A 72,089-nucleotide genomic window follows, 5' to 3' on the forward strand; every position below is an offset into this window, starting at 1 on the left:
AACATGCTTCGGGGCATAAAGTTCTCGGTGTCGGGCCTTTAGCTTTTCCAGCAATTCAGCCATTTCAGCCTCCTGAGGGGCCCTTTCCCTCTGTGCCTTAGGAACCGGTGGAAGGGACTTCCCAGGCAGGGGTTGGAGAACAACATGCATGTACTGGATCATTTCGGGTTCATCCCCAAAAGTCCATTTAGGCAATCTGGGTGAGCGCGGTCGTGCACTCGTCAAAGCAGACAGGGGTATTTCTGGCTCAGGGCTGGTGGAGGAAGAAAATGCAGCTTCTGATGGGGTACTTACAGAAGACTCCTCCGTCAGGATCTTAGCCCATGAACCCCATGTCCGGTGGTGAGGAGACAGTCTCACCGGTGAAGATCCTTCAGGTGTCCCAGCAATTTCCCCTGGAGGGTTATCCGGCCAGTCATCGTCACCATCGGGCAGTGGGGGAAGATTGCAGGCCCCCTCTTCATCCAATGATAACCGCTGCAGACAGTCGGCAAGCTCGTGGAATAGTTGGGCTGCCACCGCCGCAACTTTCCTTTGCTCTGGCGCCATCTTGGTGATAACGCCACATAGAACACTGCTCTCCGCCATTTCTGTACTCTCCATCTCTTCCTTGTGCAGACTGAAGAGGTCGCTGTGCAGGGCTCCTTTTATAATGGGCTTCTCCAAAATGGCTGCCGGCCAGAAGGACGTCAGAAGGACGTCATCGGTGCAGCCCCGACTTCTGGTCCCCCTGGAAACAATAGCAGTGAATTTAAGTTCCCTTTTGGCTGCGACACATTTACTTGGCCCAGGGGCAGGCCGTGGCGCAGCGTGGGCTTTCTTTGCGTGTTTTTCCGGCAGCAGGTTAACTCTTGCATTGCTGACTGGACCAGAGGATCATAACATGCATTAACTTCTCACTTTACACATTTCTGCAGCCAATAAATTTTCGCCTCCCCCCTTACTTTTCGCGTGTGCTCTCTGCACGCGGCACCATCCATACGATTCCGTACACTTAAATGGTGCTTCGTAACACATTGATAAAGTCTTTTACATAGCGGGAGTACACTTTAACTGGTGGCAACAGCTGGAGGCACACACCCGTATCCTGTTCGTGGGACGACAAAAAGCTATGTGGTAGTTTGGGGGGTGTAGGGTATATGGGGGTGTAGCTGTGCGGTTGCTAAAGGGTTCTTGCTTAACCCTTTCTATTCGAGACGCCAGGGTGAGGGCTATTCTCTGTATGCTTGTCCTACCGCCACCCTTCCCAAGAGAGAATTGACTAAATTTACTCAAGCTCAAACATGGAGCAGAAAAAGCTACTACCAAAGTAAAAAAGGAAAAATTGCTTACGTGAAAGAAAATTATCAACAGGCTGAAACCAGTTGATAAATAAGTCACACATAAGCAAAAAAAAAAAAGTAAGGAAAAAATTACTAAAAAAAAGAATACATAAGCAAACATTGATAAATGTCCCTCTATAAGGTTATTTAACTTTTTAAGATACAAACATATGCATGGGTAAACTCATGAACAGGATTACATGGTTCATTAATTTAGTAACAGGATGACAGTATTATACATGAGATACATCCTACTTGACATTTTTGAATCTCACTAAACATTTTTGCCAGACTAGTTACCTGTTTAGTACACTGAGGGTTTTACTGGCTTGCCTGAGGCTTTCTACCAATAAACTAGCTACTAGGGTCCATTGGCTACACTTATCCCTAGAACACAACAGATAAACCTTACCTAGGTTACCTTTTTGATTACGTGTATTATTTTTAGCTCGCAAGAGCACCTACTGGCCGGTCAGGGCATTTCGCACACCTAAGAGAAAGAAGAGAACAGTAAGTGTACATAACAGTGGCAGGAATTGGAAAAGGACATAGGCTACAATTCCTAAAGCTTTTAGTGTACTAAGTTTAAGTGGGGTAAGTACACTTGAGTGGTGAGTTTGAGGTACTATGTGTACAGTACTACTTGAGAGGTCAGTCTTGGTACCTTAATGGTGGTTTTCCCTGTGTAGACCTTTGAGAAGGTGTTAATGATAGGTGACGGAAATGTTACTCCCAGAGGAGCTGAGAAAGCCACCTACTAGCAACTACTACAACACTTATTATTTACATTTTTTTTTTCTTATGGTGTACACGTGCATAAAGCAAAAAAAATTTCGTGTACAATAACCATTTAGTTACCTTAGCACAAATATTTACATTTACTTGGTCCAGGGGCGGGCCGTGGCGCAGCGTGGGCTTTCTTTGCGCGCTTTTCCGGCAGCAGGTTAACTCTTGCATCGCTGACTGGACCAGAGAATCATAACATGCATTCACTTCTCACTTTACACATTTCTCTGCACGCGGCACCATCCATACGATTCCGTACACTTAAATGGTGCTTCGTAACACATTGATAAAGTCTTTTACATAGGGGGAGTACACTTTAACTGGTGGCAACAGCTGGAGGCACACACCCGTATCCTGTTCGTGGGATGCCAAAAAGCTATGTGTCATGATTCGGCTGCTGGAGGTGGATCCTCTGTGCCAGAGAGGGATTGGCGTGGACCGTGTTGGTGGACCGATTCTAAGTTGCTACTGGTATTCACCAGAGCTTGCCGCAAAGCGGGATGGTCTTGCAGCGGCGGTAGCAACCAGGTCATATCCACCAGCAACGGCTCAACCTCTCTGACTGCTGAAGATAAGCGCGGTACAAGGGAGTAGACAAGAGCAAGGTCGGACGTAGCAGAAGGTCAGGGCAGGCAGCAAGGATCGTAGTCAGGGGCAACGGCAGGAGGTCTGGAACACAGGCTAGGAACACACAAGGGAACGCTTTCACTGGCACAATGGCAACAAGATCCGGCAAGGGAGTGCAGGGGAAGTGAGGTATAAGTAGGGAGTGCACAGGTGATAACACTGATTAGGCCTGCTGCGCCAATCAGTGGCGCAGTGGCCCTTTAAATTGCAGAGACCCGGCGCGCGCGCGCCCTAAGGAGCGGGGCCGCGCGCGCCGGGACAAGACAGACGGGGAACGGGTCAGGTACGGGAGCCAGGATGCGTATCGCGAGCGGGCGCCTCCTGCGTCGCGAATCGCATCCCGGCTGGGAGTGATATTGCAGCGCACCCGGTCAGCAGGTCTGACCGGGGCGCTGCGAATGAGAGGATGCTGCGAGCGCTCCGGGGAGGAGCGGGGACCCGGAGCGCTCGGCGTAACAGTACCCCCCCCCCCCCCCTTGGGTCTCCTCCTCTTCTTGGAGCCTGAGAACCTGAGGATAAGACTTTTGTCTAGGATGTTGTCCTCAGGTTCCCAAGATCTCTCCTCTGGGCCACAGTTCTCCCAATCCACCAAAAAAAATCTTTTACCTCTGACAATCTTGGAGGCCAGAATCTCCTTCACAGAGAAGACGTCAGACGAACCGGAAACAGGAGTGGGAGAAACAACTTTGGGAGAGAAGCGGTTAAGGATGAGTGGTTTAAGGAGAGAGACATGGAAAGCATTGGGAATACGGAGAGAAGGAGGAAGAAGGAGTTTGTAAGAGACAGGGTTAATCTGGCACAAGATTTTGAAAGGACCAAGATAGCGTGGTCCCAGTTTGTAACTGGGGACACGAAAGCGGACATACTTAGCGGAGAGCCATACCTTGTCTCCGGGAGCAAAAATGGGGGGAGTTCTTCTTTTTTTATCAGCAAATTTTTTCATCCGGGATGAAGCCTGTAAAAGAGAATTTTGGGTTTCTTTCCATATGGTGGAAAGATCACGAGTCACTTCATCCACAGCGGGCAAACCAGAGGGCAAGGGAGTAGGGAGGGGAGGAAGAGGGTGACGGTCGTACACCACGAAAAATGGGGATTTAGCAGAAGATTCGGAGACTCTGAAGTTGTATGAGAATTCGGCCCATGGTAGAAGATCTGCCCAGTCATCCTGGCAGGCGGAAACAAAATGCCGTAAATAGTCACCCAGGACCTGATTAATTCTTTCTACTTGCCCATTGGATTGGGGATGATTAGAAGAAGAGAAGTTTAATTTGATCTTGAGCTGTTTACAGAGGGCCCTCCAGAATTTAGACACGAATTGGACGCCTCTATCCGAGACGATATGCGTGGGCAAACTGTGAAGGCGAAAAATGTGTATAAAAAATTGCTTTGCCAACTGAGGCGCTGAAGGAAACCAGGAAGAGGAATAAAATGTGCCATCTTGGAAAATCGATCAACGACCACCCAAACAACTGTGTTGCCACGGGATGAGGGCAAGTCCGTAATAAAGTCCATACCAATTTGTGACCAAGGCTGTTCAGGAACAGGCAGAGGATGAAGGAGACCAGCAGGCTTCTGGCGAGAAGTCTTATCCCGGGCACAGACAGTACAGGCCCGCACAAAATCAACAACATCAGTCTCCAGAGTCGGCCACCAATAAAATCGAGAGATGAGTTGAAAGGATTTGTTGATGCCCACATGGCCTGCGAGGTGGGAGGAGTGTCCCCATTTGAGAATCCCGAGACGCTGGCGTGGAGAAACGAAGGTCTTCCCTGGAGGAGTTTGCCTGATGGAAGCTGGAGAAGTGGAGATCAGACAGTCCGGAGGAATGATGTGTTGCGGAGAGGCCTCTACTTCAGAGGCATCAGAAGAACGAGAGAGGGCATCGGCCCTAATGTTCTTGTCAGCAGGGCGAAAATGGATTTCAAAGTTAAAACGGGCAAAGAACAACGACCACCTAGCCTGGCGAGGGTTCAGTCGTTGGGCAGACTGGAGATAGGAGAGATTCTTGTGATCAGTGTATATAATAACTGGATATTTTGATCCCTCCAGCAGATGCCTCCATTCCTCAAGTGCCAATTTAATGGCCAGTAGTTCTCGATCACCAATGGAGTAGTTTTTCTCCGCCGGAGAGAAGGTCCTAGAAAAAAACCCACAAGTAACAGCATGCCCGGAAGAATTTTTTTGTAGAAGAACTGCTCCAGCTCCCACTGAGGAGGCATCTACCTCCAATAGAAAGGGTTTAGATGGGTCAGGTCTGGAGAGCACGGGAGCAGAAGAAAAGGCAGACTTGAGATGTTTAAATGCGTCTTCCGCTTGGGGAGACCAGGACTTAGGATTGGCATTTTTCTTGGTTAAAGCCACGATAGGGGCCACAATAGTGGAGAAGTGTGGAATGAATTGTCTGTAATAATTGGCGAACCCCAAAAAATGTTGGATAGCACGGAGTCCGGAGGGGCGTGGCCAATCTAACACGGAAGATAGTTTATCTGGGTCCATTTGTAGTCCCTGGCCAGAGACCAAGTATCCTAGGAAAGGAAGAGATTGACATTCAAAGAGACATTTTTCCATTTTGGCATAAAGTTGATTGTCTCGAAGTCTCTGAAGAACCATGCGGACATGCTGGCGGTGTTCTTCTAAGTTGGCAGAAAAAATCAGAATATCGTCCAGGTAAACCACAACACAGGTATATAGGAGATCACGAAAAATTTCATTAACAAAGTCTTATAAGACGGCAGGGGCATTGCACAGGCCAAAGGGCATGACCAGATACTCAAAGTGTCCATCTCTGGTGTTAAATGCCGTCTTCCATTCGTCCCCCTCCCTGATGCGGATGAGATTATAAGCACCTCTTAAGTCCAGTTTGGTAAAGATGTGGGCGCCTTGTAGGCGATCAAAGAGTTCCGAGATAAGAGGTAGCGGTTTTTTACCGTGATTTTATTAAGTCCGCGGTAATCAATGCAAGGGCTTAGGGAGCCATCTTTTTTGGACACAAAAAAAATCCAGCTCCGGCAGGAGAGGAGGACTTGCAGATAAACCCCTTTTTTAAATTCTCCTGGATGTACTCCGACATGGCTTGGGTTTCTGGAGCAGACAGAGGATAGATTCTGCCCCGGGGTGGAGTAGTACCCGAGAGGAGGTCAATAGGACAGTCATAAGGCCTGTGAGGAGGCAAAGTCTCTGCTTGCTTTTTGCAAAAAACATCAGCATAGTTCAGATAGGCCTTAGGAAGACCAGATACCGGGGGAACCACAGGGTCACGACTGTGAGTACTGGGAACCGGTTTAAGACAGTCCTTGTGACAAGAAGTACCCCAGTTTTTGATTTCTCCTGTGGACCAATCAAGGGTTGGGGAATGGCGTTGAAGCCACGGCAATCCAAGAATAATTTCTGAAGTGCAGTTAGAGAGGACCAAAAATTCAATTTTTTCGTGATGGGGTCCGATGCACATTAGGAGAGGTTCCGTGCGGTAACGCACGGTACAGTCCAATCTTTCATTGTTAACAGAATTGATGTAGAGGGGTCTGGCGAGACTGGTCACCGGGATGTTGAACCTGTTGATGAGAGAGGCCAAAATAAAATTTCCTGCAGATCCGGAATCCAAGAAGGCCATAGCAGAGAAGGAGAAGGTAGAAGAAGATATCCGCACAGGCACAGTAAGGCGTGGAGAAGCAGAGTTCACATCAAGAGCTGTCTCACCTTTGTGCGGAGTCAGCGTACGTCTTTCCAGGCGGGGAGGACAGATAGGACAATCCTTCAAGAAATGTTCGGTACCGGCACAGTACAGGCAAAGATTCTCCATGCGGCGTCATGTCCTCTCTTGAGGTGTCAAGCGAGACCGGTCAACTTGCATAGCCTCCACGGCGGGAGGCACAGGAACGCATTGCAGAGGACCAGAGGAGAGAGGAGCCGGGGAGAGAAACCGCCTCGTGCGAACAAAGTCCATATCCTGGCGGAGCTCCTGACGCCTTTCGGAAAAACGCGGGTGGAAAGATGAATAAGTTCATGCAGGTTAGCAGGAATTTCTCGTGCGGCCAGCACATCTTTAATGTTACTGGATAGGCCTTTTTTAAAGGTCGCGCAGAGGGCCTCGTTATTCCAGGATAATTCGGAGGCAAGAGTACGGAATTGGATGGCATACTCGCCAACAGAAGAATTACCCTGGACCAGGTTCAGCAGGGCAGTCTCAGCAGAAGAGGCTCGGGCAGGTTCCTCAAAGACACTTCGAATCTCCGTGAAGAAGGAGTGTACAGAGGCAGTGACAGGGTCATTGCGGTCCCAGAGCGGTGTGGCCCATGACAGAGCTTTCCCAGACAGAAGGCTGACTACGAAAGCCACCTTAGACCTTTCAGTAGGAAACTGGTCCGACATCATCTCCAAGTGCAGGGAACATTGCGAAAGAAAGCCACGGCAAAACTTAGAGTCCCCATCAAATTTATCCGGCAAGGATAATCGAAGGCTGGAAGCGGCCACTCGCTGCGGAGGAGGTGCAGGAGCTGGCGGAGGAGAAGATTGCTGGAGCTGTGGTAATAGCTGCTGTAGCATCACGGTCAGTTGAGACAGCTGGTGGCCTCTGTTGCGACTGCTGGGCGACCACCGTGGTGAGGTCGGCGACAACTGGCAGCGGGACTTCAGCGGGATCCATGGCCGGATCTACTGTCACGATTCGGCTGGCTGGAGGTGGATCCTCTGTGCCAGAGAGGGATTGGCGTGGACCGTGTTGGTGGACCGGTTCTAAGTTGCTACTGGTATTCACCAGTGCCCGCCGCAAAGCGGGATGGTCTTGCAGCGGCGGTAGCAACCAGGTCGTATCCACCAGCAACGGCTCAACCTCTCTGACTGCTGAAGATAAGCGCGGTACAAGGGAGTAGACAAGAGCAAGGTCGGACGTAGCAGAAGGTCAGGGCAGGCAGCAAGGATCGTAGTCAGGGGCAACGGCAGGAGGTCTGGAACACAGGCTAGGAACACACAAGGGAACGCTTTCACTGGCACAATGGCAACAAGATCCGGCGAGGGAGTGCAGGGGAAGTGAGGTATAAGTAGGGAGTGCACAGGTGATAACACTGATTAGGCCTGCTGCGCCAATCAGTGGCTCAGTGGCCCTTTAAATTGCAGAGACCCGGCACGCACGCGCCCTAAGGAGCGGGGTGGCGCGCGCCGGGACAAGACAGACGGGGAACGGGTCAGGTACGGGAGCCGGGATGCGCATCGCGAGCGGACGCCTCCTGCGTCGCGAATCGCATCCCGGCTGGGAGTGATATTGCAGCGCACCCGGTCAGCAGGTCTGACCGGGGCACTGCGAATGAGAGGATGCTGCGAGCGCTCCGGGGAGGAGCGGGGACCCGGAGCGCTCGGCGTAACACTATGTGGTAGCTTGGGGGGTGTAGGGTATATGGGGGTGTAGCTGTGCGGTTACTAAAGGGTGCTTGCTTAACCCTTTCTATTCGAGACGCCAGGGTGAGGGCTATTCTCTGTATGCTTGTCCTACCGCCACCCTTCCCGAGAGAGATAGGGAGATAGGAAATAATTGATTGTCCACAACCGGAGATCTGCAGAAACTTGCCGGAACTTTTACTGAAGATTTTAGGCAATAATGAACAGGAACAGTCCATACAACAGAGTCCATTAGAGCTTGACAAGTGGTTGATACCTCGTGAGTCTATTGAGCTTATGAAGGTAATTGTTGCGGTGATCCACAGGATTTATGGGTTTAGATTCAGTCTAGTAATCATGCTAGCTTTAGCGGGGATTGAGGTGTTAAAGGCGTTATCCAGGAAAAAAATTTTTTTTATATATTAACTGGCTCCAAAAAGTTAAACAGATTTGTAAATTACTTCTATTAAAAAATCTTAATCCTTTCAGTACTTATGAGCTTCTGAAGTTAAGGTTGTTCTTTTCTGTCTAAGTGCTCTCTGATGACACGTGTCTCGGGAACTGCCCAGTTTAGAAGAGGTTTGCTATGGGAATTTACTTCTAAACTGGGCAGTTCCCGAGACACGTGTCATCAGAGAGCACTTAGACAGAAAATAACAACCTTAACTTCAGAAGCTCATAAGTACTGAAAGGATTAAGATTTTTTCATAGAAGTCATTTACAAATCTGTTTAACTTCCTGGGGCCAGTTGATATATAAAAGAAAGGTTTTCCTGGATAACCCCTTTAACTCATGGTTTAGTTTAGGCTGAGGCGGCAGGTTTTCTGGCCTAGCTTGTCTTTGAAAGTTGCGCAGATCCATCCGGCTAGTCTTTCATCCACGAGAGCAGCAACCCAAGAGAGCGATAATTGGCTACAACTCCCTTATATGGACTTAAGCTCACTGGTCCATACAACTGTCAATCTCCTGTACAGAGAGTTATGGGTAAACATGTGACCCAAGGACCTCCACAGGTCCTCCAACATACCATTGAGGAATCAACATGGTCACATGATCGAAGGTCCTGCGACGCTAACAAGATAAGTAGACTAATATACACTAGATTAAATATACACATTATTAAATATATACATAATAGCATTATGAAATTAGAGGAGGAGGCGACTAGGGGCTGTCCCACCTGGGGGACCCTACCTGAACGCAGTAACTCTGACTTTGGGGTCCACCATACAAGGTACAGTATGCAATACAGTACCGGGACACCACACTAACATGGGACGGCTTTACTGGGAATGACCAAGAGCAGGGTGGGGGTCATTCCCCACAATCCAGGCCAGCTTTTCCCGGCTTTAAAAGCTCCCTCAGCAGGTGTGGGGGATTGTCTTTTGGGAGCTGACACAGCTAGGAGAAGCTGTGTGATTGAAGCTCTGTATTGGATAACAGAAAAGCCATTGCTTTGTGCCACACCGCACGAACCCCAGTTTGAACTGTTACCCAAGGATGCTAAGTTGGACTTTTGTTTGCTGTTTCATTTTCCTGTGTCAAAGACTGTGTTTGCCATTTATTTTGAGTGTGAATAAAATACTGGACTTTTGCTTTACAAACGCTGTCTCCGTACCTCAATACTGCAACCTGCACTTCATGACAAGAGCGAGTCCTCACAGATCCAATATGTGGGTAGGATTATCAGGTGCCTTCGAGAGAGAGAGTCACTAAACACAGAAAAACATTGAAAATGGTGTTCTACTGCATAGTTTCTCAAGGCATTTGACTCAACATCACAGTCAGAATTTTAACAGTATTACTGTGACCCCAATTGAAAGTATACCAAAAGACAACCCTCAGCGTTTTAATACTCTCCACAGATGTGAAAAATAAATTACAGACTTTGGTCCCCTTGGGCCTGAACGAACTCATAGAGTGTTCCCTGTGATCTACTAGCCCCCTGGCTTCTGTATTTATTTATTAATTATTTATTTGTCAATCTATTAGCACAGTATGAATATGATGACATCTCTGTGGACCCCTTTTTTAGCCTAGTTATTTTATTATTCATGTAGTTCTAGCTTGGTATGTACTTGATGGCACATCTGCGGACCATTTTAACCCGTTTTATTCTGTATCATTGATACCTCTTTTAGTAACAGTAGGTTTTATTTTGTATCATTGATACCTCTTTTAGTAACAGTAGCATAACATGGTTAATTACTATGTCATATGACCCTTTTAATGCTCGGGGCAGATGCATATATTTATATGTGCTGCTGCATTCTTCTGTTGCTGTATATCTAGCCTAGTAGCGTGCACCTGTAGGCCAGGTCCAAATAATAGTTTGGTATCAACTAAAGTGCTGGCTGACTTATTCTTTGTCTGTATTGCACATACGGGGGAGTGGCTACCTCCATGTTGGCCTTGCACCCCACCCACCTCTATCAGGTGTGTTTATATAAGGTGTCTTGGATGTTCCAGATCCTGCCATGCTTACTGAATTGTTCACACAGAGGCATATTCACAGTGTAGGGTCCATCCCAATGAGGCCACCTTATCGCGGTGGGACGGTCCAAGCTATTTGACTGCCAGCGGAGACAAATTTGCGAGCTAAGTGCCTCACTATTTCATAGTTTCACATTTGCATCTATTACACCATAGCTGTATAGCTCTCCATGTTTTAACTGCATATTCATGTTTCACCTATATCCTTGTGCTGGCAGTGTGCTGCTGCATTCTTCTGTTGCTGTATATCTAGCCTAGTAGCGTGCACCTGTAGGCCAGGTCCATATAATAGTTTGGTATCAACTAAAGTGCTGGCTGACTTATTCTTTGTCTATATATATATATATATATATATATATATATATATATATATATATATTGAGGTACCTATATATTTTCTCACCCCTCCTTTTACCAGGCACAGTCTCTCTGCATGCTTACCTCCTTATGATAGACACTTATACTAAGTGTACTAACTTATACAGTATCCTAAGCACTAAGTATTAGTTTATACAGTGGTAGTACAGTTGTCTTCTATTTATTAACACATAGTCTACTGTACACGAGTACAAACATTAGTGATATAGCGGCGCATAGCACTCTTGGTACAGCAGCTGTCAGCACAGTCAGCGGCTGTCAGCGCCGCAACGCGTCCCTGGCAACTGGGAGTGGGGACGTGTCCAAAGTCCCCGCTACTGTAAGAAACGAAGAGGTGAGCGCTTACGGTCCAGCACTCAGCCAACTATTATCTTCATTGGAATTTATTGATTTGAACTAATGTTTTTCATACTGCTTTACTGTATATCTGTGTTTCAATGATGATTGTATATTTTGTCCCTTGACTGTATTAACATTGTTGTATTTTACTGCCGTAATATATATATATGCTATGATGTCACTAGCCATGCCCGCTTTTTGTATTTTGGCACCCTTTTCCCCATTATTTATGTGGAAGATTGTCAACTACCATGCATTCTGATCTGAGGAAGGGAGGGCTCATCATCTGTTTTTTTATTTTCTTGTACCAATAAACGGTTCGGCTGAGAACCTTTATACCAACACCTGGTCTACTTGCATCCTTACCTGGGAGTTTGCAGCACCATTCTATAAGGGTCTGTTTTCCTATAGTTATTCCTTATCTTCCCACAAGGACAACAGTTTGCCTACTCCTGTGACCCAGAAGGCTGAGCAGTGACTCCAGAACTATAGCACCCCATTATCACTAGTGGTCATCTATATGGTTCCTAGGTCAGTCACTGGACCCATTTTCTCCTGTTACAGAGGGTAATACACGAGGTGCCTTTTTGCTGTGTGAGCCGGGAGCATGTCACAGAGCCTCATTACACACAGCCTTCTTGTCCTCAGTGTACAGAGCCCTGCTTGTTCTCAGTGTACAGAGCCCTGCTTGTCCTCAGTGTACAGAGCCCTGCTTGTCCTCACTGCACAGAGTCCTGCTTGTCCGCAGTGTACAGAGCCCTGCTTCTCCTCAGTGTACAGAGCCCTTCTTGTTCTAAGTGTACAGAGCCTTGTTTGTCCTCACTGCACAGAGCCCTGCTTGTCCTCACTGCACAGATCCCTGCTTGTCCTCAATGTACAGAGCCCTGCTTGTCCTCAGTGTACAGAGCCCTGCTTGTCCTCAGTGTACAGAGCCCTGCCTGTCCCCGGTGTACAGAGCCCTGGATGTCCTCAGTGCACAGAGCCCTGCTTGTCCTCAGTGTACAGAGCCCTGCCTGTCCCCGGTGTACAGAGTCCTGCTTGTCCTCAGTGCACAGAGCCCTGCTTGTCCTCAGTGTACAGAGCCCTGCTTGTCCTCAGTGTACAGAGCCCTGCTTGTCCTCAGTGTACAGAGCCCTGCTTGTCCTCACACTTCCTGTATTTGGTCTCCTCACAGAGACACACAGGCAATAGTTGCTGGAACAAAAATGTACACAATTTTTAACCAATTTTAATTTTATATTATAAATATACATATAATGGTATAATCTGCATTATATAAAAGTTTTTGCTAATGACAGGTACACTTAAAAACTCCACAAGAGAATTGAATTTCCCTGGGGGGTCTTATGCAGGAAGTGGCTGGATTTTACATGTTTATTCATGAGGATTTTAATAATATTATAAATAAAAAGCTATACTACTGTGATAACAGGACTATGTAAAATTTGAGAAAGTTTTCCCTCCACTTGCACTTTACACTGACTTAGAAGAACCATATAGAACAAAGCTTACATTGACTAAACTTTCCAAAAATCATCAATTTATGTTTATTTACATTATAATAAAAGACTGTCTGATTTGAATATAACATTTTCCAGTTTAGACAAAACTGTTTAGCCCCACCATTCGCAAGGCATTAGCTTCCTGTACCTGAGTACAATTAGTAAGTACAGACCGCAGGTAGCTTGTCATTTAATGTACCTTTTTATTTCTGCTTTCTACAAACAGTGGGGCTGGATCCATTAAGCAGCCAGCTATTAGTATTTTTTAATGCATGTGCTTTTGTGAAATGGAGATGTCTAATTATGGCTTGTACAATCAGACTTCACTATCCTAAAAGCTTAAAGTAAGTTTTGTGGCAAGCGCCGAATAGCTTGTAATAAGTAGATTTTTACGATTCCAGATTTTTAATATACGGCTTTGTTTTCCACTTCAAAGTGCTGTAATTATTTTAAACCAAAAATGATTAAAGGCTGATCATTAGAAATGCCATGATGTGAAAGCACTGGCAGAGTGAGAAGAGGGCCAGCTTTAAAGGGGGTTCCAAATATTGAGGGTCTATTGTCAGGAAAGGCCATCACGATCTGATTGTACCTGGCACCCCACCAATGAACTGTTCTGCAGGATAGCCAGATCTACCCTGTAAACAAGGCTTGAAGCAGTTGGCTCTATTCACTGCATAGTGGTGGTGCCTGGTTCCTGCAGCTCAGCTCCTTTTACAGTAAACAAGAACCGACCTGTAAAAACAAGGCACCACCACTATGCAGTGAATGAAGCCAACTGCCTCCAGCAAATCTGGACACGGCAGTCATGCAGAACAGTTGATCAGCAAGGCCTGACAACAGACCATTTTTACTATATGTAATTGGAAAATCCCTTTAAAGCGGGTCCTCTTTACACCCTACCAGTGCTTTGAAATCATGTTGCTTGTAATGTTCCAGGACCAGGTTTTAAAGCTATACTTACCTGCCTGATTCCCTGTCACTGATGTTTCAATGGTGCCAGATCCCTGCTCCCTACTACTTCCTGGCCTCTGTCTTGACACAAGGAAGTGCTTTCTTAGTCTATCATTGGCCACAGCAAGAATATGTCATCACTGGCCAGATGTATAGCTTAAAATCATCTAAGTTTTTAACATTTCTTATAGATATGCCCCTGCACTTTTGTCCAGCTCAGGTACTGCCGCCCAGTTGTGGGTCTGCTACCTAGGGTGGATTGTCATGTAGGCAGACAGTGGTCTGGGTGAGAGCAGGGCCTCACTATTCCCTGCCCGACGTGACAACCAGACTCTATGCTTAATTATCCCAGCAAATACCACTATGAAAACTGCCCCAAACAGACTAACCGATAGTAAACAGCAGATCGGCAGGAACATTTATTGTAACAGAACTGTTTAAGATTTTCAGATATGAATGAGGTTTTCAGAAGTCCATGCAAATGCTGCATAAAAGTTCCAATCAGATCTTTGAAATGGATCTTTCAGTAGTAGAAATTTCTACAACAAGTCTGGTGTATGGTATACATAAGCATCCCATATAGTACCTCCTGTTTACCCAGCAGTCGGCACATTAATTGCAGCCAATCTATGGTCTCAGAGATACATAAAATAGTACTGTTATATTCACTCAGCAATGAGAGCCATCATGCCAGTGGATCATACAGGCAAGTTATTTTATGACATATGGACCTCTTATTCAATTTTTATTTTTGTTCTTTTTTAATATTTAAATTATTATTTTATAAATTTGATGTACCTTGGTATTACTTTGTTTTCTTTTGGCTGTATACCCCCTGCTCCCTTAGGGTATGTTCACATAGCATTTGTGTGTGGAATTTTGGCATGAATCCTGCATGATTCCACAGTGCACTTTAAAAGGTGGACTTTATTTAATGCAAAAATTAAATTTCGTGCAAATTCAGTGTGAATCCCTGTCCATACCCCCTCAGTCGTCCCTTCCTGTGCTACCCCCCGAGTCACCTCTATAGGGCCACTTATCAGGACTGATACTTTCATACATTTGTCTCCCATTGTGTATAACTCGTAGTCGTTTTGTGGATACACTATATTTGTGGTTTCTCATTATTCCATTGGATAAAATTTTACTCTATTTTTCAGTGCTTACTAATTTTCTGGTCCCCAAAGGGAATACCAGAGGGACAGTATCAGATCCATGAATCTATTACTATGCACTGATTGTTGTGTTCAACATGACAGCCATACTGTATGTGAGTGGCCATTGTCCCTTTACACCTTTTTTGTATCTATTTTTCATTCAACATGGACATAATAGTCAGAGATACATGTAGAAATCATATCTATCTATCTATCTATCAAATCACAATTATCATTAAGTATTGTGAAATGTTCCGTTTCCGTCTTTAGTTGTACTTCCAGCTATTATATGGCTAAAAGACTAGGAATACTCTAGCCAATCTACAGTAAACCTTTACAACTATAAGAATGTGTGCACTTGCACAAATTGTGAGCTAAAACATACGTCATGTAGTGTGTTGTATTAGTAGATGAGACTTTTTAGAGGTATTGTTTTTATAGATAGAAGAGCAAACCACAAAATTGTACCTTAAAGGGGAACTCCAGTGGGAAAAAAAACATATCAAATCAACTGGTGCAAAAAAGTTAAACAGATTTGTAAATCACTTCTATTTAAAAATCTTAACCCTTCTAGTACTTATCAGCTGCTGTATACTACAGATATACGGCAGAGAATTTTGTGAATTTCTTTCCAGCCTGACAACAGTGCTCTCTGCTGACACCTCTGTCCATGTCAGGAACTGTCCAGAGCAGGAGAGGTTTTCTATGAGGTTAGGATTCTAATCTGGACAGTTCCTGACACGGACAGAGGTGTCAACAGAGAGCACTGTTGTCAGACAGAAAATAAATTCACAAACGTCTCTGTTTTATACAGCAGCTAATAAGTACTGGATTGATTAAGAGTTTTTAATAGAAATAATTGACTAATCTGTTTAATTTTCAGGCACCTCTTGATTTGAAAATGTATGTTTTCTACTTATTTCCACCGGAGTTTCCCTTTAATACAGTTTGAGGTCTCCCCAACCCATCATGAAAAAAAAAAAACTTTGAATACAAAAATGTAAGTAAATTCTGGTATTGCACTTTTTCTCTAGAATCTTTACTCCAGTAGAATATCTTAGATATAAAATTCTGCAAAGCTATTGAACTCCTGACCAAAAGGAATGAAAGAAAAGAAACAGGGAACATGAAAATAGCTCAAACTGAAAGGAATATAATATTAACAATTACAGGAGTGAATAGATCCAGGGTTACAATACTCCTGTATGAAAAGAATAAAAAACTAACATGAATGATGGGCAAGTGATACATCTAATGGTTTACTGAGAAGGAAGTGACTGTGAGATTTCAGGACAGTAAGGTCACTTATTCATGCAAAAAGTGGACCAATTTATTGTAATGTATGGAAATAACAAAGGCAGTCTTTCTGGGTAGTGAGATGTTTGTGAAGTGCTGCATGCTTTTCTATAACTTTATAAAGCTTGTAGACGTAAAACTGTGAGAATTTATTTGCAAAAATAAGTCTGCATATAGGTTAATATAGTATCAAACAGGCACCGTATTATTACATTTTACAATTATCTATTATTAAACTATTTTGGTAATCCAATTATCTCCTTAACAATAGTAAATCATGGAAACTTATTCATTCTGTAGTAGATAAGCTCATATAATAATGAAAAGTTAACTATGTTGAAAGCTGAAGACATGAAAACATGATAGGTTTGGTTTAATGCATGAGCTAACAATATATTTAAAGGTATTGTCCCACTTCGACAACAATTTTTCATATGCCCTACTAGTGCATTATGGAGGGAGGTCCTCTGCTAGATTGGCTGTAGAACAGATCATGGCAGGAAACAAAAGAGAAACTGAAACCAACTGAAGCTCACACACAACAATTGTAAGCTTTGGTGAGCAGGGTCCCGTCTGCAGCCTTCCTGACCGAACGAACAATTCAATGGAACGACCTTGCGGGGTGCGGCAGGATCAAATTGGCGCTGACCAGGACAAGCACGGGAGATGAGGTAAAACACAGTTTATTAGAATAAAATCCGACGCATTTCACTGCACTTGTGCGGTTTCATCAGGCATGACAATACGGGCTGGGGAGGGTCATTATATACAGGGTGGTTTAACCCCTTCACATACAGTTTATATAATGAGTAATTTCACCCCTTCATATACAGCTATAGTGGCATAGTATAGTGGTTCAGATAATCCGAATTCCACTACTAGCATCAATTCATATGAAAAGCAAAACAGAAAATCATAATAATAATGATGATAAATGTGCATGTGCATGTATACCTCATTTAAAATAAAATTTGATAAACCCATAATAAGAATGGAGAGAATAACTAAAGTATTAGTGTATACATAAAGGTGTTCAATAGTCATGTGCATTAAGCGATATATATTAACTAAGTGTACAAAAAGCAGATTTACTTGCAGATGCAGACAAATCTAGATATAATTGCAGTAGAACCCAAAAAAGGTACATTGCATTTATAAACCTAAATAGAATAACTCTGTTGTACAGCAATATTCTGAATAAATAATATATCAAAAGGGAAAATAAATAAAAATGCTATATGTATACATGTATAAAAAAGAAAACTAAAATAGCTATCAATGTATACATATACATATAGGCCAGAGGAAGCTGGAAGACCACGAAACAAGGCTTGTTGCCGTTACTCCGCTCAGCTTCGGCTGTGCGGCTCATCCTCCCTTCCATGCCTGGAACCGGTGAAATTTAAGAAGAAGAGTCATTTCTATGGTGAGTGCAAAAACCATTTTTCTCTATTTTTTTGCACATATAATAAGAGGTTTGCATCTGCAGGTAAATTAGCTTTTTGTACACTTAGTTAATATATATTGCTTAATGCACATGACTATTGAACACCTTCATGTATACACTAATACTTTAGTTATTCTCTGCATTCTTATTATGTGTTTATCAAATTTTATTTTAAATGAGGTATACATGCACATTTATCATCATCATCATTATTGTTATTTTGTTTTGTTTTTCATAGGAATTGATGCTAGCAGTGGAATTCAGATTATCTGAACCAATACGTTATGCCACTGTACAGCATCCTGCGCAGGATTTGATGCACAGGATTTTCTGCTGCAGATTTCAATGTAAACTAATGACTGATCACGGCTTCAATTCTTCAGTTACAATTCATGCGCATGAAATCTGCACAGGATGCTGTAAAAATTATGGCCATAAAATGAATAGATGTGTGCACAAACAGCATTCTGCTTCTGAGTTCAGGCGAACTTAGCATTAACCCCTTGATAACATACGTCTTACATGTATGGCTTGGCCATCTGAGTGGTATGGCACAGCCCCGTGCATGAATGGTGCACTGTGCGTTACAGCTATAAAGTTAGTGCAGAAACTGTGCTCACTTCACACACTGTGAGTAACTGCCACTCAGCAGCTCGAAATCACATTGAATGACCGACAAGACCATGATCACATGTTGATGATTATTCTGTTTAATTAAGAGGTTTTCGGCAGAAGTCATGCCTATGCTGGCTACCGGTGATCTTTCAGAGTTTGCTGCAATAGCACTGCATTCTTCAGTATAGGCAATTTAATGATTGCTTATAAAAGTTATAAAAGTCCCCTAGAAGGACTTAAAATTTGTTTTAAGAAATATGAAAAGCCCATACCTTATCCCCTTAAGGACACATGACTTACTGGAACGTCATGTGTCCGCTCCCGATCTATGACGCGGGGTCACGGCGTGGCTCCACATCATAGCGGGTCGGGCCCGGCCTCTAACAACGGCCGGGACCCGTGGCTAATAGCACGCGGTATTGATCGCGGTGCCGCGCGCTATTAACCCTTTAGACGCGTGAAGTGAAAGTGAAAAGTGAAAGTGAAAGTGAAAGTATGCCGGTTAGCTCAGTGGGCTGTTCGGGATAGGCGTGGAGAAATCGCGGCATCCTGAACAGCTTACAGGACAGCAGGAGGGTCCCTACCTGCCTCCTCGCTGTCCGATCGCCGAATGACTGCTCAGTGCCTGAGATCCAGGCATGTTCAAGCGGCAGAATCATCGATCACTGGTTTCCTATGAGAAACCAGTGATCAATGATGAAGATCAGTGTGTGCAGTGTTATAGGTCCCTATGGGAGCTATAACACTGCAAAAAAAAGTGAAAAAAAAGTGAATAAAGATCATTTAACCCCTCCCCTATTAAAAGTTTGAATCACCCCCCTTTTCCCATAAAAAAAAAACACAGTGTAAATAAAAATAAAAATAAACATATATGGTATCGCCACGTGCGGAAATGTCCGAATTATAAAAATATATCATTAATTAAACCGCACGGTCAATGGCGTATGCGCAGAAAAATGTCAAAGTCCAAAATTGTGCATTTTTGGTCACTTTTTATATCATGAAAAAAATGAATAAAAAGCGATCAATGAGTCCCATCAATGCAAAAATGGTACCGTTAAAAACTTCAGATCACGGCGCAAAAAATAAGCCCTCATACCGCCCCATACGCGGAAAAATAAAAAAGTTATAGGGGTCAGAAATTACAATTTTAAACGTATTCATTTTCCTGCATGAAGTTGTGATTTTTTCCAGAAGTACGACAAAATCGAAACTATATAAATAGGGTATCATTTTAATCATATGAACCTACAGAATAAAGATAAGGTGTCCTTTTTACCGATAAATGTACTACGTAGAAACGGAAGCCCCCAAAAGTTACAAAACAGCATTTTTTTTTTCAATTTTGTCTCACAGTGATGTTTTTTCCATTTCACCGTAGATTTTTGGGCAAAATGACTGACGTCATTACAAAGTAGAATTGGTGGCGTAAAAAATAAGCCCTCATATGGATTTTTAGGTGCAACATTGAAATAGTTAGGATTTTTTAAAGGCAAGGAGCAAAAAACGAAAATGCAAAAACGGAATCCCCCCCCAGTCCTTAATGGGTTAATAAACCCTTTGCCTATTTTTCAAATAAAAAGTAAATAAAACAACATTTTATGGGACTCAATAGCGTGGTCAGCTGTGCTATTGAGAACTGTTAAACTAGTGTACACAATGAAAATCAGCCAAAATGAAGTCACTAGCGGACTTTGGTCAGGCCACTGAAATAAATGGAACCCGCTGCTGCACACCACAGAATATATCAGCATGCTGTTCTTGGCTGGAACAGTGTCAGACAGCATTAACGCAATGTGAACCTGCTGTACAGAAACATTTACATATAAACACATGTGCACATCACATAGGTGCATACATACAGTACATACACACATCATATACACACACGAGTGCTGATCACATCTGTAATGGTGCTGGATGTGGATCCACTAACCTGTGTGGCTGATGACATGGGCCGTATCGGGGAGCGAAGTCTAAGGTGCCGCTGGTCTTCACCAGAGCCCGCCGCAAGGCAGGATGGGCTTGCTGCGCCAGGCGACACCCAGGTCGCTACCCCCGATACGACTCGAGCACACAAGTAGCTGGGCGAGGTGAAGTACAGTAGGATGAGGCAGAGATGAAGTCGGACTTAGTAGAAGGTCAAAGCAGGCAGCAAAGGTGCGTAATCAAATAATGTAGCGGAAGGGTCAAAACACGGGATAGGCAAAGAGACAAAGGGTACGCTTAGTGTCAGGCAAATGGCACTGAAGATCCGTCAGGGAAGAGTGGGAGGTGCAGGGACTTATAGAATAGTGTCAAGTGTAGCACATGATTATGGGCGTACTGGCCCTTTAAATTTCAGAGCTCCGGCGCACGCGCCCCCAGGCAACGGTGACGCACGCGCCGGAGCTGAGGGACAGTGGAGGGGCAGCAGAGGAGCGTGGTAAGTGACGGGCTGGGATTCGCATACTGGCACGTCCCGCGACACGAATCCCAGCCCCGCCGGCAGCAGAGGCGAGGGAGACAATGCGCTCATGGCCAGCCCTTGCGGCCGGAGCGCAATGTGTTGCAACATCCATATAGAGATACAAACACATGAACACTACATATATACATCTACAGTGCTAACACACATAGCATAGGTCCTGCTGCCTTGCAAAGGCCCATTTTTTCTACTGTTTTGTGTGAAATACAGAGCCAGTGGCATGGAGCCCCTATTTTGATTTAAAAGTTCCCATACATATTAAGTAGTTGATTAAATTGGGCAACTTCAACCATTAAGAAATTTTTTTAGATGAGCTTGTCAATGAATGATTATTTTAGCTGACCAACTGTTTTCTAACCTACTTCTGCCTAATGTATATGGCTAAAAGGAAAAGTAAATATTACCTTACAGAAGTCACAGCCGGTGATATGGTAAGCTGCAGTGTGATGTAACAAGACATCGCTCACTAATTAGCTGACTGCAGTCTGACATGTCAGGCACCAAAAGCAGAAAAGAGACCGGGGCCGGAGGATGGGAGAGCAATTCCAGCTGCACTAGGGGAGTGGTGCAAGGTAAGTTAAGGTTTATTATTTCAATTGCAGCAGCCCAGACATAATGGCAAAATAATTTTTGCCAAGGTTCTGCTGGCTGGGAAATAAAACCTCTCCAAAAGACCACCTCTTCGAGAAGACCACCTTTATCCAGACCAGATTTCATGTTAAAATTTTGTATGCATTGTGTCCATTTTCTTGGAAAAGACCACCCACATAGAAGGCCACTTGTCAATGCAATTTTGGGCAGTTGTCTCTAAGAGGATTTATTGTACTTAAAATATCTGATATATACAAATCACTGGGACCCCCCGCGATCTCTATGCATTCTGTGTCTGGTGCTGCTCCAGAGGCGGAGACATCAAGTCACGCCCCCTCGTGACATCACGCCCCCTCCAATCATGCCTATGTCTTTGGATAGGGGATAAGATGGCTAAGGCTGAAATACTCCATTAAAGTACACCTCACATCTAAGATTTCAGTGTAAACCGGTATTCTGAATAGAGTATAGTCTGCTGCACTGATTAAATAGGAGAAAAGCCAGTAAATGTAAGCAAATAATTACTTGTTCTAAAATACACGTTTTAAGACGACATATTCTGAAAATATATATTGGAGCAATTTTATATTCCTTGTAAATTAAGAGCTATAAAACACACAATAAGACAGAGATCCGTTTAATGATACTTTTATGTATTGCTTATCATACACTGTTCCACTCCCAGGGGTATAGATGTACATTAGAACATTTTTGTACTGAAAAGCACAGCTTGCTACTTGTCAGGAGCTACAATTGGCAGAGAACATCTGTGCAGCCAATTGATGTTCTGCCATAGAATGTATCCAGAGAAAGAAGGCCACACATTATTATTTTCTGGAGATGACACTGTATAATACACTGTATAATTAGCTTCATTGAAACTTTGACTTCAAATGCATTTATTGCCATTATTTTAGTCTAGTCTATGATATCTATCTAATGTCTGTCTGCTAACCCTGCTGCAGAGAATATAAAGTAAGACTAAAATTAGACAAAGCACAGACACTTTCTAACACATTTGAACCTGTGGTCCCTGTTTGCTGATCTGTGGAATAGTAAATATCATTTACATTAGCTGCAGGATAGGAAAGAGTGTACATTTAACAGAAATGTGTAAGGCCATAATACCTCCCCCCCCCCAACCCCGACAAAATTTCTTTGGTGGAGATTGGAAATTGACATGTCTATTCTTTCTGCAGAATCCACTTAGAAATGCATTGCGGTCTATCAGTACTGCGCATATCCGAGCAGTCCTAGCGGCAAAAGAACATGTTCTTTGGGCAACGGAAATATTCCAAGTCGACATTCTGCTAAAATTCCACCATGTGAACATAGCCATTGGAGGAGGAACTGTTTATTCTATTTTAACATAACTGTATCCTGTGTAAATAGTTAATTTACTAATTTAACTTTTTCCCGAAAGTACTACAGTATTTCCTTGTGTAAACTATAAGCACCACCCAAGTTGGCTGATATGTTGCCGGCCTCACAGGTGGACCTTAATGCTGCCAACTTAGGTGGGGCTTATAGTCTATCTCCCTCCTCCCATTGTATGTGCCCAGCCACACTGGAGGTAACCTGGGAGCAGTCGGTGAGTCAGACCTAATACTGCTGTAATTGCCCACTGGCCCCTGGTATTGCCCATACTGCACAGGTAGGTTTAGTGTTAGGTCCTGTGCCACTTGAGAAACCTTGGTGTTAGTGTGTGGGCTCCGGTATGTCCTTCATATAAGGATATATTGGCTAATGTCTCAATTTTAACATCAGTTTTGAGGGTTAGCCAATGTCATTATTTACATCTACCACAGTAGTGCACCTAAATTCCTGTATTATTTTATTGTGTGTAACTTTACTATGCATATCTTTTTATTTCATTGTTATTGTTAAAAAATCTTCAATAAAAATGATAATGATAAATTAAAAAAAAGTTGGTCACCTGCGAAATTTAGAGCGATTTTCTATGGGACAAGGGGCTCAGCTACTTTTGCCAATTGGGCCTTGATTGTCAAAGATCAGACATTAAGCGAGTGACCATTACTGCTCTTCTGGGGCTCAGGAGGTCTGATCATGAAGAACTGTGGCTTACATTGTTCTGTATGGGCTGATGCTGAAGTTAGCTCAAAGGAGTCTGGCAGGGCTGTCATCTTGGTATGGGAAACCTGTAGGGGTCAAGCGGTGGTGTACTAAAATTCTGTAGCGGGTAAACTTATTAAAGAGCTAAGGAGATCCCAGTTCTTGTGGGCTCATAGGTAGCTACAGTAAGGCCTGGTTGCCTAGCAGACCTCGGGTCTAGATAGTGGGGCTTAGGTATTGACCTGGTTGACAGAGTTCTGGGTGCAGAGTGTACGGGCTAATAGATAAAGGGAGAGGTAGTGAGTAATATGCCAGAGAGGGGGATTTGTAGGAGTAATGTACAAGCCAGCTGCTCTTTTGCACAATCACATTGTGCTACATATGCCCTTTGTGTTCCATTTGTCATTTGGTCACTACATAGCACAATAACTTTTTATTATTACAATGCCCTATAGCTTTTCATTATTAGAAATGCATTATTTGGACACAGGATAATATTATTATTATTTTCCCAATATTAATTTTGGCTGTGCCCAAAGAAGAGTCCAGTTGAATAGCTAAATAAGGGCATTTTCAGACTGATATGGTACCTCACATATACACTACCTCAAATCTGTAGAAAGACACCATAATTGAAATGTTCTGAGCTGTATCATCCAAAAAAGCTTTAGTCCAATGGAACCATGAAAGAAAGTGCCCACAAGTCCTGATAAAAGCCATATAAATGTGAACCCATTCTCTGATGGACTTTTTGTATAACCAAAAAAAAGTAGAAGAAAAAATTGCTTTTTAAAGAATTTGCATTCTGAAGACATTAACTAAAAAGCTCTTACAATAAATATTGCCCATGAACAGCTAAAAGCCTCCTGAATATGCAATAAAGATACCTAGTGACCTTACTTTTACTTTGCTGTGCCAGGTGAATTTTTTCTGTAATAAATTTCTTACAATCTAATTTTCCATACCGACAGGCATAGAGGAAAAAAGGAATCCTGTCTAGTTCACAGAATGCTGCCCTTGAAAGAGGGACTTTCAGTTCATAATTCAGCCCCTACATCCCATTTTATATATTTCCTGGTAAATTCATTGACTTATAATTTCCTGCATGGCTTGAAATGTAATGTAAAATTTCTATTTAAAATCATATAATATTATACGGTAACATATAAAACGTGTGCAGTCAAAAACCGATAGTTAATTTTTATTTTGTACCGCTAAATTAATAAATCATCGAACCTCTTTAAACTTGGCCTTGAACGGGTCACATTTCTACAAGTATAAAAGAACATAAATAGAGATAACAAATTATGCATAAATATTACGCAAAATAGAATTTTCTTTATAGCTGGTAGAAATTTTTATTAATTCTTACTTTTAACATCAGCAATTTAAATTTAAACTTTCGCACAAGGAAATGTAATGCTTGCTGTAATAAACCTTTTTCCCTTATACTCTCAGTGTATACTGTATAGTGCATACATACAGTAAATAGACCTAAACAGACTCTTCTACTTTCTATGGCAGGGCTAGGCTAATAAAATTGATAAACTAAAAGTAATAAGAAAAAATAAAACATCAAAAAAATAGTAAATTCTGAATATTAATACAAGGTTTTAGATTTAATCTCAGTGTTTCTCAAGTGCAGTCCTTAATGGAGATATGCGGCAGAACAAACCTAGCCACAGGGATAGGAGATAAATGTGTGATCACAGGTCCAACTGCTGGGACCCCCCACAATCTCCCATATGCCCCAGTTCGGCCTCGGCTCTGCTCTTTTAATGTACGTGTCCTACCCAGCAAGGAAGCTGGTCGAAACACGCTCCCTCCAGTCATCTCTATGAGAGAGGCAGGGACACAGCCTTCGTGTGTCTCTGCATCTCCCATAGAGATGAATGGAGGGGGTATGTTTCGACCAGCTTCAGTGCTGGGTGCAACATGTCACTACAGAAGCAGAGGGAATAGGTTTGTTCCACCGCATATCTCCTTTAAGGACCTCCAACAGGTCATATTTTTAGCATTTCCTTAATATTTCACAAATTATAGATATCTGGTCACTACAAGCATTCTTAGTATGGGATAACCTCAAATCATGACTTGTTGACAAGCCTTGAGGACTGTACTCTAAAAACAATCTTATAAATCATCTTATATGTATTGGAACTACAGTTCCTGATGAAGCCCCAAATGCTTCCACGTAATTCCCATTACCACAGCCAAAGAGTTGAATAAAAAAATTGTTATTGGCCATGCCCACATAAGGCTGGATCCACACATTAAATACAACAATCCAAATTGATAGATAACAGTCATCCAATTATTAATATGCATGTGCATCCTGTGTATAACTGTCAATATTGGTCCTATATCTCATAGGGAAACTCATGTAACAACATGTATACATGGTTTTTATTTTTATACATTTTTAAAAGCCAAAATGTATTATTTCACAATTAAAAATATATTGCCATGGTAGACGCTATATTACAATTCAAAAATGAAGGCTAGTGCAATACGTAGAAGAACTTGTAGTATAATTCAGCTATACCATTATTTAAATGATACAAACAATCATCATTACAAAATTGCTTTTAGTGCTGGGTAAACATAATGGGCATAGGCACACTCTGCCCCCCAAGTATAGTCACACAAGTGCATGAATAGTATCACTAGGAATGCTGGGCGCCGCTATAGCTGTGTATTATGCTTAACAAAGCTCACCCAATGTAATTGCAGGACCACGCTCCATCACCCCTATGTACGTTGTGATACTTCTTTATCAAGAGGATCTAACTACTGAACCCACTGCTCCTCTTTAACCCCTTAAGGACCAAGGACGTACCGGTACGTCCTTGGTCCTGCTCTCCTGATATAATGCGGGGTTACACAGTAACCCCGCGTCATATCACGGCGGGCCAGGCATCATAGTGAAGCCGGGACCCGCCTCTAAAAGTGGCAGAGCTGAGCCGCGCGGCTAAAAGTGAAAGTTGCCGGCTAGCCCAGTCGGGCTGTTCGGGATAGCCGCGGATAATCGCGGCATCCCGAACAGCTGACAGGACAGTGGGAGGGCCCCTACCTGCCTCCTCGCTGTCCGATCGCCGAATGACTGCTCAGTGCCTGAGATCCAGGCATGAGCAGTCATGCGGCAGAATCGTTGATCACTGGTTTCTTATGAGAAACCAGTGATCAATGATGAAGATCAGTGTGTGCAGTGTTATAGGTCTGAAAAGACCTGCATTTATTTGCCCGCAAATTACTTTTGAAAAAACTACACACCAGACCAGAACATTCATCTTTAGACTTTACAGAAAGGGAATCATTACAAGCACTTGAGAAACTTTTAAGAGAACAAGACACCAACTTAACAGACAGACCACCGGCAGCAATTATGCCAAAGTCAAACCCACCACACCCCCACACCCCCTGCCATTGTGTCCAACAGTAGAAATTTTCATTAAATTAGTTACGGAGGAATTTTTTAAAATGCCCAGTTGCAAGTGTCATGACAATTTAACATCTGCCCAACGAAAAGCACTGGGCGAATTACAGAATTTTAATGATGTGATTTATAAACCCTGCTGACAAGGGCAGAATGTTGTAGTATGGCCGGTGGCTATGTATGAGAACGAGGCTTCCGACAATTAAAAGACAAAAATTCATATTAAAAGTTGACAGCAAATCCGTTACATTCTTTTACAGTTCTACTAGAAATAATTTTGGAACATGCCTAAGAGAAAGGGATTAATGCAAAAAAAAAATAAAGATGGCTTACTACTTACCTATCCACAGGTCCCGACATTTTACTTGATTCCTAAAGTCAACAAAAATCCCCTCGATCCCCCGGGCCGTCCCATCGTGTCCGGTATAGAAGATCTATGTGATTCTATATGCAAATTTATCGGCATCTATCTTAAACCATTAGTGGAATACTTACCATCTTACATGAGAGACACGATGGACGTGCTCAGGAGGATTGACAGGATTTTTGTGGAATCAGACATGTTACTGGTTACAGCAGACATTGAATCCCTCTATACATGTGTTGCACATACAGATGGTATTCAAGCAGCCAGGTTCTACCTTGAATCTAGTAACATAGACAGAGAGCTGTGTGATTTAATTATGCAGCTCTTGGAGTATGTGCTGTTTTAACCTTTAAAAATGGCTACTAACTTCAACAGCAGGGCACTGCCATGGGCATGGCCTGTGCTCCGTTGTACGCAAACCTCTTCCTAGGGTACTGGGAGTGGGGGGTTTTCCAGTGTGGCGGCGTACAGGGCGTAGACCATGTGCAGTGCTCGCACAGGTACATTGATGATGTACCATTTATAGGGCAAGGGTCTGCAGAGCAGCTGGAAAATGTTCTGTCTAGGCTTACCAACAATGAAATTAATGTGAGATTAAAATAAATTTATAGTAATGCATGAGCCAACTTTCTTGACATTCTGATCGAAAGACAACCTGACGGACACCTTGCCACTGGCGTATTCCGAAAAGAGATAGCTACATATTCACTCCTCGGCACACCTACAAACAACAGTGAAAGCAGTTCCAACAGGTAAGTTTCTTAGGATTAAGAGATTGTGCTCATCAGAGGAGACATTTGAAATACAAAGTAAAGAGTTAAGTAAGAGGTTTGAAGAGTGGGGATATAGCAAGAGGTGTATTAAAAGGTCGTATAGACAAGCAAAAATTGACACCCAGAAGTGAACTGTTGGTGACTAATAAAAATATCACTAGACAGGAGAATAATGTCAAGTTTATCACAACATATAATTGCCAGTGGAATGTAATGCAGAAGGTAATACAGAAATACATAGGAGTTTTGAAAACCGATCCTGTTATGGCCTCCCAAATCCCAGATCGAATACCTATGATGGCTATACAGGGTAAAAACTTAAAAGATCTTTTAGTCAAAAGCCACTATGTCCCAAAAGTACATCAGCCTTTCAGTGACAGCCATCCCAGCGTGGGATGTTATCCCTGTGGGGAGTGTTTGGCATGTGCTAATATCAATCGAAGTAAGAATTTTAAAATAGCTGATGCCTCACGAGAATTCTCCCTTCAACAATATATATCTTGTAGCAGTACACATGTGGTATATTATGCCACATGTGGCTGCTCAAAAATGTATGTAGGACTTACGTCAAGACATTTACGGATTCGAACCAGAGAGCATGTGAGGGACATCTTGGCAGCTAAAAATGTGGATGATATGGTAGGAATAAAAACATTTCCCCATCACTTTAAAATGATTAAACATGGATGTGATCCTAAGTACCTACAAATTAGAGGGATAGAGAAAATTCAAGGGGGCATACGAAGAGGAAATCTTAAATGCACCTTAATGAATCTTGGTGGATTGTGATATTAGGTACGATGGTTCCACATGGCCTCAATAAGCAACTGAGTTTTGCTCCCTTTCTATAGAATAGGTATTGTATAGGTAGCAGTGTCGTATCCAGCTGTTATTTTTTTTTTTTTAGGGGAGAAATCATGTATATGAGGGATTTTTTTATATTATGCACTGTCACTTTAAATAATATTTGAACTATTTGAATTTGAGATTTATGTATGAAGATTTTGTAATAATTATACACTGGATTGTAATGTATATGCACTTTTTGAATAATTGGGAGTTTGCTAACTGTATGCACTGTATTTAATATAGATATATTTTATGTATCACTGTTGTAATAATGTAGCACGATGCACTGCACATATGTACATTGCATGGTATGACTAGGGTTTATAGTCACAGCATAGTATGGGGTTAGAATAATTACTTTGCACTTTGTATATGCAATAACAACATCGCCAGCCTCTGTGTTGTGTGTGCGCTGTGCTCAGTACAGAGCGCTGCCGCTGAAGGCGACAGTAGGGGAAGTCCGCATGCTCAGAGTAGTAATTCTGAGTCTGCGCACTAGCTCCGTGACAGCAGAAGTGGAGCAGCAGGTAGTTCCAGTGAGTCACTGCGCACGCGCCACCGAACATGGACGCTGGCTGTTTTCAATCCCGGATAATTAGATGAGTTATAAAAGAGGAGCGGAGGGTTCAGTAGTTAGATCCTATTGATAAAGAAGTATCAAAACGTACATAGGGGTGAAGGAGCGTGGTCCTGCAGTGATCAAGCATTATACACAGCAATAGCAGCGCCCAGCATTAATAGCGATACTATTCATGCACTTGTCTGACAATACTTGGGGGGGCAGAGTGTGTCTATGACTATTATGTTTACCCAGTACTAAAAGCACTTTTGTAATGATAATTGTTTGCATAATTTGGGTAATGGTATAGCTGAATTATACTGTGAGCAGACAAGTGATTCGGACATTTATGCACGAAACAATACCACATTTGTTTATATTTATTTATTTTTTACATAGTTTGTTTTTTATGGGAAAATGGGCTGTGATTCAAACTTTTATTAGGGAATTAGGTGAAATCACATTTTTACCCTTTTTTTTTTTTTGTAATGTTATAGCCCCCCATAGGGGACTATAACATGCAGTACATTGATTATATCGCCGATTATATCGCCGCGTTTGAAGGGTTAATACCGGGCCTCACCCCAATCGGTGATGTCCGCCGTCCAGTATTAGCCATGGGTCCCAGCTACCGTTAGCCTGCGTGACCCCGCTTTATATCGCTGGAGCGGGCGCAGTACATACAGGTACACCCTGTGCCTTAAGAGGTTAAAGGGGCACTCCACTGGCCAGCATTCAGAACATTTAGTTCCAAATGCTGTGTGAGCACTGCAGGGTTCAGCCACGCCCGCTCATGACGTCAGGCCACACACCCTTCAATGCAAATCTAAACTTTTACTACCATTACCCCTACCACGCCCCCTCCCATAGACTTGCATTAAAGGGGACGTGGCCTGACATCACAAGGGGGCATGGCCAACTCCCACAAATGCTGGCCAGTGGAGTACCCCTTTAAGACGGAAATGGGCTGTGTCCTTAAGGGGGTAATAATGCTTTCTCTGATAAAACAGAAAAAAACAGAACTTGTGTTCGGTCAAGTAAACAACTGTGCACTTGAATTTAGGCATCCACATTGCTTCATGTCTCTCAGAAGCTACATCCTGCCATAGAGATGGCAGTATACATGTGATAATTCGTTCTCCACCAGAACAATAGGCTTTTACTGACTTATCATAGAGGAAATAAATTATCATAAAGAAACATAAAGACAACAATATTACCATCTCCTTCCATAAATTTGTATTCACATTGCTTATGAGTGCTTAGACTGGATAAGCCCAAATATACATGTTGGACATGATCCTCATTAATAGGAGAGACTGTGAGCTATTTCAGAAATCAGGAAATTTCAGCATATTTAACTAGATCTCACTCAGCATGGCTATGAATAATAACAAGTTTGTGTCCAAGCTAGTGCAATAGAAGAAGGGATAAGACTGAACTCGCCTTAATTATGTCCGGACATACACATCATTCTGCCATGTGTTAAACATTTGACTGAGGAGTGGATAAGATTCTCATTTACATCAAGTGTCTCAACATGCCTATTCCATTTTGTAGAGACCATGTGGAGACCTTTTGCACTAAAATAAAACACACATGGTAAATGTAAGCTCCTTCTCAGAGTCATGTTATAAAACTAAACAAGTGCAAAGAATATATCTAGAGATAAGCGAATTTTTTAAAAATTGGATTTGGCCGATTTGCAGAATAAAAAAAAAAATCTATTAGATCCGAATAAATTCTCAGCAAATTTTTATTAGTAGTGTATTTTAATAATGTGTTTAATAAATTGTGTGTGTTTTACTTTTTTCTCTATTTTTATTTTTTTACTTTTTAGGTAGTACTACTACTCCCAGCATGGAACAGATTGTTCCATGATAGAAGTAGTAGTACCTGTGCTAATAGACGGATCGCCCCGGTTGTCACTCCGGACACCCACTGCGATTGTCTTGCATAATGTATAGATGCAGGCGGCTTTCTCGCATCTAGATAGGATGATCGCATCGGGTGTCAGGAGTGATACCTGCTGTGATCTTTCCTTAAGTGCAGGTACTACTGCTGCCAACATGGAGCACCCTCTGCTCCATGCTGGGAGCTCTAGTACCTTTATTAATAGACAGATTACAGAGGGTGTTACTTCTGACACCCGATGCGATCAACCTGTATAATATATAGATGCAGGCGGCCGGCCGCTCTTCTCTGGTCCCACTGTAGTATGAGTATATGCCATATATATACCTATTGTTCATATTTCCCGCAGGGAGCTGTGATTGGCTGGAACCATCTGGCCAATCACAGCTCTCTGCGGGAAATATGAATAAGTGATGTGAATTCTATTCACATCACTGGCCGGCCGGAGTATAGTGCAGAGATGCGAGCACAGGACAAAGTTGCTACATTGCTGCAATAGAAAGGACAATCCCATCAGGTATCAGGAGTGACACTTGCTGTGATCTGTCTATTAGTACAGGTACTATAGCTCCTATCATGGAACAGTCTTTTCCATACTGGGAGTAGTAGTACTGTACTACCTAAAAAAATTTAAAAATAGAGAAAAAAAAAGTGAAACACACACACACACTTTATTGAACACAATATTAAAATACATTACTAATAAAATAAATGTAAAAATTAATTATAATTCTTTTTACATTTAAATGGCCCCTTTCTACATTTTTATTATTGTCGGCTACCTTTTTAGGTCCCTGCCCACCTACATAAATCGATCCCTGTTTACATCATCATTTTTTTTTGTCTTTCAATTTTCGGGAGCAGACAGAGACCAGAAAATTCAGCACTCAATATGAAAAATGGGGCTAAAAAAGTAAAGTGAAAATAAAAAAAATTATGATTTAGATTGAAAACTAGAAAAAAATATTATGAAATGCACTCCTCATTCATTTTTAATATTGAGCACTGAATTTTCTGGCCCTTGCCCGCTCCAGAAAATTGAAAGACAAAAAAAATATATATATTAATGTAAATTTTTAATGTCAATTTATGTGGGCGGGCAGGGACCTAAAAATGAAGCCGACAATAATAAAAATGTAGAAAGGGGCTATTTAAATGTATGTTTTAAAATAAAAATTTTTAATTTTTTCATTAGTAATGTATTTTACATGCGCTGTAAATGTATGGCACTTAGCGCACAGCACCGTACATTTAAGGCGTGGCTGTGTCGCGAGCGCAGGAGATGCGCTCACTTCATACCCGGCGGGTTCCGACAGCTGTCAGCAGCCGCGGACCCGCCGGTAATGGCGGACATCAGTGATCACGCTGAAGTCTGCCATTAACCCCTCTGATGCCTTGATCAATGCAGATCACAGCATCTGCGGCAGTGCAGCACTTATAATGGCTGATCTGATCTCTAGCGGCACTGCCACGGAGATCAGATCAGCCAAGATGGTGGACGGAGGTCCCCTCACCTGCCTCCGTCCGTCTCCCGGGGTCTTCTGCACAGATCTGCCTTCCAGCAGGCCAAAGCAGAAGATCACCGATAATACTGATCAGTGCTATGCCCTATGCATAGCACAGAACAGTATTAGCAATCTAATGATTGCTATAAATAGTCCCCTATGGGGACTAAAAAAAGTGTAAAATAAATGTTAAAAAAAAGTGAAAACATTTGTGGAAAAGCCCCTCTCACAATAAAGTTTTAAATCACCCCTTTTCCCCATATTAATTAAAAAAAAGCATAAAAAAAGATAAATAATAAACATTTTGGTATCGTTGCGTGCGTATATGTCCGAACTATAAATATATAATATTAATGATCCCCTACAGCGAGCGGTATAAACTTAAAAAAAAGTCAAAAATTTCAGCTTTTTTGTCACATCAAACTGCAAAAAAACTTAATAAAAAGTGATCAAAAAGTCACATATATGCAAACTGGTGGTACCAAAACAAACTACAGATCATGGCGCAAAAAATTAGCCCTCACACATCCCTGAATATGGAAAAATAAGAAAGTTGGAGGTGGTCAAAATAGGGCAATTTTAAACATACTGATTTTGCAAAAAAAGTTTGAGATTTTTTAAAAGCAGTGCTATAACAGAAATGTATGTAACCATGGGTATCATTTTGATCTTATTGACCCAGAGAATAAAGAAAACATGTAATTTTTACCGCAAAGTGTACAGCGTGAAAACAAAACGACCCAAATTTGCTAAATGATGATTTTTGTTAAAATTTCCTTACACAAAAAAATATTTTGGGGCTTTACCATACATTTTAGGTTAAAATGAGTGATGTTATTACAAAGTACATCTGGTCGTGAAGTCCTCATATGGGTCTGGGAATGGAAATATAAAAGAGTTATGAATTTTAGAAGGCGAGGAGGAAAGAACAAAAACGCAATAATAAAATTGGCTGTGTCCTTAAGGTCGAAAGGGGCTGTGTACTTAAGGGGTTAATATTGTGTTTAATAAAGTGTGTGTATGTGTGTTTCACTTTGTTTCTCTTTATTTTTATTTTTTAGGTAGTACTACTACTCCCCGAATGGAACAGACTGTTCCATGATGGGAGCTGTAGTACCTGTACTAATACGGGGCACTGATACTACTAGATATATAAATTAGATCTCCCAGAAAAAATAATAGAAAAATTGTGACTGTACAGGGAACCTTAAAACTTAGCTTTTATTATGCTAGTATAAAAATAGCAATAAAGTGTCAAAAATCAAGAAAAAATTAAAAATCATTTAAAAATATTCAGATTAGGTTATCTGAAGTATTCTGAGGTTATAGAAGTACTCACAATCACTGTTGGTGCATTTTAAATACTTATGGGATGGGATAAGCATAATGCTATCTTTCATTTAAGATAGAGATAGGCATAAGGTTATTCTTTATATAAGATAGGGCCAGGGACTATTGATAGGATTCAGATTATTGGGTAGACTAGATGGGCCAAATGGTGCTTATACTGATCCCAGCAGCTGCTCATGAGTGTTGGCTGTAATATACTGCCAGCACCCACCATACATGGAAAGGATTCAGCTACCGAGCCTGCTCCACATGTCTCCTCCACATGCATCATGTACATGATAAGGGGTCCGGCTACGAACTTCTTGCCAAAGAGCCTTATTCTCTCCATTATTCTTAAATGGAAGTGTCACGAACCGGCAGGGCTGGTAGTGGATCCTCCAGACCAGAGAGGCGATGGCACGGGCCGTACCAGGGGAACGGAGTCTAAGGGACTACTGGTCTTCACCAGGGCCCACCGCAAAGCGGGATGGACTTGCTGCGGCAGGTAGTCCCCAGGTCATTCCCCAATAGCGGCTCGACCTCTCTTGGCAGCTGATATAGCGAAGTACACAGGGAGCAGGCAAAGGCGTAGTCGGACGTAGCAGAGGTCAGGGCAGGCGGCAAGGGTTCACAGGCGAGAATACGGTAGCAACGGCAACTATCACAGAAGGGAACACTTTCTCAGAGGCACTAGGTACAAAGATCCGGCAAGGGCAGGAATGGGCAGGTGCCTTTTATTGGGAAGGACACAGTGGGAGGTGAGGAACCAGCGCACCAATTACTGGTGCGCTGGCACTTTAAGTTTACTGAAGCCGGCACGCGCGCGCCCTAGAGAGCAGGAGTGCAGAGAGCCGTGCGTGGAGCAGGTAAGCTGAACAGGGACGCGGCGCGTGAGCGGGGACCAGCCGCCACGCCAGCCGCATCTCTGCCACTGTGGGACCCGTGCTCCCGGTCAGTGCATCTGACCGAGAGACGCTGGGACCCCGGGACAGAGGGTTGCGGCAGCGGGCGCTCCGGCCCGGAGGTGATGACCGGAGCGCTCGCTGTGACAGGAAGAAGGTTCAAACAACCAGGATTCTTCCCAGAGGGGGCCACCCAACCATCCTAAGTAAATGGTGGAGAAGGGCCTATTTAAGAGAGGTGACAAAGAACCCAAAGGTCACTATTGTTGAGTTCCAAAGATCCTGTGTGCAGATAGGAGAAGCTTCAAAAAAGGACAGCAGCACTTTAAAAAAAAAAAAAAAAAGCACCTAAATGATTCTCAGACTGTGAGAAACAAGAGGTTCTAGTTTGACTAACCTCTTAAGGATGCGGGGCCCGCTCCCACATCATAGCTGGTGTTCCCCCTGGTGAGGTGATGTCCCGGCAGCTCAGTGGTCCCGATCAGCTGAGAGGACGCGAGGAGAGTCCATACCCTCCTCTTTGGCATCCAATTGTCACTCGATTGCTCCATGCCTGAGATCCAGGCTGGAGCAGCAGAGTGCCGATAACACTGATCAATGCTATGCTATAGCATAGAATTGAATAGTTTATGCAATCAGAAGATTACATAATAAAGCATTATGGGGGCTTTAAATGTAAAAAAAAAAAAAAGTAAAACAAAAACTTAATAAATATAATTTAACCCTTTCCCTATTAAAAGTTTGAATCACTTTTCCCCCCAAAAAATATGTAAACAAAAATAAATATAAACATATGTGGTATCACCACGTGCATAACTGTCCGAACTATAAAATATGATCTTAATTAAACTACACGGTGAATAGCGTACACGTAAAAAAATATATATCAAAGTACAAAATGTTGTATTTTTAGTCACTTTGTATACCCTAACATTTTTTATAAATGATATCAAAATGTCCCATCAAATCAAAAATGGTACCAATAAAAACTTCAGATCATGGAGCTAAAAATGAGCCTTCAGATAGCCCCGCATGCAGAAAAGTTAAAAAGTTTTAGGGGTCAGAGGAGGAAATTTGTAAACATACTAATTTTATAATTTTTTAACAGTAGTAAAACAAAATCAAATCTATATAAGTTGGGTGTCATTTTAATCGTATGGACCTTCAGAATAAATACCGAAAAGTGCACTGCTTCGAAACAGAAGCCCACAAAGTTTTGTCCCACAAGGAATTTTTTTTTTTCACCGTAGACTTTTTTGGTAAAATGACTGATGTCCTTAAAAAAATGGTAGTGCATAACACAAGCCCCTATATGGGTTTGTAGGTGAAAAACTGGAAGCATTATGATTTTTAAAAGGTGAGGAGGAAAAAACAAAAGTGCAAAAACAGAAAAACCCTGACTGAACTTTTTGGCTTTAAATCTAAGCATTATGTCTGGAGGAAATACCATCACTACAGTTAGGGTGGCACCCTAAGCATATAGCCAAGACAACACAGGAGCGACTTAGAGTGCCCTAACTTGAACCCAGTTGAAAATCTCTGGAAATGGCTGGAGAGGATCTGCAGAAAAACCCGAATGCAGGTGTACAAATCTTGTGGCATCAAAATCAAGAAGACTAGACCGGTTCCAACCCACTGAGGAGAGAGTCCTAGGGAACTCCCACAAATTTTTGTAACAGCCTTGTGGGGATGTGTGTCATGTGATCTGCTTCTCATACATGTTTACAGACAGTAAATAAATCTACCAATAGGTGCCAGCAAAACATATGGAAGCCATTACACAGCTATATACCTCAGTATAAAAGGAGAGTCTAATGCCACTCTACAAACTTTTTCCTTCAACCACAAGTAGACTGGGTACCGGGACATTGCATGGCAAAATATATATATATTTTTTGTGCTAATTTGGTATTAATAGCCAGGATTTATTTAATTTCATTGTAAAAGTAGCAGAAATGATAAAAATAATTTCCTGTGAAGAAATACAAACGACATTGACTATAAATCCTAAACATCTGCCCAGTTCTGCAGCACAATCTGATTTTCCGACTTTTGAAAAGCTGGGTGGTAAGCACCGAAGTTTTAACTGTCCTTTAAAAAACAATAGCTTCCTGACAACCTCCAGCAGGCCAGAAGGGGCTGAGAGGGTACTGCTTTATCTAAAAGGTACAATTCCCATAGGGGGTCCACATCTATCAAACATTTATGGCATATGCTGTCGATATGCCATAAATGTCTCATAAAAATATCCCTTTAAGGAATGACACTTGGAAGAACACAACATTAAGCAATAATTGTTTACTTGAATGTAGAAATAACAACTTTTAATTCTTTACTGTAAATGTGCATTGACCCATTCAATGACATGGACTTAACCGAGAACTTGGGACATTGTCCAAGATAATAATGACGATCTACAAAAATCAGATGATGCTGCGGGGAGTTATCTATATTCTTGGATACACAAGAAAATGGGTCATTCATTTTTCATCCTTGCGGCAAAGCATAAGAATGCACTATTAGGAAAGTATACTCCTCCATCTTGACATTTTAAACGTCGAGCTTTAGATTTAATCACATTCACTTAGAATGCTTTAAATACATCTCAAGACTAAGACACAGTGCATGCTTTTCCCAGTACATCAAATGGAATTTATTTGTTCAGTGCTTGCGATATATACATTATGCCTTTTATTACTGTCACACAATTTAGCTCAGACGTACCTTTCCTAAGTCCTATACTGGCATCTTGTGTTAAAAAAGAATAACTACAAATATAGTGACCTGATATAATGAAAAAGGTAATATGGCCGTATGCTATTGGTAACAACTGGGTACATTTTTTGTGTAAGGACATTTTTTTTTATTGTAAAGCTGAATATACTGGACCATGGTTTATAGCAGTGACCACAGCTTGCGGACTATCACTCTAACACCTAGGTCTGGACTGTGCAGACTTCAGAGATGGACAAATAGACATGTCCTCAACCCAAACTAAGGAATCATATGTCCATTCACAATCACCTCATTGACCTAAAGGACTGGAGGGCCGCTCTGGAAATCTCAACTGAGGACAAAAGGTATAAGAATATGGAATGTACAATAAAATGAACAATAGTTGACGGTGAAGGGTTATTTAATATATTTATTGGAATGTTTACAGTTAATCTGTAATCAATTACTCTAATCTGCTGTGATGTCAAAGTGTGCATAGTGACTAGCTCAGTGGGGGTCCCAGTGATTGATCCTTAAACAATTGAACAGTTATTTCCTATCCTGTGGATAGGTTATGAATATATTTAGAGGAAAAAATCCTTTAAATGCACCACCAGGATTACCCCATATGATTTAATGGAAGGTTTATAAAAATGGGAGACTTTTTCCAATGTCTGCAATAAAAATGCATGCAACACTGATTTTTTTTATTCTTTTTATTTTGCATTTTAAAACATAATGGGGGAGATATATCAAAATCTGTCTAAAAGAAAAGTTGCCGAGTTGCCCATAGCAACAAATCAGATTGCTTCTTTCATTTCTGAAAAGGCCTCTGAAAAATGAAAGAAGCGATCGGATTGGTTGCCATGGGCAACTCAGTAACTTTTTTTTCTAGACAGGTTTTGATAAATCTCCCCCAATGTCTTTTAGTGTTATAGCATAATAAATAAATACTTTAACATCAACAAAGCCAACACTAAATGGCATAATATCTTTAAAGAGTACCTGTCACTAAACCAAACTTTTAATATATTGTTCTTTATGTTATTATAAGACGCTTTGCTATTTGCTTGCTGTTAAAATTCTCAACCTTTATGTTTTTAATGTGATAGAAATAACAGACACTATGTGGCTCTGTTTTGTTCCCAAACAGTTAATTTGGTCTCCAGAAGGACTTGCAAAAGTCCAAACTAAGGAAGTTCGTGCCGGGCATGGCGAGCTCTTGTAGGCTTCAGTGACATTGCGCCTGCTGGGGAACGTCCACTTTCTTCTGCCGGGAGCTCACACAATGTTAGCAAGGGGAAAGGTATGATACACAGCTTTTTAAAGCTTAGAATTTTTTTTAGGGCAGGAGGGGTGTTGGGAGTAGTTATTGAATATAACCTGAGTTAGTTTGGTTTTATGACAGGTACTCTTTAACCCCTTAAGGACCCATGACGTACCGATACGTCATGAGTCCGCTCCCGATCCATAATGCGGGGCCACGGACGGGACCTGTGGCTAATAGCACGCGGCATTGATCGCGGTGCCGTGCGCTATTAACCCTTTAGACGCTGTGTTCAAAGTTAAACGCTACGTCTAAAGTGAAAGTGGAAGCATGCCGGTTAGCTCAGGGAGCTGTTCGGGATAGCCGCGGCGAAATCGCGGCATCCCGAACAGCTTACAGGACAGCTGGAGGATCCCTACCTGCCTCCTCACTGTCCGATCGCCGAATGACTGCTCAGCGCCTGAAATCCAGGCATGAGCAGTCAAGCGGTAGAATCATCGATTACTGGTTTCCTATGAGAAACCAGTGATCAATGTAAAAGATCAGTGTATGCAGTGTTATAGGTCCCTATGGGACCTATAACACTGCAAAAAAAAAGTGAAAATAAAAAGTGACTAAAGATCATTTAACCCCTTCCCTAAAAGTTTGAATCACCCCCCTTTTCCAATAAAAAAAAAACACAGTGTAAATAAAAATAAAAATAAACATATATGGTATCGCTGCATGCGGAAATGTCAAAATTATAAAAATATATCGTTAATTAAACCGCACGGTCAATGGCGTTCGCACAAAAAAATTCATTTTATATCATGAAAAAATTAATAAAAAGCGATGAATAAGTCGTATGAAAGCAAAAATAGTACCACTGAAAACTTCAGATCATGGCGCAAAAAATTAGCCCTCATACCGGCCCATATGCGGAAAAATAAAAAAGTTATAGGGGTCAGAAGATGACAATTTTAAACGTATTAATTTTCCTGCATGTAGTTATGATTTTTTCCAGAAGTACGACAAAATCAAACCTATGTAAGTAGGGTATCATTTTAATCTTATGGACCTACAGAATAAAGATAAGGTGTCATTTTTACCAAAAAATGTACTACGTAGAAACGGAAGCCCCCAAAAGTTACAAAACAGCTTTTTGCTTTTCAATTTTGTCTCACAATTATTTTTTTTCCGTTTCACCATAGATTTTTGGGCAAAATGACTGAATCATTACAAAGTAGAATTGGTGGCGCAAAAAATAAGCCATCATATGGATTTTCAGGTGCAAAATTGAAAGAGTCATGATTTTTTAAAGGAAAGGAGGAAAAAACGAAAATGCAAAAACGGAAAAACCCTCGGTCCTTAAGGGGTTAAAGACGTACTTTGGTAAAATAAAAAATAAAAATATTAAAATCAACTGGTGCCAGAAAGTTATACAGATTTGTAAATTTCTTCATTTTAATCCTTTCTTTAACTCTTAATCCTTCCAGTATTTATCAGCTGCTGTATGCTCCAGAGGAAGTTGTGTAGTTCTTTCCAGTCTGACCACAGTACTCTCTGCTGCCACCTCGGTTCGTGTCAAGTACTGTCCAGAGCAAGAGAGGTTTGCTATGGGCATTTGCTTCTACTCTGAACAGTTCCTGCTTCTACATGGAAGTCCAGATTTACTTTAAAATTAAAAAAGAGCCACAAAGATCACTCATCTGTTGAAAGTAGGGCTTGTTGGGAGGTAGTTCTCAACAAGCAAATGTTAAAGTAAAATGGATATACCCCCCAATTTTCAAGCCCTTAAAATGTTCATTTTGTTTTAGGGATTGTAAGAAAGGTTCCATGGTGAGCAGGTATTGGGTATGTAACACTGGTTGCTGGTTGGCAACCACCGGCGTACTATGTGTCCTGGCTCTATTTGTCCTTGTTTAGTGACATTCTCTGTAGCATGTCTCTGCTGTGCACTCCTGCCTTTCTCCTCTAGGTTCTCTCTGCTGCTTCGACCATTGCTGCCGCTTCCCCTCTGTCCTGTAGGGGCTGTGCACGAACACTGGCTGAGACTTATAGGGCTAGTGTGCACTCTTTAATGGATCCTTCTCCAATCCCTGCCAGGCACCCCCTATAAGAGAGCACGCCTCCCTTCCAATGGGACCAGCACAATAGTGTAGTTTGTGCTACATGCAAAGATATCTGACCTGCTTCTGTGAACGTGTTTGACCTTGCTTGTTTTCTGACTCAGTCTCAGCCTAATTCCTCAGTTCCTGTAGGATTTTGCTGATCCTGACCTGGATTCTGAAGAATCGGTATTACTTAGTCACAGCAATAATCTATAGGACTAAGATGGAGATTGTAAAGGCCAGGAAAGCAAGGAAAATTCACAGTCATGTTCTTATAACCAGTCCTGCTTGTAGCATGATGCATTGTCCTGATGAAAGTGTCCTACTGCCATAGAGGGATGAACCTTGTTGGCTACAATGTTTAGATAAGCCATACTATCCAAATGTCCGTTTACAGGTATCAGAAGACCTAGGGTGTGGCAAGAAAATGTTCTCCACTCCATTACACCACCTCCAGCAGCCGAAACTGTTGACATCTGACATAATGGGTTCATAGATTCATGCTGTTTTTCCAAACTTTGACCCACCATGGTGCCACAGAAATATGGATTAATCTAACTATGCAATGTTTTCCTCTGCTCTGTATTTTATGCCTCTTCATCCAGTGGACCTTTTCTCTTTTCCTTTCTGTAGGAGTGACAACATCCATGTTCAGACATGTTAGTTGGAGCAACTGCATTGTGTGCAGATGTAATTTCCTTGACTATGCACCACCAATTTATCAGAATGATTATTGATGTCCTCCTCTGACCCCTTTTGATGATGAGTTGTTTATGTCAACAGAGTTCCCTTTAGCTGAATGTTTTTCTCATTGACACATCAAGAGAGTGAAGGTAAATTGTATGAGTGAATACTTTTGAGTGTGTCTTTGTGGGTGATTAACTCCAGCCAAAGTGCCTGGCTATTGCCATCTGAGCAAATAAAAAAAATAGAGGAAAAAAAGAAAGGCTGACACATTTCATTAAAGGGGTACTCCACTGCTAGACATCTTATCCTCTATCCAAAGGATAGGGGATAAGATGTCTGATTGTGGGGAGCCCATTTCTGGGGCCCCCATGATGTCCAGCAGCACCTGACATTCTAAACAAACACTGGGTTCCTGTGGCAGTGGTCGTCACGGCCACGCCCTTGTGCCATGATGCCACACCCCCTCCATTCATGTCTGTGGGAGGGAGCCTGGCTGTGACGTCATGATAAATAACGCGGGGTCACGCATACCGGGTCGGTCGGTCCCGGCGGCTAATGATAGCCGGGACGTTGTGCCGAGCACTGTTAACCCTTTGATTTTCATTTAAAATGAAAATGAAAGCTTCACGACAGCTCAGTTGGGCTGATCAGGACCATCGCAATAAAATTGCGCTGTGTCCCGATCAGCTAACACGCGAGCAGAGGTCCACTCACCTGTCTCCATCGCGTTCAAGCAATCGACTGCCTATAACACTGATCAATGCAAAGCTATGGCTTTGCAGGGATCAGTGTAAAGATCAGTGTGTGCAGTGTTATAGCCCCCTATGGGAGCTATAACACTTAAAAAAAAAAGTGAAAAAAAAGTTTAAAAAAAGTTTGAATCACCCCCCTTTTCCCATAAAAAGAAAAACTGTGTAAATAAAAATAGAAATGAACATATGTGGTATCGCTGCGTGCGAAAATGTCCGAATTATAAAAATATATTGTTAATTAAACCGCACGGTCAATTGCGTATGTGCAAAAAAAAAATCTAAAGTACAAAATTGCTTATTTTTGGTCACTTTTTATAAAAAGCAATCAAAAAGTCAGATCAATACAAAAATGGTACAGATAAAAACTTCAGATCACGGCGCAGAAAATGAGCCCCCATGCCAAAAATAAAAAAGTTATAGGGGGTCAGAAGATGAGAATTTTTTTTTTGTATAACTTTTCATTTAAAGAATTTCGTATTTTAATACAGAAGAAAAATACGACATGTGTACAGTGAGCATGAGTACGTTGCATTATATAAAGCAAAATTTGCAACTTAATGTATAAATTTTCCTGCACGTAGTTATGATTTTTTTCAGAAGTACAACAAAATCAAACCTATATAAGAAGGGTATCATTTTAAACCTATGGACCTACAGAATAAAAACAAGGTATAATTTTTTACCGAAAAATGCACTGCGTAGAAGCGGAAGCCCCCAAATTTCAAAATGGCATTTTTTGTCGCACAATAAATTTTTTTTTCCGTATCGCCGTGGATTTTTGGGTAAAATTACTAATGTCACTGCAAAGTAGAATTGGTGGCACAAAAAATAAGCCATAATATGGAATTTTAGGTGCAAAATTGAAAGCGTTATGATTTTTAGAAGGTCATGAGGAAAAAATGAAAATGCAAAAATGGAAAAACCTTAAGGGATTAATTTGTGGTAGTATTTTCTGGCAGTGTAATTTGAAGACTATAAGGCTTAATAATGTGCAGGCTTTATTTGAACACGTGTAAATATGGGTCAATCTTCCCACTAGCAGATAATTCTCAAAATGACAGCTAAGGGCTCGTTCACACAGCTCCCTGCTCCCATCAAAAAATTCCCGTTATGCAACCCGTTAATTAATGTTGCAAACGGGTTGCAAAGGGCGGTAGATGGATCCTATTGATCTCAATGGGATTTTTTTTTTACAGTCCTTTATCAGCCGTGTGCACCCGTTTTGTTTGTAACCCGTGATTTTTGACAGGCAAAAGAAGTTGAATGCAAACATTTTTTGTCTGTCAAAAATAACGGGTGAAAAATGGATCTTTTAAATTTAACATTGAAGTCTATGGGAAATGGGTTACCCTTCAATGTACCTGTTTGTACCCGTTAATTTAAATCCATTTTTGACCTCTTTTTTCTTCTCAGCATGCTCAAAGAGGTGGCATGAACCAGGAAGTACACTACAGGAAGTACAAAGCCTCCTAGGAACGATGGTGAGAAGGGAAGAAATACAGTGATCTGGCCATTTATACTATCCAAGTGGATAGTGCAAAATTACAAAGCTGAGCGCAAGGATGGCAAATATTCAGCATGGATTGAGTCTGTACAGTGTTTTTTGCTGTACATATGCTGTCCTATGTTTTGCAATGTTTATTAGGATATGTTTTATTTGGGGTGGGGGGTGTGTGGGATTGTCGGAGGGGGGGGGGTGGTGGTAGTGGGTAGGTGTATTGGTAATATATTTTTTTAATCGTTAATTTTTATTTTTTTTACAGTCAAAATATTTGAGCGCCAAAGTGTTCCCCCAGCATAACGACGCACACGTTCTGTAAGTAATTTCACTGTGTGTATCGTCTTCTTTTTTCAATACCAGTCTAGCGCAATATTTGTGCAGTTTTCCATAACCATTATGCAGATTGCTTTGTTCATTTTTGAAAAGGCCTCTGAAAAATGAAAGAAACAATTGGTTGCTACGGGCATCTGGGCATATTTTCCTCCCCCAATGTCTTTACCTAATGACTTGTGGCGTACTGTTGCATAACTACAATGGACAGACAGACAAAAGGTCTTGCTGTTATTTGTAGTTATGCAACAGCTGAAGGCACACATGCAGGTTCAAAATTGTGGCTCAAAATTGTAGCATGGAAAAGGCATTTTCAAGCATGGAAAAGGCTTGCTAGCCGAAACGTCGCATTGTTCATCTTGATGCAATAAAGACCCTGTAGCTTGCACTTTATCTGGACCTCGTTTGGGTGCTGTTCCGTTATTTTACTTGAACGGGTGAATATGGGGACAGTTAACAATGGCTGTGTGAACAGGCTGTGTGAACCTAGCCTAATATAGATTTGTTAGTAACTATCCTTCAAATGCACATGCCATTTCTATAACAATTCATACCTAAAAGTCACATTTTTTTTTTATATACAACCATAAAATAGCGAAGAACCAATGTCACTATGGTTTCTTATGTGCCACTAACAAAGTTTGCAACTCTTGGCAAAAAAGTGGCCAAGCAGTTTATATTTTTAGACTTTATCTGTCACCAATTATAATTATAGCTGTCAGTCTAAAGAATGTATTTACTAATTTCTATAAATGACTAAAGATGCTAATTGACTCACACGTCTAAGGATTTGTTTACACTACATTCAGTGTATACACCAAAGAAATGTCCCAACATAAAATGTATACTATGCTGTACTTATCAGATGGTTACATTATCTGGGCTTTACACACAATGGCCCTCATTTACTAAGTTAAAACCGACCAGTTTTTGTCTGGATATTTTGGTGCAGAGTGTCTGCGACATGTCTGCGCCAGTGTTCGGCAGGAAAATTTGACAAACCCGACATTGCTCTGTGAAAAGCCGAAAAGGGGGCATGGGCTGTCGCAAAGGGGTCATGCCAGGCACAAAAAGGGGTGTGATTTCACAACCCAACCTATTTACTATTGAATTCACAGAAAATCCTGTGGATAAATGGCTGGAAATATCCACCTAGAAAAAGCTGGTCAGGAAATTTTCCAGACTTTTCCCCATAGTAAATAGGGAGGAATCCTGAAAGTCTGAAACAACATTTCCTACTAGTAAAAACCCGACACTCTTGGTAAATGAGGCCTATTGTTTTGCATGTTTTTGGTAGTTTTTTTGCTGAATGTTTTGCAGTTTTTTTTTTCTTTTTTGAAATGTTACCTTTAATTATTGGAATAGCATTTTGTTTTGCTTTCTTGCCATTCTTGGAGTGTTATTTAGGTCAACTTTTTTTGGGGGGGGCATTTTTCAATAGTCTTCACAAACGCCAGTAAAAACATGTGTATAAAATGCAAAAAATTCAAAATGGCAACAAAACCATAGAAACATAGAATGTGTCAGCAGATAATAACCATTTGGCCCATCTAGTCTGCCCAATAATCTTAATCCTATCTATAGTCCCTGGTCCTATCTTATATGAAGGATAACCTTAGGCTAAGTTTCCACTTGTTTTTTTTTTTTTTTGTGTCAGTTTTTGGAAAACTGCCACTGCAGTTTATGAGCCAAAGTAAGAAGTGGATCCATAAGGGAGGAGAAGTATAAGTTCTTCCTTTATATGTCCTATTTCTTTTGAATACACTTCTAGCTTTGGCTCAAAAACTGCAGTTGCAGTTTTCCAAAAACTGCCAGAAAAAAAAAACAAGTGGAAACTTAGCCATATGCCTATCCCATGCATGCTTAAACTTCTTCACTGCATTTTCAGCTACCACTTCTGCAGGAAGGCTATTCCATGCATTCCACTACTCTCTCAGTAAAGTAATACTTCCTGATAGAGATGAGCGAAATAAGGTGGAGAGCCAGAAGTCATCCCGCTGCCGAATGATGACAATTCGGCTGTCACTACGTAAGCAAGTGAGCATGCATCGTGCCATTTGTGCAAGTGACTCGGAGGGACTCCCTGCCTCCATCTCCACTGCATACTGCCACGGTGTGTCTGCGTTCTCCGTCTCACCTTCCTCATAACCTTCTAGCTCCTCTCACTGCTCCTGCTCCTCCTCTCCTGTCATATTACTAGAAAAACCACCCATTTAGTGAAACCTAAACTGTGTTCCACTGTGCCCCTCCCCCTCCTCCTTCTCCTCCAGTTCAGCCCCCCACAGGGCTCATGTGGCCGTGAGATATAGGCGCCATGTCTCCAGTGCCCTGACCAGCCATCGTTTCCAACACGTGTCATCCCTTAATCCTGGTGACTTACTAATAATGTGGCTTCTTCAAAGGGCATGAACAAATGGCAGGTGTCACGTATGAGCTGCCACTGGTTCACATTGAAGTTACACAGGGGAGTACCCCTATCGGCTTGGATCATCAAGAAATCGGTGATGGCTTTCCTCTATTCGTACAGTCGGTCCAACACATGAAGGGTGAAACTCCAACATGTGTCAACTTCACAAATCAGACTATGTTTGGGGATACCGTTCAGATGCTGCAGCTTAAGCTTTGCGGTGTACGAATGGCTGAAGTGCATGCAAATTTTCCTTCCCTTTGTTAGGATGTCTTGCAAATGGGAGGAACACTTCAGGAACCACTTCACAACCAGATTGAACATGTGTGCCATGCAGGGCGCATGGCTCAGTCTTCCCAGTCGCAGCACATGCAAGATGTTCTTCCCATTGTCAGTCACCATGGTTCCCATTTCCAGCCATGCTCCGATTTATTTACGAATGACTTTTAGCAGTTCCTCCCCTGTGTGACTCCATTCGCCAAGGAAAACCATGTGAAAAACAGCGTGACACCACCGTGCCCTGCACACATGGTATGCTGAAGGGCCACTGAGACTTGTCTGGGCAGAGTCGCACACTGTCACAGGACCAATGGCCTGAGAGCGTGGAGGAGGAAGCGACATGACCTGTCCAAGTCGGGGTTGTGGCTGTGCAGGAACCACATTCACCCAGTGAGCCATAAAGGACATGTATTTTCCCTGACCATAGTTACAGCTCCAGACGTCGGCACTGCCATGCACATTGGTACACACCGACAGGCTCAAGGACTGGCCCACCTTCTCTTCCACAAAATTGTGCAGGGATGGTACTGCCTTCTTCGCAAAGAAATGACGGCTCGGCACAAGCCATCAGTTCTCTGAAAGGTGCAGAGTCCCCCACTTGAAAAGGGAGGGACTGCAGCACCAGCAACGTAGACAGGAGCACATTCAGCTTCTTCGCCGTTGGATGAGTGAGCGCATACTGGCCCTCATTTACTAATGCAAACCAAACATGTTTTGTCAGGTTGTGCGCCAGATTCTGGCACATTGCATCAGAAATTCTGTTTGCGCCCCGAATTTTTGCCAGAATTGAAAAAACCCTGACTAACTCTCCATTTTACTAAGAAAACCCCAAAAAGGGGCGTGGCCGGCGGTATAAGCAGACAAGGTCACCGAAAAGGGATGTGTTCCCGACATTTTCACAAAAACCCAACATATATATACTAAGGTTTCCACAGAAAATGTGGTGGAGGAAAACCCTACAGATAAAAAAGCAAAATGTAGGGAAAGTGGAAAATGTAGGGAAACCTTAGTAAATAACGTGGAAAATAAATTGTAGGGAATTAAAACAAAAAAACCTACACTCCACTCCACTCCAGTACACAACCCAAAAATCCGCTACAGTACACTTAAAAAGTATTTGAGTACGACACCAGCTGGTGAGTACTTTTGCCTTGGACTTTCACAGTATCTAGGCCCTTGAAAGATTAACAGGTACAAAATAGTACACTACTTAGATGTAGGTATGTGATATGCACTTATGATGGCAGAAAAATGCGCTACAGTATGCATTTTAGTAAAACACCAGCAGTACACAGTCACTGTGTACTAAACCCAAAATTGCACTCTCTCACAGACTATTAGGAATGGACTGCTGGGTATGTATTATACCGTCTACAGACTAGTATAACCAGCATGTGATTTGTTGTGGAATAAAGAGGGCAGAATACATGTGCTACAGTACGCTTAAAAAAACCTATTGGAGTAAATTACTTTTGCCTGGAATTTCACAGTATCTAGGCCCTTGAAAGATTAACAGGTACAAAATAGCACACTACTTAGATGTAGGTTTGGGGTACGCACTCATGAGGGCACAAAAATGTGCTACAGCACACTTAAAAAACATATTGGAGTAAAACACAAGCCGGTGATTACTTTTGGCTGTCCTTTCACAGTATCTAGGCCCTTGACAGATTAACAGGTACAAAATAGTACACCACTTAGGTGTAGGTATGTGGTATGCACTTATGAGGGCAGAAAAATGAACTACTGTATCCTTCAAAAATTATTTCAGTAAAAAACCAGCTGGTGATTACTTGTGGCTGTCCTTTCACAGTATGTAGGCCCTTGACAGATTAACAGGTACAGAATAGTACACTACTTAGATGTAGGTATGTACTTATGAAGGCAGAAAAATGCGCTACAATACGCTTAAAAATTTGTATTTTTGCACAACACCAGCAGTACACAGTTACTGTGTACTAAACCCAAAATTGCACTCTCTCATAGATTATTAGAAATGGACTGCTGGGTATTATACCACCTACAGACTAGTATAACCAGCAGATTTGTTGTGGTACAAAGACACAGAACTGCACAGAAAAATTATTCCTGCCTCCTCTGCTAAGGTTTATGAAGTTGAGGCAGCTTGTTGAAATGCATGAGGCAATACACAGCTCTCTGACCCTCTCTGTAATATAATGCTGTAGAAAGTGACTGGGAGGTTAATGGCTGCAATAAAAATCCTTTTCAGTGAAAAAAAAGCACTGCTCTCTGTCCACCAGAACGCTGTTGTGACTAGGAGGTGAAACACTGCTGTAATAAGCTTTTCTGTGTAACACACACACAGGCTGTCCGTCCTATCTCTCTGCAGTGTAATGAATAAAGTGACAAGCCGCAATATGTCTGCCGATTACATAGGGCTGTGACATCACAGGGGTGACTGGCTGCTGATAGGCTGCATCCTACATGTGACTAAGGGTCATCGTGCCTACCTGCCTTCCTTCCTTGCCATCCCACTTTCCCAGAATTCCTTGCCCCATGTACTGACATGTGGATCCGCCATTTTAGATACCCTGATGCCTGGACAGCACTAAATGGAGTTTAACGAAGGGATTCGTGCAATAGAATCATGGCGATATTTGCATTCGTTCCAAATCAATTTTTCATGAGATTCGCAACAAATTCGGGTTTGTCAACTTTGATTCGCTCATCTCTACTTCCTGATATTACTTCATAAACCTTTGGCCCTCTGATTTAAAATGATGTTTTCTTGTGGTAATTTTTTTCTTCTTTTAAATATGCTCTCCTCCTTTACCGTGTTGATTCCCTTTATGTATTTTAAAGTTTCTATCATATCCCCTCTGTCTCTTCTTTCTTTCAAGGTATACTTGTTAAAGGGGTAATCCGGTGGAAAACTTTTTTTTTTTAAATCAACTGGTTCCAGAAAGTTAAACAGATTTGTAAATTGCTTCTATTAAAAAATCTTAATCCTTCCGGCTGTATACTACAGAGGAAATTATTTTCTTTTGGGATTTCTTTTCTGTCACAACCACAGTGCTCTCTGCTGACACCTCTGCTCATGTCAGGAACTTTCCAGGGCAGGAGAAAATCCCATTGTAAACATATGCTGATCTGGACAGTTCCTGAAATGGACAAAGGTGTCAGCAGAGAGCACTGTGGTTGTGACAGAAAATAAATCCCAAAAGAAAATAATTTCCTCTGTAGTATGCTGCTGCTAATAAGTATTGGAAGGATTAAGATTTTTAATAGAAGAATTTACAAATCATTTTAACTTTCTGGCATCAGTTGGTTTAAAAAAAAAAAAAAGTTTTCCACTGCAGTACCCCTTTAAGGTCCTTTAACCTTTGCTGGTAAGTTTAATCCTGCAATCCATGTACTAGTTTAGTAGCTCTTCTCTGAACTCCCTTAAGAGTATCTATATCCTTCTGGAGATACAGTCTCCAGTACTGTGCACAATACTCCAAGTGAGGTCTCACCACTGCTAATACCTCTCCCTATACATCCAAGCATTCTGCTAGCATTTCCTGCTGCTCTATTACATTGTCTGCCGACTTTTAAGTCTTCTTAAATAATTACTCCTAAATCCCTTTCCTCGGATACTGAGATTAGACTGTGGCAAATATTCTATATTCTGCCCGAGGGTTTTTACACCCCAGGTGCATTATCTTGCACTCATCCACATTACATTTCAATGGAGTTCTGAACAACACCATTAATACATTAATAACTTTGAAAAGTGTTTGTATGATGCCCATTTAAGGAATGACTTAAGGAATACACCATGTTTACAGCACTATAGATACGAAGAGATGGCGGAAAGGCGTTTAGACTCTGTATTATACAGAAGTAGTTTCAGCACCTGTGTGCTGTGACAACTTTCAAAGAAAAGTGCTGCTGGATCTAAATAAAAATAATCAAATAATTAGATACCATATGCATGAAAATTATACCTATACTAATTTACCCAGCACAGGTAGAACATCACTAACAATTGCCCAGTTATTAAAGTGTAATAGGTGTGTTAAGGTGCCCTAATGATGACCAAGCGTTTTTTTGCCGTGAAACGGAGCCGTTGCGACTCGGGCTCGGCTAGGCCCGCTTTCCTTCCCCCCCCCCCCCCCACGATCCCCTGTACTATTGGACTTCAAATAAACCAAGACACGTTGCTGTAAGGGTGAGTGCTGTGCCCTAATTCCGTGCCCTAATGATGATATTACAGTATTCCTCCAATGTGAACCGCAGGATTAAACAGGCGCCAAGAACTTGTGTGGAGTAATCAGTTTATTTTACCCACAATGCAACGCATTTCGCAGTGAAGACCGCTTCATCAGGTTGCCTGATGAATCCATCTTCACCGCGAAACGCGTTGCATTGTAGGTAGCATAAACTGTTTGCTCCACACAAGTTGGAGTCTGTTTAATCCTGCGGTTTACCTTGGAGGAATACTGTGGTCTTTGTGCACCTATCCCAGGAGCGGCTGCCTGATCTGAGAAATCCCTTTCTCTACATGCTTTTACCATTGTTGTGCTTGGCTGAGTACAACCACCGTGGGTGAGCATTATTTATTACCGTTCACCGAATTTTATCTATACGGTTTCACTCTATGGAGCGCTTTCCTTTGTTTTAGCTAATGATGATATTGACCACCATATTTGACTGCCTCTATATTTGATTACACTTTAATATACAGTTTTAAAAAAAACATACGCCCCTGCATAACTGCCAAGTGTATGCCTAAAGGACATTATCAGACGTCTAATCTATAGAGGTTTATGGATAAATGGCAGTGGAATATTCCCCTGGATCTACACATCACTGTGGTATCTACTTAATTGAAGTAAACTTTTGACTTGGCAATAAAAATAAAAACACACAGTGAGCAGCTAAACATGCTGGCACTATAAATCAAACCATCACAAAATGTCAATCTTGTCACAGTATAATTAACAAAAAATATTTAACTATAATATTTTAATTTGAACAGAGTCAAACAATAAAACACAAAAGAAATTAAACTTGACATTATCATATAAATGTCAGATAAATCCTGAAGCTCCTTTGTATGCATTGCTACATTAACCAGTTGATGCATCTTTATAGGGATCTTTTATTTTTTCTACAAAAACATCTCAGAGACAGACCTAAGGGAAGACAGAAAAATAGCATACATTTAGTTGTCTTCTGTTAAATGACAATGATAAAATGAAACATAAACTATATGATGGCTTTCAAATATAAGATCCTAAAGCAACAAAGGCGATAACAAGTGATGTGCAATGTGTCATCCAACAATCTAATAATTCAACTTTTCTGTATAAAGTTTTCTTTACAATATGAACAGCACTGCTCCCTCTTGGAGCTCTGTGACAAACACACTTAAAATGCATAGAAAATAGTGATCAGAATAGCAAAAAACTAGCAATACATCAAAGAGATAATTCTCACATGCCACGGGGCACCTGTAGTGAACCAGGTGACTGTAGACATAAAATGTGTACAAAACTGTGTGCATTTTTAAACTAAATTGCTGGGGGGGAGTTAAGCAGTTTTTGTTTATGTAATTACAGATGTAGTTGGCAGAAGAAGTTGGTGCGCTACATATATAGCAAAGTGTGGTACACTATTAGGGTAGCACACTTTGCAAGGAGCAGAAACATATATCTTTGACAGATGTCCGTGCTCCCTTGTGTAATTTTTATGGCACCCTACCCTATTATTATAGGCCGCCATGGAAAGAAGAGCAGGGAAAGTAAGCTAGGGAAGCTTTATGCATACATGCTTGCTGCATGCTTATAGTTTTTAAATTCTGAGCCATTGCACTTTGTAAGGTGTACCTACACTTTTCTTTACTGTCATTTCGACCCCTCTGATTAGATATAGCTAGGTATAGATTGTGGTAGCATTCTCCATTCCCAGCATGGCCCTCGATCCATCGGATTGTCTGTGCTTCACAGTCTTCTCTGTAACATGTCAAAAGTTTATTTAAATGAAATAAATGACTCTTCGATCCAACGGATTGTCTGTGCCACATTCTGCTTTTGCCCAGGAAACCCTGTAGAAGTATGCAGAGATAATACTGAACCAAGGAGAGGTATGTAGTATATCTCTTATATTTCAAATGTCTTACATTTTTTTTTTTTTTTTTACAGATTTTGAGAATCATTGTGGACTCGAAAACTATGTTTGTGTGTTTTTTGTTTGTTTTTTGTACCTTTTTTAGAAGCAGTGAAAGCATCTGATAGACAGCATTCAGTACCAGTGTAAAATTGGGGGGGGGGGGGGGGTGCTAGCCATTTTATGGGTCAACGCTAAGCCCCTGCTTAGTAATGGGCTGTCTATCAAAGTACTGGATTAAGATTTTTAAATAGAAGTAATTTACAAATCTGTTTAACTTTCTGGCATTGGTTGATTTAAAAAAAAAAAAAAAAAATGTTTCCCAACAGAGTACCCATTGATTAAACATTTTTTTTGTGTTTATTTAACACTTTTTAATTCCTCAAAGGGGATTAGTGATAGCAATCATTACATTGCTTTGTATTGTTCAGTACTATGTAATATTATAGTATTGATCAGTATTATCAGTGATGTTCTTGTACCGCTCTTCAGGCTGTAAAAAAATATTGGCCTTTTGCACTAATCAGTCCCCTGTGATCCCATTGTAGGGGTTCGATGAGTTCACCCAAACCCATGACACCTCAATTTTGCCTACAAAAGCTGTGATGGCATTGATCATAGCTCCTGTGCTCGCTTCCTGTCTCAGGGTACCATGATGTACATTTGCGTCTTGGGTCCATTGGGGGTTAAACAGTAGTGTAGGTAAGCCAATACTGTGAAACCAACAAACAGCAAACCAAGTAACAGCTCAAAAAGGGCTCTCAGATTTGTAAATTACTTCTATTCAAAATCTTAATCCTCCCAGTACTTATCAGCTGCTGAAGTTGAGTTGTTCTTTTCTGTGTGACAACAGTGCTCTCTGCTGACACCTCTGTCTGTTTCAGGAACTGTCCATAGCAGGAGCATATCCCCATAGCAAACTTCTCCTGCTGTGGACAGTTCCTGACACAGCAGATAGCACGGTTGTCAGACAGAATAGAAAACTCAACTTCAGCAGCTGATAAGTACTGGTAGGATTAAGATTTTTCAATAGAAGTAATTTGCAAATCTGTTAAACTTTCTGGGCCAATTGATATGAAAAAATAGTATTTCACTGGAATACCCCTTTAATCTTGCTGATGTTAACTGGAAAACCAAAATAGCTAGCTCTGCCGGGAGTACAGAAATTCGAAATTCACTACTGGGATTTTCTCTACAACAAGTAGTTGAGGAGCCAACCCTAAAGGAGGCCATCTTAGATTTAGTATTAACAAATGAAGATATGGTATCTGACATAACTGTAGGTGAAAGCTTGGGATCTAGTGATCACCAGTCAGTGTGGTTTAATATAAGAACTATTAATGAGTCATACCACACAAGCTAAAATGAGCTCAAATATAAACATAAATGATATAGCTCCAAAGACTAAAAAATAAAAAAGTTATAGGGGTCAGAATAGGGAGATCTTTTTTTTTTTTTTTTTTTTTTTTTTTTTTAAGTGGTAAGGGAAAAAATATATATTATATATATATGGTGAGTATTTACCTCAGGGCGAGGCCACCACTCAGCTTCAGAAGGCCATTAAGCACTCCACAGGCATTCTGGGTAGGGGATTATGCAAAGCAGCTAATTACATCACTTTTTCAGGTAATGTTCCCTGGTATCAGCTTAGCTCCTGTTAAGGAATATAAAAAGCTGATCGGGATTTTATGCCAAGCCAGACTACTCCCCAAAAGGGAAGTTTCTGCCCACGGAGTGCTTAATGGCCTTCTGAAGCTCCGTTACACCAGGAGTGATGGCCTCGCCCTGAGGTAAATACTCATCCCCTTTAGCTGCTCTCAGGCCTCTTACCCCAGCCAAGCCAGATCACCCTGCTCTGTACTGATGAGTGGCAAAAACCCACAAAACAGCTGTCTGCAGATGGGTAGAAACTTCCCTTTTGGGGAGTAGTCTGGCTTGGCATAAAATCCTGATCAGCTTTTTAAATTCCTTAACAAGAGCTAAGCTGATACCAGGGAACATTACCTGAAAAGGTGATGTAATGAGCTGCTTTGCATATTCATATATATATATATATATATATATATATATATATATATATATATATATATATATATATGGTATAAAATTTGAGTATCATTGGAATGTTTGCAATTTTTTTTTTATGGTAAAATTCAGGGTGTCATTACAAAGTGCAATTGGTACCACAAAACAATAAATCTTTATATACCTCTGGAGATTGAAAAATTGACATTTGGCCCTTTTGAATAAAAGGAAACCCTAAAAAATTAAAAATGGCTAAAATCTTGGTGCCAGATACTAGAGGACATCTTCAGAGGTCATATGGATTCCATATCTCACTGGTTCAGAGCTACTTTGGCAGCACAAGTGGGGGGCTACACAATATCAGGCATCTGGTATAAAAACTTTAAATAGCAAAAACGTGTGATCATTGTCATCTAGTTATTGCTACTGCACCCATTCAACTGTGCAGAGAGCTCATATTTAACCCCTTAACGACGCAGGACGTATATTTACGTCCTGCGCCGGCTCCCGCGATATGAAGCGGGATCGCGCCGCGATCCCGCATCATATCGCGTCGGTCCCGGCGCTCATCAACGGCGGGGACCAGCGGCTAATACCACACATCGCCGATCGCGTGCCTCCTTACGTGCCTCCTCGGTGTCCGATCGGCGAATGACTGCTCCGTGCCTGAGATCCAGGCAGGAACAGTCAAGCGTGTTAAAACACGCCTGTGATCTGTGTAAAAGATCAGTGTGTGCAGTGTTATAGGTCCCTATGGGCCTACACTGCAAAAAAAAAATTAAAAAAAAGTGTTAATAAAGGTCATTTAACCCCTTCCCTAATAAAAGTTTGAATCACCCCCCTTTTCCCATAAAAAAATAAAACAGTGTAAAAATAAATAAAAATAAACATATGTGGTATCGCCGCGTGCGTAAATGTCCGAAATATAAAAATATATAATTAATTAAACCGCACGGTCAATGGCGTACGCGCAAAAAAATTCCAAAGTCCAAAAAAGTGTATTTTGGTCACTTTTTATACCATTAAAAAATGATTAAAAAGTGATCAAAAAGTCCGATCAAAACAAAAATCATACCGATAAAAACTTCAGATCACGGCGCTAAAAATGAGCCCTCATACCGCTCTGTACATGGAAAAATAAAAAAGTTATAGGGGTCAGAACATTACATTTTTAAACGTATAAATTTTCCTGCATGTAGTTATGATTTTTTCCAGAAGTGCAACAAAATCAAACCTATATAAGTAGGGTATCATTTTAACCGTATGGACCTACAGAATAATGATAAGGTGTCATTTTTACTGAAATATGCACTACGTAGAAACGGAAGCCCCCAAAAGTTACAAAATGGCGTTTTTTCTTCAATTTTGTCGCACAATGATTTTTTTTTACGTTTCGCCGTGCATTTTTGGGTAAAATGACTAATGTCACTGCAAAGTAGAATTGGCGATGCAAAAATTAAGCCATAATATGGATTTTTAGGTGGAAAATTGAAAGGGTTATGATTTTTAAAAGGTAAGGAGGAAAAAACGAAAGAGCAAAAACGGAAAAACCCTGAGTCCTTAACCTCTTCAGGACATAGGGCGTATGGATACGCCATGCATACCGAGTCCTTAAGGACCGAGGGCGTATCCATACGCCCGTGGGAATTCTGGCCCCCACTGCTAGCCGGTTGGGGACCGGAGCCGGATGCCTGCTGAAATCGTTCAGCAGGCATCCCGGCATATCGCCCAGGGGGGTCATTATGCCCCCCCATGCCGGCGATCGATAATTCAGTCCAGCGATCTGCGGCGATTCCGGGTCAACCGGGTCTCCAGTGACCCGGTGACCCGGAATTACTGGCTGTTCGGGGCCGTCTCTGACGGCCCCAAACAGCCAGAGCCTGCAAGGGTGAGGTGGCACTGGTGCCACCTCACGATCGCCCTGATTCGTCGGCCAGATTACCGGCCGACCAATCAGGGCGCCTGCTGCGGGTGTCACTCCCGCACCCGCTCCGCCCCTCTTCCGGAGGACGTGAGCGGGTGCGGGACGTGCACCCCGGGTGCTGGGGACCCCGATCCCCGGCGTCAATGTTGGGATCGGGGCCCCAGGAGCAGCGGGGGCAGCAGCGACGTCGAGGGACTGACCTCATGCGGCTGGATCATTGGAGGTGAGTGACAGCCTCCTGCTGTTGCTTAGCAACAGCTCCCAGCATGCAAAAAGGGCATGCTGGGAGCTGTAGTTATGCAACAGCAGGAGGCAGACCACCACAACTCCCAGCATTCCCTTATGGGCATGCTGGGACTTATGGTTTTGCAACAGCTGGAGACACATTTTTTCTATGGAAAAGTGTACCTTCAGCTGTTGTATAACTACAACTCCCAGCTTGCACAAACAGCTAAAGTGCATGCTGGGAGTTGTAGTGGTGCATCTGCTGGTTGCATAACTACAACTCCCAGCATGCCCGTTGGCTGTCGGTGACTGCTGAGAGTTGTAGTTTTGCAACAGGTGAAGGCACACTGGTTGTGAAACTCAGAGTTTTTTTTTTTACCTAACTCAGTGTTTCACGACCGGTGTGCCTCCAGCTGTTGCAAACTACAACTCTCAGCAGTCACCGTACACCATGCACCGTACATGCTGGGAGTTGTAGTTTTGCAACAGCTGGAGGCACACTGGTTGTGAAACACTGAGTTAGGTCACAAACTCAGTGATACATAACCAGTGTGCCTACAGTTGTTGCAAAACTACAACTCTCAGCAGTCACCGACAGCCAACGGGCATGCTGGGAGTTGTAGTTATGCAACAGCTGGATGTCCCCCCAATGTGAATGTACAGGGTACACTCACATGGGCGGAGGATTACAGTAAGTATCTGGCTGCAAGTTTGAGCTGCCACAAACTTTCTGCTGCAGCTCAAACTGCCAGCGAGAAACTACTGTGAACCCCCGCCCGTGCGACTGTACCCTAAAAACAATACACTACACTACACTACCACAAAAAATAAAATAAAAAGTAAAAAACACTACGTATACACATACCCCTACACAGCCCCCCTCCCCTCCCCAATAAAAATGAAAAACGTCTGGTACGCCACTGTTTCCAGAACGGAGCCTCCAGCTGTTGCAAAACAACTCCCAGTATTGTCGGACAGCCGTTGACTGTCCAGGCATGCTGGGAGTTTTGCAACAGCTGGAGGCACCCTGTTTGGGAATCACTGGCATAGAATTCCCCTATGTCCTCCCCTATGCAAGTCCCTAATTTAGGCCTCAAATGCGCATGGCGCTCTCACTTTGGAGCCCTGTCGTATTTCAAGGCAACAGTTAAGGGTCACATATGGGGTATCGCCGTACTTGGGAGAAATTGTGTTACAAATTTTGGGGGGTATTTTCTGCTTTTACCCTTTTTAAAAATGAAACATTTTTGGGAAAACAAGCATTTTAGGTATAAAAAAAAAATTTTTTTTTTTACATATGCAAAAGTCGAGAAACACCTGTGGGGTATAAAGGTTCACTTAATCCCTTGTTACGTTCCCCGAGGGGTCTAGTTTCCAAAATGATGTGCCATGTGGTTTTTTTTTTGCTGTCCTGGCACCATAGGGGCTTCCTAAATGCGGCATGCCCCCCGAGAAAAATTTGCTTTCAAAAAGCCAAATGTGACTCCTTCTCTTCCGAGACCTGTAGTGCGCCAGCAGAGCACTTTTCACTCCCATATGGGGTGTTTTCTGAATCAGGAGAAATTGGGCTTCAAATTTTTAGGGGAATTTTCTGCTATTACCCTTTTTAAAAATAAAAAATTTGTGGGAAAACAAGCATTTTAGGTAAAAAAAAAAAATTTTTTAACATTTGCAAAAATCGTGAAACACCTGTGGGGTATTAAGGTTCACTTTATCCCATGTTACATTCCCCGAGGGGTCTAGTTTCTAAAATGGTATGCCATGTGTTTTTTTTTTGCTGTTCTGGCACCATAAGGGCTTCCTAAATGCAACATGCCCCCCAAAAACCATTTCAGAAAAACGTACTCTCCAAAATCCCCTTGTCGCTCCTTCGCTTCTGAGCCCTCTACTGCGCCCGCCGAACACTTTACATAGTAAAATATGCAGTAAACATGTAGGTAAATATAAGTTTTATTCCTATAATGTGTTTTGAGTATACTACCCTTTGCCAGATTGGTGAATGATACATTTAAATAAATTATATATATATATATATATATATATATATATATATATATATATATATATTTATATATATATATTTATATATATATATATATATATATATATATTTTTTTTTTTTTTTTAAACATGCATTTTTAACCTTATATAGATGTTTAATGTACCCAATGTATCATTCACCAATCTTACGAAGGGTAGTATAGGAATAAATCTTGTTTTCTCCATATTTTTCCATGCCAATTCAGCGCCTGTAGAGGGGACTTTTTCCCTACTACTACTCCAGTACTTCTATGAATCGGGAGCTGACCGAGCACCGCTACCCCATGGCAGCAGCCCTATGTCCTTGGTTGCAAGGGTGATATGCTTTTTTTTATATGCTCAAGGTGAGTAGCCTACATGCCTGAGCCCTTTTGTGTTATCTCTTAATGTACTAGGCGCCGACCTTTGTTTTGTCCCTTTTTTTATCTTTCACCTTCAGTTATCAGCAAGATACAATTTGGGGGGGGGGGGGGGGGGTCAGGGGTAGACATCCAAAGTTTAGAATCTTGAAGGATATCTTTGTAAGACAAATGCTGTCAGAAAGAATAGCTAGAACTTAGTAATATATATTTTATTTCTATAACAGAGAAAGACTGGAGTTCCTTTGGTATCTAGTAGGTGTCCCAAGGGGACCAGGTTGTATCAAAGAGGTCAACTCTGTTTTGCAGGAGAGCAGAAAGACATTCCGTACTTCATACATCTTTGATTCTTGAATATAACTCAAGCCTTGAGGGAGGGGAATGCTTTTTTCCAGTTTCTGGCAATAAGGCCAAAGGCAGCAGTGTGTGTATATAGGAGCAGCCTGGCAGTTCATCATACTAACTTTGTAGTAGGAATGTTTAAGGGATAAAACAATAGTCTAAAGGAGTCCTAAAACCTGTGTTGTAAACCTTTTAACTCCAGTCTAAAAGGGGAAATTAGTGGGCATGTCTACAAGACAAAAATTAGGCTTGGTTCTCACACAATTTTTGGGGGTGTTTTATGACCAGCCAAAAAATTCTCCAAAAATGTTCTTTTGTCCCAACTGAATTAAAATAGGCTTTTAGGGAGTCATGTTTCAACACCAAAAACATTGCACATTTCCTCATTGTAGCTGCGCAGTAAGTGTGCGTTCGCATTTATGAAACTGTTTTTGCTGACACAGATGGCATTTCTGCACTAACGGGTGTTTTTTTATCCGGGCCACGACAGGCAGGACCTGGTATAAAATCCTGCGGTCAGAAATGCAGCTGTATGTGCTGTGCAGGAAACATGCCTCCTGTCCAGACAGAAAAGTGTTAAAGAGCCATATTGTACATCGCTTCTTTACTCTTTGGGAACAGGCCCTAAACATCTGGCCAAGCATTTAATGGGTTAAGTAAGAGTGAGAGTTAAAGGGGTAGTCCAGTGGTGAAAAATGTATCCCCTATCCTAATGATAGGGGATAAGTTTGAGATCGCGGGGGTCCGACCGCTGGGGCCCCCCGCGATCTCTCTGTACGGGGCCCCGGCTCTCCGCCGAGATAGCGGGTGTCGACCCCCGCACGAGGCGGCGGCCGACACGCCCCCTCAATGCATCTCAATGGCAGAGCCGGAGATTGCCGAAGGCAGCGCTTCGGCTCTGCCATAGAGTTGTATGGAGGGGGCGTGTCGGCCGCCGCTTCGTGCGGAGGTCGACACGCCCCCTTCCCGCAGGCTGTCGGGGCTCCGTACAGGAGATCGCGGGGGGCCTCAGCGGTCGGACCCCCCGCGATCTGCAACTTATCCCCTATCCTTAAGATAGGGGATAAGTTGTAAACCACTGAGTCACCACTGGACTACTCCTTTAAGTAAGAGTTAAGTAAGAGTAAGTAAGCATGCTTAAAATTCTCCTCTTCTGATCCCTATAACACCTTTACTTTTCCGTATACAGGGATGTATGAAGGCTATTTTTTACTGACATATGATGTGACCAAAAAACTGCAATTCTGGGCATTTTTTTATGTGTACATCTTTCACATGCGGTTTCATTAACGTAGACATTTTCAAATGCAGTGATGCCTCATATGTTATTATTTTGAGCGTCTGGCTTATCTAGCAGGCTGGAGAAGAAGAAAGAAGATCTGACAGCACAAAGACAGGAAGTGATCATCCGTCATGTAGGCTGTTCAGGACCTTACAAACTAAATGGTGGTCCCGGTCAATTTCCCCAAACAACTGACGCACATTTTAACTCAGTTAGATGCCACAATCAAATTTGTTGCAAATACATTCAAAAAGTGTCACCAGCCCAGACATTTGCTTAGCTTTTTGGTGTGTGTAAGAAAGTTGCAATTTTTTTTAGCAAAATAAAGGAGTACAATAATAGTTTCACTTATACAAACAAAGATACCTTTCCCCTATGTATTTGATTTAGATCTCAAAGTGCCATTTCACTTGGTGGGAGGCGGGAAGAATACATTTCTCATTCATGTCCTTATGAATTTTTTTGTTTTTGTTTTTTGGAAGAAAGATATGAGCTTTGTTACCCTTTTCATTGTTTCAAATTAGATGATCAATTCTCTCTGGGATTGGATCAGTGACTTAAAGTCTCTCCAAACACGTAGACTGGCTCATTAGACCACTGCTTGCACAATGTCCCACATATTTGAAAGATACGGGAGAGTTTTTTTTAAAGCTCTGTATGAGATCATGTGGCAGGAAGGATACCACTTAGCTTCCGTGAATGTAAAGAGTCTCTACTCTTGGATGCCTCAGAAAGAAGGGGTCCAGTTGGTAGAGCAGTTCCTACAGGATATGGGAAAACCAAGAGGCTTTATGGACTTTGGCCCTGACTTACTATTGTAAACCCGACTTGTATTGTCGGGTCTGCACCAGAATTTGAGCCAGAATTTGTGTCAGAATCTCAAAAACTTGAAACCTGACCAACTCACCATTTTACTTAGAAAACACAAAAAGGGGCATTGCTGCTGGGAAAAGGGGTGTATCCCTGACATTTTCAAATAATCACAACATATTTACTAAGATCTGCACAGAAAATGTGGTGGATTTGAGCTCTGGAAAACCCCACAGCTCAGAGCATATGTAAAGAAAGCAAAACATAGGGAAAAGTGAAAAATGTAGGGAAATCTTAGTAAATACTGTGTAAAAATATCTGTTGGGGAAAAAAAACACAAAGAAAACAACACTCCACTCTTAGTAAATGAGTGCCTTTGTGTGTGAAGCCTTGCAGTTTGTCCTTAGTCATAATGAGTAATTTTCAGGATAAGTGGTTTAGGCTGTTACACTCTGCGCTCCTGCCGCAAGCACTTGCCGTGAGTGCAGAGTCCCTGTGTCCCCGTCTGCCAGTGGGGCAGGGATTCGCAACACGGGGCGCGCCCTCATGCAAATCCCATCCTGTCAATCACCATGCTCCGCTGCCAACTCCTCCCCTGTGTCTCAGCTCCGACGCACATCCCCGTCTCCTAGGGTGCGCACACGCCGGAGCTCTGAAATTTAAAGGGCCAGTATGGTCATAATTACTGTCACACCTGTCATTACATTATAAAGTTCCTGCACCTTCCCCACTTCCCTGCCGGATCTTCAGTGCCCCATATTGCCTGTCTGCCTTATCCGTGTATCCAGACCTTCCCGCTACGTTATAGACTTCGCACCTTTGCCGACTGCCTTGACCTTCTGCTACGTTTGACTATGCTACTGCCTTATCCTTCGATACCTTGCCTTGCCCAGCTACCTGTGTGGTCGAGCCGTGTCGGGGGAAGCGACCTAGGTGTCACCTGCCGCAACAAGCCCATCCTTCCTTGCGGTGGGCTCTGGTAAAGACCAGCGGCACCTTAGACACCGCTCCCTGATACGGTCCGTGTCATCAGCAACACAGGTTAGAGGATCCACATCCAGCTCCGTTACAGCAGGATCCGGCCATGGATCCCGCTGAGATTCCTCTGCCAGATAATCCGGATCTCGCTTCAATCATGGCACTTCAGTCGCAGCAATTGGCCCAGCAGGTACAGCAGTTGAGCCAGTTGTCCACCATGATGCAGCAGTTACTCACTGCACAACAACAACCGCCACAGCCACAGCCTCCTCCTGCTCTGGTTTTGCCTCCCTTTCCTGCAGCCATCTTTGGATCTAAACTCTGCTTGTCTCTACCAGAGAAATATGAGGGGGATCCCAAGTCCTGTTGTGGTTTCGTGACTCAGTGCTCCCTGCACATAGAACTCATGGCGGAACAGTTCCCTATGGAACGAGCAAAGGTGGTCTTCGTCATCAGTCTCTTGACTAGGAGGGCCTTGGCCTGGGCAACTCCGCTTTGGGAACTCTGCTATTTAGTGAGGACGATCTAGAGGACAGTCAGCAGCTACTGTCCAGCCAAGAAGTGGAGGAAACATCCGCTGCTTCCTACGCTAAGTAGTGATGAGGAGAGTGGCGTGGGAGGTGCTGTTGCGAGCATTCAGGCTCCTGTTGAGGAACCTGAGGAGGACATTAGTGATGTGCAGACACAACTCGATGATGATGATGAAGCCGATCACACTTGGGAGTCAGGTGCAGAAGGGGCTTCATCATTTAGGAGAAGAGGGTTGAAGGTTGCCTGTGAGGCAGCAGCTGAGCCAGCAAGGTGGTAGCATGGTTGGCAGTCAGCATGGTGGCAGAAGTGGAAAGTCTGGAGCCAAACATACCCGGGGTAGACCACCTTATTCACGGCAGCCTACCTTCCCAGGAGGTAGTGAAACAGGGGTTCCTGACTAGCAGTCAATCAGTGCGGACTGTCGGTGGGAAAATCAGCTACTCGGCATTGTGGCAGTTTTTTTTTTATCAAGCATCCGAAAGACAAGCATCCCAACATTGGGACCCTGGCCACATGCAAGATTTGTCGGCAGAAGGTGAAGCGTGGCCAGGGTCCCAATGTTGGCACCACAGCCCTGCGTCAACATATGCAGCATCACCATGAAGCAGCCTGTGAGAACCGTGGCTCCGATGTGGTGGTCCAACCTGCTGCATCACCCAGTGGCACGCCGCTCCCTGTTTCAGCCAGCCAAGGCTCCACCACCTCAGCCGAAGGGAGCTGTGTTTCATACCCATCTTATGTCGCTCTAGATACTCCTGCTCCTCCTACTTCGAGGCAGTCATTCTACCAGCAATCCATTGGCGATGCCTTGTCCAAGAGACGACAGTATGCGTCCACTCATCCAACGGCACAGAAGCTGAATGTGCTCCTGTCCAAGTTGCTGGTGCTGCAGTCCCTCCCTTTTCAAGTGGTGGACTCTGCACCTTTCAGAGAACTGATGGCTTGTGCCTAGCTGAGGTGCAGAGTGCCAAGCCGTCATTTCTTTGCGAAGAAGGCAGTACCAGCCCTGCAGAATTTTGTAGAACAGAAGGTTGGCCAGTCCATGAGCCTGTCAGTGGATTACCAAAGTGAACGGCAGCGCCGACGTGTGAAGCTGTAGCTACGGTCAGGGACAATACATGTCCTTTACAGCCCACTGGGTAAATGTGGTTCCTGCACAGCCACAAAAATAGCAACTTGGATAGGTCACGCCGCTTCTGCCTCCATGCTCACCGGCCGTTGGTCTTGTGACAGTGTGCGATTCTGCCTCCTCATTAGAGATGAGCAAATCGAAGCAGGCAAACCCTTACGAATTTCAGGATTTATTCGATTCGCAACAAATGTGAATATTGCTGCGATTCTATTCTATTCTTCAGTAAACTCCATTTTACAGCATTCCAGGCGCCAGGACACCTAAAATGGCAGATCCACATGTCATTACATGGGGCAAGGGATGCTGGGAAGGCGGGAATGTGAGGCGGGAAGCGAGATAGGCGTGATGACCCTGAATCACATGCGGGATGAAGCCAATCAGCATTCATTGACCGCCATTAAGCTCCCAGTCACTTCATTCAGCATTTTATCAGAGAGGGACAGATAGCTTTTCGTTGCCTCATATATATCAAGAAGCTGCCTGAACTTCACGAACCTTATCACAGGAGGCAGGAATGATTTTTTAGCGCAATTCTGTGTATTTTTTCCACAAGAAATCTTCTGATGCTTATACTAGTCTGTAGACAGTATAAAAACCAGCAGTTCACACCATTCTTAACACTCTGTGACAGAGTGCAATTTAGGGTTTAATCCCCTTTTTTTTGTGGTGCTAAACTGTTGTGTCCTGCTGCCGTGCAAAAATACGTCTCTAATGCGTATTGTAGCGCATTTTTCTGCCCTCATCAGTGCATACCGCATACTTACATCTAAATAGTGTACCATTTTGTACCTGTTAATCTGTCAAGGGCCTACATACTGTGAATGTCCAAGCACTAGTACCCACCGGCTGGTGTTTTACAGAACATACTGTGAAAGTCCCAGCACTAGTACTCACCGGCTGGTGTTTTACAAAAATACAGAGTTTTTAATGCGTATTGTAGTGCATTTTTCTGCCCTCATCAGTACATACCGCATATGTACATCTAAGTAGTGTACTATTTTGTACCTGTTTATCTGTCAAGGGCCTACATAATGTGAAAGTCCAAGCAAAAGTAATCACCGGCTGCTGTTCTAGACAAATACTGTTTTAAGAGTAGTGAAGTGTATTGTACTACCGTCATATACGCACTATGTCAGGCAGATAAGTGCCAGAACATGCACAAAGGAGTGGCAGAGGCCTAAATCCTTCAGGCAGAGGTTGCAGCAGACTAGGGGCGAGTGGCAGCAGGAGTTGCAGCGAGAGGCTTGAGCTCCCGGTATCAGCTAGCGGTCGTGTCTCGTCCAGCAACCCATCTGCCATCGTCGATTGGTTAACACGGTCATCCACTTCATCACAAGTGACATCTGACACCCCCAGACAACAGTCGTTGGGTTCCTCAGACACAACCCTCAGTTGGCATGGCCCATGAGCATTCCCGGTCCTCCCATTGCCTCTGTCTATGCTGTTTCCTCTCCTACAGAAGTATCTTATGCTGTGGGTTCAACTCCACTATTCACTGAGGACGATCTAATAGAGGACAGTCAGCAGCTACTGCCCAGCCAAGAAGTGGAGGAAACATGCGCCGCTTCCTCCGCTAGGTGGGCAAGTAGTGATGAGGAGAGTGACGTGGGAGGCGGTGTTGCCAGGGTCCTGAAGCAGACACTGTTGAGGAACCTGAGGTGGACATCAGTGACGTGCAGACACAACTCGATGATGATGATGATGATGATGATGATGAAGCCAATTGCAATTGGGAGCTGCATGCAGAAGGGGCTTCATCGTCATCAGGAGAAGAGAGTTGTAGGTTGCCCGTGAGGCAGCAGTTGAGCCACCAAGGTGGTAGCATGGTTGGCAGTCAGCGTGGTGGCAGAAGTGGAAATTCTGGAGCCAAACGTGCCTGGGGGAGACCACCTGCTTCGCGGCAGCCTACCTTTATGGAGACGGCAGCAGTAGCAGTCAATTAGTGCGGAATGTTGGTGGGAAAATCAGCTACTCGGCGGTGTGGCAGTTTTTCATCAAGCATCCGGAGGAGGTTCACATAGCCACATGCAAGGTATGTCGGCAAAAGGTGAAGCATGGCCAGGGTCCCAATGTTGGCACCATGGCCCTCCGTCAACACATGCTTCACCACCATAAAGCAGCCTGGGAGAACCGTGGCTCCGATGAAGTGGTCCAGCCTGCTGCATCACCCAGTGGCCAGCCGCTCCCTCCTTCAGCCAGCCAAGGCTCCACCACCTCACCCGAAGGGAGCTGTGATCATGCCTGAAGAAAGGATTATTAATATCCAGAAACGCGTTGTGTGAATAGAATAAAAGAAATTAAGACTTCCAACAGTATCTTTGAACCTTTCTGCAACAGCGCGATCTCAGCTTCCGATTTCTTCCTCCTTCACTGTCTCTCACACGCCGGTGGATCCAGCGTGGGAAGCCGCAGCAGTTGTTACATTAAGCCCACATCAGCGTTGTGCCTGGAATATGCACAACTCGACCCGGTGAGTGCGTTCCTCACTCACCCACATAATCCTACCTGGTCTGGAAGATCGCACACAGAAGCGCTCTGTTGTCTTTTGCACAACTTTGTGGAAGAGAAGATGGGCCAGTCCTTGAGCCTGATGGTGTGTACCAAAGTGCACGGCAGCGCCGACGTCTGGAGCTGTAACTACGGTCAGCCACAACCCCAACTTGGACAAGTCACGCCGCTTCCTCTTCCACGCTGTCAGCCTGTTGGTCCGGTGACAGTGTGCGACTCCGCCTCCTCATCCTCCAACGTGTCCTTAGCCTCCACTGTCTGGACAAGTCTCAGTGGCCCTTCAGCATACCATGTGTGCAGGGCACGGCGGTGTCAGGCTGTTCTTCACATGGTTTGCCTTGGCGAAAAGAGTCACACAGGGGATGAACTGCTAAGTCATTCGTAAAGAAATCGGAGCATGGCTTACTCCAAGAAAACTGGAAATGGGAACTATGGTTCCCGACAACGTGAAGAACTTTGTGGTTGCGCTGTGACAAGGAAGGGTGACCCATGCGCCCTGCATGGCACATGTGTTAAATCTGATTGTCAAACAGTTCCTGTTCCCCCCATTTGCGAGACATCCTAAGAATGGATTAGGAAACTTTGCTTGCGCTTCAGCCACTCGTACACCGCAAAGCACACCCTCCTTGAGCTGCAATGCACCCGCATCGTGAAGCAACTCATCAGCAGAAGTTAGACCTGGAGCAGGCCCTGAACCAGCAGGTGATGGCATACCTTGACATAACCATGCCAACACACCTTGAAGATCCACTGGAATTCTGGGTAGCCAAACTTGATTTGTGGCTGCAACTTGCGCTGTAAAAGTAGTCCTGCCCGGCTAGTTGTGTGCCATCAGAGCGGGTGTTTAGTGCTTCAGGGGCCATAGTAACCCCAAGAAGAACTTGTCTGTCCACAAAAAATGTGGAGAGACTGACCTTTGTGAAGATGAATCAGGCATGGATCAGCCAGGATTTCCACCCACCAATGCCTGAAGCATCAGATTAGATTACCATGGTGCCACACTAACACTTAACAAATATGGATAGTGCAAAATATGCTTACGGTGCTGCTCCCCAGTTACAGACATTCCTCGTCATCAGACCACAAGTAAGTATTGAGGACTACACCAAAAGAAAAGGGTATAAAAAGCTACAAAAAATTAATGCAAAAAATCTTTATTAGAAATAATGAATCAATAACATATACATAAAATAGAACTGGCACAGTATGATAGCAACATGGATGACAATGACATGGGGAAGGTTGTTACATAGTTACAAACCATAGAAATCATAAGGAACAGCCTATCATAAACTCATAAGTAAAATACAAGTGTACAGAATAATCAGATAGGGAACATAAGTAAAGAACCAGTACCCACAGATATAGAAACCTTACCCAGGTCAATGTCACACCCCTACATATGTTTCGCTCCGTCGAGCTTCCTCAGGGGGCGTGGATATGCATTAGCTAAAATGTAATTTTTCTTAGGATAAAATATACTCAAATTTTTTCTGAAATCAAACAAAAGGAAAGGTGTGCAAAAAACACCATGTGCTACCTACACCACCAAGTATTGATGTGATGCAAAGACCTCTAAAAGGTGGAAGGGAACAACGTATGGTCCATTGTAACCGATGGGGCTAAACACTTCCCCTGTAAGGCACTACTCTTGCATTATTAACGGGGTTATCCAGTAAAAAGCTTTTTTTATATATCAACTGGCTCTACGAAGTTAAACAGATTTGTAAATTACTTCTATAAAAAAATCTTAATCCTTTCAGTACTTTTTAGATGCTGAAGTTGAGTTATTCTTTTCTGTCTAAGTGCTCTCTGATGACACGTGTCTCGTGAACTGTTCAAAGTAGAAGCAAATCCCCATAGCAAACCTCTTCTACTCTGTGCAGTTCCCGAGACAAGCAGAGATGTCAACTTCAGCAGCTGATAATTATTGGAAGGATTAAGATTTTTTAATGGAAGTATTTACAAATTTGTTTAACTTTCTGGAGCCAGTTGATATATATATATATATATATATATATATATATATATCTATTGTGGCAGTGTGGCAAGGAAAGGGTGTATTTCCTTGGCTCACCCTGCAGAAGCTCTCACCTGCTTCTTAAGTAATGAGGCAGGAGGGAAGGGAGGTGTATATGAGATGGAGACTCAGTGTAATGGGGGCTCTTCCTAGGAGACAGCATGTGGGCTGTAGGGAAGAGACAGAGCCTGCTGAAGAGTACACAGCTCGAGCTATGAGGGGCTCAAAGAGAGTGACATTGTGAGTAGAAGGTTGCAGGGGACATGTTTAACCGGCTGAGGGAAGCTCAGCAGTTGTTAGTCATGACAAGCTGATCTGTTTAGTCAGTGACCAGATGGTCTAGGATTTTGTTTTGTTCCTGCTTTTTGTTTATTTCTTTCCCTGCAACCTGTCTAATAAAACTGGCAAGGTGCCAAATTTGCATTATAAGCGTTTGTTTGCTGGTTCATTGAGAAGAAACGCATCCTGTGGCGTAGTCCAGGACGATCCCAGAGCTAATCCCTAAGACGGATCGTCACATTTTGGTGGAGGATGCGAGCACGCCGTTGCTAAGGGCAACCTGTTGCCAAGGGCAACCAACAAGCGAGTTGGAGAGGAGCTGTTGCTAGGAGCAACCCCCTGCAAGATTGCAAGTCGGAGGAGCCCAGCAGAGGAGTTCAAGCACAGTTTGGTGTCTGTGGAGGAGCGTTGCTAGGGGCAACGGATCGAGAATTTTTTTCAAGAAAATGGGACAACCTCGAAAGGTGTTGCTGGGAGCAACCGATGTGGGCCACAACCGATGGACGCCAAGAAGAAGCCGAGGTCCCGTGAGTTGTCGGTGGGTGGAGTCCCACTGTGGATTGTTGCCAGACTGTATCTCGGATTATGCCAGAAATAATTCCCTTTGTGAAGTCCCGCCCGGAGCCCGGTAAGACTGTTCAAATTACCTTTGATACATGTTTTGGGACAGTAAGTCATATGATGGAGGTATGTGCCGAACTTACAGTGGAAATTGTACTGGGCAGAGACTTTCCGTTTTTCTGGCAGCTGTGGGATGCTGAGAGTGCACCTGAGAGTTCGCACACAAAGGTTCCGGAAGGAGTAAGGACTGGGGGGGTCTCTACTGGACTGTGTGAATGGGGCTGTATATTGGGATCCCATGCAGGCTGATAATGTTTTTCTTGAAACACTTATGTTAATGTGTTCTGATGTAAAGAGTTCTATTCCCACCTCTCGCAGGACAAAAGAAAACCTGTGTGAGCTGGAAATAGAAGGTAAAAAGATGACTGTTTTGTTAGATCCAAAATGTGTAATAAGTCTGGTAAAGACCAGCTGCAGAAAGCCAGACCCCTCTATAGTGTCTATACAGGCCAGTATTTGGGGTTATAAAACAGTTAATGTGTGTATTTCTACTCCCTATGGTACCATAAGTCACAAGGTATATCTAGAGCCCACCTTAGAGTATGAAGTAGTGCTGGGGAAGGATTTTCCTTTTTTTCAGCAGTTGTGGGAAGATAGTCAGGTGACTAGAGCAAGAACACCTGATAGGCCCACAACACTTGGTTTTCACCACATAGCAGGGGACAGTAACTCAGCAGAGGCTGAGAACAGGGAGTGTCAGCAGACCCTAGGTACATCTCAGGTGGGAGTGTGCCAGACCACTAGGGGAGCTGAAGAACAGTCTGCGAGTAAAGATAAAGAGGTGACTGGAATAGAAGCTACGGAAAAAACAAAACTCCTCAAGAGAGTACCAGTGGAGCTGGGGGCTGCACTTACAGTCACAGACAGAGTCCTAAGTGAAGGAGACTGTGACAAGACAAAAGTCTGCCAAGAAGCCGAGAGACAGTTCAGAGGAACTGATCAGGAATCTCCCTGACTCGCTGGTGCCAAGAGCCATTGAAGTTGTTGCTAGGGGCAACAAACTAACCGCCAAGGGATTGCCAGTCCGACAGGAGTGTTTAGCGAGAGTCTCCAGAGTTGCCAACGTGGTGGGAGAGGAAGAGTGCCAGGTGTCAGTGGCACCTGTTGTGGATGATATTAATGAGGCACAAGTGGCCGCAACCCCGAAAAAGGGGGAGACTTCATCTAGAAATGGAGAAGAGCTCGGTCGAGTGTCCGACAGAGGACCAGAGGATGTCTCAAGGTCTAACAGCGAGAGTGAGGAGACCGCTGTCAGTAAAAGGTCTCAGAAAAGACGAGCTGGCCTTGGGAAAAAAACTGGAGCAGATCCAGAATCTGGAAGAAACCCTGCAGATGGTTTCTGTGAAGTTGTTGGAGAAAGAAAAAGAGGTACATCGCTTGACAGAGGAGAAGGACAAATCACTTGCTGACTTTAAAAAAGATCAAGAAGCGAGACTTCAGCTGGAGAAAGTCATGGAGCACCACAGAAGTGAGTTTGTGGCTCTGCAGGATGAACTGTCCCGCTCCCAGGGTCTTGTGACCAGCAAGGAGAGTGAAGTATAGAGTCTGGCCAAGCGGATGTTGTTCCAGGAAGAAGTGAGTCTTCTACATGGTGCATATCAGGCTCTGCAGAGTGATCACAAGGCTAGCCTGGTAGCCATGGAAAAAATAGAAAAAGAGAAGAGTGAAATGAAGATGGAAGCTGAAGCTCTTGCCAGCAATCTGGAGAGTGTCTCTAAAGCTAAGAGACAACTTGAGGAGGAAGTCAAGGTGAAGAATGCCCTTGCACATGCTCTTCAATCTGCTCGTCATGACAATGTCTTGCTCCGTGAGCAGTATGA

General features: G+C 42.7%; 1 long non-coding RNA gene across 1 annotated transcript; it reads left to right on the top strand.

Annotated features, from left to right (window-relative positions):
* Positions 1-16,856: 16,856 nt before the first annotated feature.
* Positions 16,857-22,616, top strand: LOC130310579 (uncharacterized). The gene is made up of 3 exons (XR_008859095.1): positions 16,857-16,895; positions 17,523-17,650; positions 22,544-22,616. It is a non-coding gene; the product is annotated as an uncharacterized LOC130310579 (long non-coding RNA).
* The last annotated feature ends 49,473 nt before the right edge of the window (positions 22,617-72,089 follow it).

Source organism: Hyla sarda, chromosome 1 (assembly GCF_029499605.1).
Source record: "Hyla sarda isolate aHylSar1 chromosome 1, aHylSar1.hap1, whole genome shotgun sequence".
Taxonomy (NCBI): Eukaryota; Metazoa; Chordata; class Amphibia; order Anura; family Hylidae; genus Hyla; species Hyla sarda.